General features: G+C 46.4%; 2 protein-coding genes across 2 annotated transcripts; both read right to left on the minus strand.

Moving 5' to 3' along the window:
- Positions 1–848: 848 nt before the first annotated feature.
- SELENOS (selenoprotein S) lies at positions 849–17,534 on the minus strand. Its single transcript, XM_030189747.1, has 6 exons — positions 17,329–17,534; positions 10,679–10,807; positions 8,685–8,791; positions 5,597–5,686; positions 5,427–5,496; positions 849–1,639 (listed from the first exon to the last, which is right to left on the minus strand). The coding sequence occupies exons 1-6, from the start codon at positions 17,402–17,404 to the stop codon at positions 1,557–1,559; spliced, it is 555 nt and encodes a 184-aa protein (XP_030045607.1). The 5' UTR covers positions 17,405–17,534; the 3' UTR covers positions 849–1,556.
- An 11,452-nt stretch (positions 17,535–28,986) lies between these two features.
- Positions 28,987–59,442, minus strand: LOC115459916 (U2 small nuclear ribonucleoprotein A'). The gene is made up of 9 exons (XM_030189748.1): positions 59,197–59,442; positions 50,085–50,232; positions 49,158–49,236; positions 46,644–46,690; positions 42,643–42,745; positions 39,059–39,138; positions 38,522–38,597; positions 31,014–31,107; positions 28,987–29,124 (listed from the first exon to the last, which is right to left on the minus strand). Exons 1-9 carry the CDS (start codon positions 59,276–59,278, stop codon positions 29,066–29,068), a joined length of 768 nt encoding a protein of 255 aa, XP_030045608.1. The 5' UTR covers positions 59,279–59,442; the 3' UTR covers positions 28,987–29,065.
- Between the last annotated feature and the right edge of the window lie 12,647 nt (positions 59,443–72,089).

Consider the following 72,089-nt stretch of genomic DNA (forward strand, 5'->3'; position numbering starts at 1 on the left):
GGGGGGGGGGGGGGGGGGGGGGAGGGCTAAAATGTGCCCCCTCACCTTGGGCTCTGGACCCCCCTCCCGCCGAAGTCTGGCTACACCCCTGCTTCGGTGACTGATCTGGTCTCTGAAGGGTAGAGTAATAAGAATGCATCAACTTTACTTTGAGAAATACTTCCCTTAGCCTCTTCTGGCTTTTATCAGCAAAATGAGAGAAGTCCAATTTTCCTGCTTTCTTTCATAAATAAGTCATGTCAAGGTGTCCCCTATTGGGTTAATAAGCTGGTGCTGTGCTCTGTCCTAGGAACTCGGGGAGAAAGATGAAGACCCCACATCTGCCAAGCATAGAAGGTTATGGCTGCGGCAGCAACCACTAGGGGTTTAACAGATGAAACATTCTTCTGACCTTGCAGAGCTTCAAAGCCGCCCCCCTCCCAAGGACCCCTCCCCCTCATTCCTACCTACCAGCTCCTTAGCTTTGCTGAGCACTCTAAGCCTGTTTGTTGTTCCCCTCTCAAAGGGCTGGAGCCCTGGTCAGCCTCTCCTCCCTTGTTCCTGCTCTCTCTTCACATATTCTTGGATAAATGCTCCGTTCCCTACATCATCCTCTTCCCTGGAACATAGCTTGGAAAAGAAAGCGGTCTCCTCTGCAGGCCACAATCATGTGTGTTGGGTCCATGAAGAGCTGACCACACTCCAGCCTTGTCTAATGATATCGCAGCTGTGCAAAATTAGAATTAAAAAATATATATTACCCACTGACAAGGCATCTTTCATAGAATTCAACTCTTTATACACGTTTCTGCTTGGAGCTGGATTGCATGGACAGCGTAGAAAAGAAATTACTCTCAGCTTACACAGACAGGGGTGTCCAAAAATCCTTTAATAAGTTTATGCAGCAGTGGCAGCTTCTTAAATCTAAAACTCAATCTGCTCAAAGGTGTTTGACTCACAAAGCCACAGAAATAAAGGACCCTGGAAGAGGACGGATGGAGACAGTACCTGACCACCTGGTATCGGCCATCCTCGTTGGCGCATTCACCATTTGTAAGGATGACGTCATTTGCAGCAACCTATGATGCAGCCCCATCCTCTGGGTTAGTAGTTCATTAAAACACGGTTACTCGTCAGCAGTAGAGGGGATGCGGGAGCATCTGCTGGGCCATTCAGTTCTTACATGGCAAACCAACGACCTGACAGCAAGTGAAATATTTCAAAGCAACTGCCGTGAATGAAGCACAAGGTGAACCCTACCAAGTACTTCCTGATAAAAAAGTCAGTTGCTTATCTTCCAAAAACATTGGACATTAACTGATCAAGCCGTACCAACAATTCCAGCTCTGCTATGCATCAGATGGGAGCTTGGATGAGGGATTAACAATTTCACTGTCCCACAATGCAAGTTAAAGAGACGCTCAGCAGAACCCTCGCAACAGCAGCTGGGTCTGTTTGCCCACTGCCCTATAGAGAACCCAGAAGATGAGGGCAGAAACAGGTGAGCTCCAGGCAGCAGGACGGCAGGGCAGGTGCGCCTTGCTGAAGTCTTGGCGACTCCAGCAAGGCTGCTAACCTCATCCGCCACCCAAGGCAGGTCCTCGGCGCCCAGGCCTCCACGAACATGATCCACCGCTGTTCCCAGACAAAGGGCTATAATCTGGAATGAGAAAAGGAGAGGAAAGATCAAGGGGGAAGGTAATCCACAGCATGCTTCTCTACAGGTGGACACTGATAAGCAGAACACTAGGTCTGTACATTATGCACAAAACACGCCCCCCCCCCCCTCCCATTTATAAACTTGTGCACCCAACGCGATCTTTCACATGCAAAGTTATAGATAAAGGCAATTACCATCTAATTATTCTTAACCATTAACTGGCACTAATTAACTGCCCTTGGTTGGGATTCTAAGAATTGTGTGCACAAAATCCATAGAACGCGACTGCTGGGAGGCTTGCATGTGCTCTGGAATATTAGCAGTTAGACGCTAGCCTTTGAGCTAACGGAAGTGCTTATACCTAAAGTTAGGCGCGGAACTGCAGATGGGCTAGAATTCTATAACGGCAACGGTTATAAAATATGCACCGAGCGCGCGCAACATCCCAGCACCTAACTTTGAGCTCCCTAGACAGTGGAGGGACTGGCTGTAAGTCTTCATACCAAATTGAAACAACTAAAAATGCTAGAAATTATTCTCGACAGCACTAACATCAAAATGTTTCAAAACACTACGGAAACTGAGAAGGATAAGAGACTCTTTTCCCAGACAATCGTTCCGGATAATGGTATAATCGACAATACTATCTCAACTAGACTACTGCAACACAGCATACGAGGGTGTAAAGAAACCATATTAAAATCGCTACAAACAGTCCAAAACACAGCAGCAAGACTGATTTCAAGAAGCCGAAATATGAAAGAGCAACTCCACTGCTCAAACACTGCACTGGTTGCCAATCAACGCAAGACTACTATTCAAAGTGAGTACCCTCATTTTCAAAATACTATTTGGAATGGCACCTGAATACGTGCTAAACCTGATAGAAGTATCCCCAAGAAACACAAGTCCAGAAACCAGAGGCTACCTACTTCTACTCGTACCCAAATGCAGAAACATAACCTACAAAACCATCTACACAGCAGGATTTAGGTACCTGGGCTCCAAATGGTGGAACTCAGTTTGTGATGCTTCTTGGGGCTTTTGGTATTATCTCCAATTCAGAAAAGAAATGAAAACCTACCTCTTCAAAAAATTCTATAGCTAATCACATAAGAAACCTACGCCCCACTCCTAACAAATCTACCTCATCAAGTCAACCAACCAACCAACCAACCAACAAGCCCAATCCCAATCAACATTGAACCTCCACAAATCACCTCATCAATACCTCCCAGACGACTACAAAAATCACTGGCCAACATCCTCAAAATCAACGTCCCAACCTCTACGAATCACCTCAGCAATAACCTTCAGATGACTACATAAATCAGCGACCTAACCACCTCAAAAAACCTTCCGAAAATCCTACAGACAACAACACAGACTAACTCTCCGAAAAATTCTATAGACATATATACAGAATATCAAAGAACCTTTCAATTGTTTTTGGATAACAGTGGGATACAAGAATGCATGCTTTAATTAATTAATTAATTAGGGACATGGTTGGATAGAGACGGGTATGTGTTCTTGGGCTCTTCCCCCACTTGAGAATTTTCTTTCTGCAGAGGGTTCCAGGTAGGTCTTCTTGATGGAGAAATTACCTGCTTGTCTTTGGGGCTTTAGTTCAGATACGACTTTACAGTTGTTAAGCTCCTGAATTTGAGGAAGAATTGTCTTCTGCTTTCTTCTTCGAGCTGTAGTTTGATTATATTCCCTCTTCACCTTAACTTAAGGGGGCTAAATACTCTATTTTTAATTTTCTCTATTATGTTCCTTTGATTTTGGGGTAATTTTGCCATTGTGACCTACTTTTGAAATTATTAATAACAAAATTTAATCTTGGAATTTATGAAATGTCAGACGTGAAGAGGTGAACAGAGCACAACTCTTAGCAGGTCTTAGGCAAACCAATTATGATCACCCCCCTCCCCCCCCCCCCAAGATAAATATATTTAATGTATTTTAAGCTCCCTTCTCCCCCCTCTCACAGATACTTATATCAAACCACCTCCTCCAGCAGGCAGGAGCTGGTGTCACGGTTGTGCCCATGTTTCGTGCTCTCCTTCTCGCCACCTGGTGGCCAGACCTAGTGGCTGCAATGAACTGTCTGGTTATTGTCACCCGGTCCAGATTTCAGTCCGGTCCGGTTCTTCCAGACTGCCACACTTGCTCTTTTTGTTTGAACCTGCACAGCTCCCGTAGTTGCCTGGTGATTGCTGCAGCTGAGCCTCAGCTGCTGCTGGGCTTATTAGCCATTCTGAAATCTTTCTGCTTTGCCTTTGCATCGCCTTAGGCCCTGGTATGTTGGTGCTTGTTGCTCTCCTGTTTCAGTTCTTGCCTGAGATTCTTGTTTGTTTCTAGTTAGGCTGTGTGTAGTTTAGATTAGGTTGTTGTTTGTTGGCTAGTCCTGTCTCTGGGTTATAGTTTTGTGTTTAATCTTTGTCTGTTTGTGTCTTTGTGGCTGCTCTGCAGCTTTCAGTTCTGTGTCTTGTTACCAGTGTTTTGTTCCCTGTTTTAGTGGCTGCTTGCAGCTGTCAGTCCTGCCCTTTAGCTTTCCCTTCCTTGCCCTGCTGCCCCTGTATGTTCCTTAACCCCTCTTACCCTCAGTCCTGGTTCAGCCTAGTGGGTATCCAGTCCTGCCTTGCCCAGTAAGTCCTGCTGGCCACCTGCAGGCAGGGGCTCAACTCCTGGTGAAAGGCGGCCAAGTGCAGGTGAAGTTTAAGTGTGCCTGCTCTGCTTATTCCTGCTTGTTTGCCTCTGCTGCAACTCCAGTCCAGGGTTCCAGTCCTGTTCTGCCTAGTCTCCGATGTGGGGTGGTTTGCCTGTCACTGCTGCTCCTCGGCAGTGGCCCAAGGGCTCACAAACCTAGTTCCTGTTTTGAAAACGTGACAGCTGGCAAGTATCACTTCTCATCTGCCGGCTCTTCTCTATCGCTAGAACCATATGGAGTGGATGGGTCTAGTGAGAATATTAAGCACCAGGCAATTCTGACTGCAGAAGAGACAGCAGGAGCAGGGATGAAGCACTACATAAGATTAGCCATACTGGGTCAGACCAATGGTCCATTTAGCCCAGTATCCTGTTTCCAACAGGTGGCCAACCCAGGTCACAAGAATCTAGCAGAAACCCAAATAGTAGCAACATTCCATACTACCAATCCCAGGGCAAGCAGTGGCTTTCCCATGACTGTCTCAATAGCAGACTATGGACTTTTCCTCCAGGAACTTGTCCAAACCTTTTTTTAAACCCAGATATGCTAACCCGTTACTACATCCTCTGGCAAAGAGTTCCAGAGCTTAACTATTCATTGAGTGAAAAAATATTTCCTCCTGTTTGTTTTAATAGTATTTCTATGTAAATTCATTGAGTGTCTCCCTAGTCTTTGCACTTTTTGAGAGAGTAAAAAAACAAAAACAAACAAAAAAATTTTTGATTCACTTCTACCTACTTCACACCACTCGGGATTTTGTAGACCTCAATCATATCCCCCCTCATTTTCCAAGCTATAGAGGCCTAACACCTCTTTAGCCTTTCCTCATATGAGAGCTCCATCCCCTTTATCATTTTGGTCGCTCTCCTTTGAACCTTTTCTAATTCTGCTATATCTTTATGATACAAATTGCACACAATACACACTGCTCTCCAACTCCGTCTGCTGGCAGTATAGAGAATTCTGGCAGCAGCAGCTCTGGCTCACCCCACACCAACTCTTCCCTTTTGTTACTCAGCACAATTTCTACAGCTCGGTGGCATGCTTCTGCATCCGTGACCCCTATCTTACCATTTCTCCTCAGGGGTTTCTGCTCTGACTTTCGGGCAGTTGAGGACATCGATGCTTGCGCTGGCAGCTCCTGAAATGGACAAAGAGCAAACAGCATCCTCTGAATACACATTTTTCGGTTATGCATCTGGTGGTAAATGTTTGCAGGCTGAAAGTGGGAGATGCACTACCTGGGTCTTTCTTGGAGTTCCTTTGTAGCTCTTCCCTTCTTGCAGGCTCTCCCACATTTCTATTTTCTGTCTGCGTTTCTCCTCTTCAAGCTGACAAGGGATAGCAGAGTTAACGAGGAAGTTTAAAAACATTTGGTTTGTGCAATAAGATGTTTTAAGTGCTATCTGCTCAACCTAGATCAGTGAAATAGAGCGAAGTGTAGCAGGCTGCCACCCCCCCAAGCCCCCACAGCTGTCTACAAAACCTAAGGTCAGGAGCGGCTGGCCCTGAGCTTCTGGCCATTCTAATCTAGCATTACAGCTCCCTGTTGGTGTATACGCCACCATCTCCGGAAGGGACAAGGCAAGAGTAGTTTGAACCTCTTACAGAGCAGCAAAGAGAGGAACAAGGCTGACGAGGAGGGCAGGAAATACAGGAAGTATTTGGAACCAGTCAAGGTAAAGCAGAACAAGCATATCAGAATCTCAGTCACTAGAGCACCTGGGCCTACATCACTTAAAAGAAGGCCAGCAAGGTTGAAATGGGTGAGGCAGGTTCGGTGAGCCTCTGGGGTGGAGGGCTCCCACCTTCCTTTATAGCACTTCCAAGTGGCAGAGCACAGCTCAGACAGGAAGGTTCGCTTCTGGTTTTTATTTGGTTCATACTCCTTAAGGCAGCGTTTCTCAAGATCACCTATTTCCTAATATGGTCATTACATGGAGGGGCATTTTCAAAAGAAACATCTAAGTTTGGATTTGGACGTCTTTGTAAAACGTCCAAATCCAGAGGTGGGGAAAAACGTATTTTCGAAAAAAGATGGACGTCCATCTTTCGTTTCGAAAATACCGTCGAAGACGTCCAAATCCGAGGACGTCCCTAGGGATGTCTTTGACTTTCGGCCATTTTCTAACACAAAGATGTCCAAATGCAAGACATCCAAAAGAGAGGAGGAGTGGCTTAATGGTTAGTGCAGCGGGCTTTGATCCTAGCAAGAGGGGTTCAATTCCCACTGCTGCTCCTTGAGACTTTGGGCAAGTCAAATGCACAAGGGACATTTTTGGATATGACATCTAAGTCTGAATTTGGACGTTTTTTGTAAAACAGGAAAGGTCATTTTCTACAAAAAAATCTATCTTTTCCTTTTGAAAGTGCTGTTTTGGAAAAATGTTTTGTGATTTGGGGGAGTAAGGGGAGGTGATCACCGAGTCCCTCCAGTGGTCATCTGGGGCACCTCTTGTGTAGCCTAGTGGTTAGTGCAGCAGACTTTGATCCTGGGGAAGTGGGTTCAATTCCCACTGCAGCTCCTTGTGACTCTGGGCAAGTCACTTAACCCTCCATTGCCCCTGGTACAAATAAGTAACTGAATATATGCAAACCGCTTTGAATGTAGTTGCAAAAACCTCAGAAAGGTGGTAGATCAAGTCCAATTTCCCTTTCCCTTATGACATCACAATATCAGAAGTAAGCCAAGTATTGGGCAATGAAGCCATTGTGACATCACTGATGAGATTGGCTCTTATTGGTGGAATGAGTGGAGGAGTAGCCTAGTGGTTAGTGCAGTGGACTTTGATCCTGGGGAACTGTATCGGGCAATGAAGCCATTGTGACATCACTGATGAGATTGGCTCTTATTGGTGGAATGAGTGGAGGAGTAGCCTAGTGGTTAGTGCAGTGGACTTTGATCCTGGGGAAGTGGGTTCAATTCCCGCTGCAGCTATTCATTATAAAAACAGGTCTAGTTCAAAACGTCTAAGTTTTGTTCCATTATTGCTGAAAGACGTCTATGTCTTAGGAAGGCCCAAGTCCCGCCTTGAACACGCCCCTAGCACGCCCCCTTGAAATTTGGACGTCCTTCTGACGGACTTCAGAGAAAGACGTCCAAAAAGAGGTTTTGATAATACTGATTCGGACATTTCTGTGGGATAAAACGTCCAAATGCTGACTTATGTCACTTTTTGGACGTCTGTCTCTTTTGAAAATGAGTCTGATAGTAACATAGTAGACGATGGTAGATAAAGACCTGTACGGTCCATCCAGTCTGCCCAATAAGATTAACTCATAGCGTAAGGTATGGTGTGCTACTTCATATGTATACCTATGTATACCTGATCTTGGATTTGTCCTTGCCATTTTCAGGGCATAGATTGTAGAAGGAATGGAATTGGTAGACTGAAAGATACTGATAATAGGATATCCACAATTAATATGCATGAAGTACACTCGCATCTGGAGGGAGGGGTGCTCAGGAATAATGGGGGGGGGGGGGGGGGGGACTCTGAATAATGTCAGGAAGTACATTTTCATGGAGAGGATGGTAGATACCTGGAGTACCCTCCCCTGAGAGGTGGTGGAGATGAAAACGGCAACAGAATTCAAAAACGTGTGGGACAAACACAAAGACGGCATGGAACCAAACAAGCTTAGCAATGATTAGATGGCAACCCTAGTAACTGGGAAGCAAAGCCAGCGTTGGGCAGACTTGTATGGTCTGTGCCCTGAAAATGGCAAGGACAAATCAAGTTTAAGTATATATATATGTAGTATCACATCATATCTTATGCTATGAGTTTATCTTGTTGGGCAGACTGGATGGACCACACAGGTCTTTATCTGCCATCATCTACTACGTTACTCCAAGGCTGGCTTGAGAAACTTTATCTTAAGGAATATATTTCATGAAATCATATCATGGTACAGGACATGTTTTCTAATGCAATCATGAGATTCAAATCTCCAACCTTCTGCTTCCAAGCCAAGGATACTACTGCTGAGCTGAAGATCCTTTCGCTCTGGTCATGCTGCTGGAAGAACCAGAATTCTCCTGCCTGGTTATTCAATACTCTATCCTCCCTCCCAAATATTACAATCTTCAGAAGCGATTGTAACATCAGCCCCAGAAGCAATGCAGTCTCCACTCACAATAAATTTCTAATGCCCTGTGAGTACCCACCATGATGTAAGAGGGAATTAGGACCTCAGGACTGAACATCTATAGGTATCTGTAGGTGTAATAAGTCCAACAACTTCCAAGTACAGCTTGTACTTTAGGAAAAGATGACAGCTGATATAGTAATGCTTTCCTAGCTATGTTACAGAGACATAACTTACCAGTCTTTGCTTCTCTTTGTACTTCTCAGCCTGGGCATCTAGTTCTTCCTGCATTCGAAGCCTTGCAGCTGCCATCGCTTCCTGCTGTTTCACAACCATGGCAGGATCTACAACACACCCAAGAAGAGAGAATGTCTGAGGGATGGAGAGAACAGCTCCCCTCACTAAGCTGGCTCTGGGATCCAGCATCACTGCCACACCCAGGGAGGGGGAGAGAGAGAAAGTATGACGGAGAGTACAGCTCCCCACACTAAGCTGGCTCTGTGGATTCAGCATCCCTCCCACACCCAGGAAGAGAGAGAGAGAGAGAGTGACGGACAGTACAGCTCCCCACACTAAGCTGGCTCTGTGGTTTCAGCATCCCTCCCACACCCAGGAAGAGAGAGAGAGAGTGAGTGAGTGACGGACAGAGAGTATGGCTCCCCACACTAAGCTGGCTCTGTGGATTCAGCATCCCTCCCACACCCAGGAAGAGAGAGAGAGAGAGAGTGACGGACAGTACAGCTCCCCTCACTAAGCTGGGTCTGGGATCCAGCATCACTGCCACACTCAGGGAGGGAGAGAGAGAGAGTATGACGGAGAGTACAGCTCCCCACACTAAGCTGGCTCTGTGGTTTCAGCATCCCTCCCACACCCAGGAAGAGAGAGAGAGTGACGGACAGTACAGCTCCCCTCACTAAGCTGGCTCTGGGATCCAGCATCACTGCCACACCCAGGGAGGGAGAGAGAGAGAGTATGACGGAGAGTACAGCTCCCCACACTAAGCTGGCTCTGTGGTTTCAGCATCCCTCCCACACCCAGGAAGAGAGAGAGAGAGTGAGTGAGTGACGGACAGAGAGTATGGCTCCCCACACTAAGCTGGCTCTGTGGATTCAGCATCCCTCCCACACCCAGGAAGAGAAAGAGAGAGAGAGTGACGGACAGTACAGCTCCCCTCACTAAGCTGGCTTTGGGATCCAGCATCACTGCCACACCCAGGGAGGGAGAGAGAGAGAGAGTATGACGGAGAGTACAGCTCCCCACACTAAGCTGGCTCTGTGGTTTCAGCATCCCTCCCACACCCAGGAAGAGAGAGAGAGAGTGACGGACAGTACAGCTCCCCTCACTAAGCTGGCTCTGTGGATCCAGCATCACTCCCACTCCTATGCACCCCAGGAGCTTGCATCTGAAATTCATCAGGTTCTCAATTCATTAAGGCAGCTGGATCAGCGAAAGCCCTGCATCCTCACACTTCCCTGTCTTTATCCTTTTGAATGAATGAATGCTGTCCTGTTCACAATGGCGTTCCTTTTCTGTTCTTTTAATGTTTGTTTTTAGCTTGTACGCTGCTTTGGCCAACCCCGTTATATTAGCGGTATATCAAAATTTGAATAAACTCTAAATGTATTCCTGCCATCCTTGCTCCCACTGAGGGCTGCAAAATCAACTTAAATCTGGAAATAACAAAACTATGTTGAGAAGTCCATGTCTGAAAAACAGAAGAAGTCGTACAGCCAATGACAACAGCTAACTGTACAGGGCCACCCCTCCTCCCCTCCGATAAAGTCTAATGTCACCAGCTGTGCAGGGGACCAAGATCCAATCCTGCCCAAGTAACGCAAGTCCAAAAGCCAAGAGTTTGTTGCCAGCTAGGGTTTCCGTTTGACGTATCTTGAGCTTCTGAGGAGTTTTGCCTGGATTAGCCCCGAGGAAAACATTTCACTTTAGTGCATCCATGGACAAAATGCTCAAGAGTGTTGGAACTATGGCATATTAGGTACAGTATTGTTGCCAGTCAAGATCTTACCTCACCAGTTCTGAGGGACTTTTATTATAAGAACAGTGTCAGTAATAATGGCGCCTTTCCGCACAAACACTCTTTCTTACCTGAATCGAGAAATGAGCAAATTCCTGGCAGTTTTGCTCTGGTACTTCCACACATGTGCTTTGCTGCTAATTTCAATCAGAAACATGAATACAAAACAGGCCAAAAAATGAAGTTACACATAACTGACCGACTGCAGAGGCTTCTGGTGCATCCGACTGTCTCTGCCTCAGGCTCCCCACGAGCCGCTGAATAACCAGGAAAGTGGCAATGCCGCCAAAGAATATATACCAGCCATAGTCTGCCAAGGCCGAGCCCACTACAAAAACAGGAAAGGAAGGGAAGTTTCAGTCAAAAAAAGCAAACGGGATGCTAGGAATTATTAGGAAAGGGATGGTGAATAAGACCGAAAATACTATAATGCCTTTGTATCGCTCCACGGTGCGACCTCACCTTGAGTACTGGATTCAGTTCTGGTTGTCGTATCTCAAAAAATATATAGCGGAATTAGAAAAGGTTCAAAGAAGAAGCGACCAAAATGATAAAGGGGATGGAACTCCTCTCATATGAGGAAAGGCTAAAGAGGTTAGGGCTCTTCAGCTTGGAAAAGAGACAGATGAAGGGAGATATGATTGAGGTTTACAAAATCCTGAGTAGTGTAGAACAAGTGGAAGTAAAGTAAATCGATTTTTTACTTGTTCCAAAATTACCGACACTCGAGGAAGTTACATGGAAATACTTTCAAAACAAATAGGAGGAAATATTTTTTCACTCAACAAATAGTTAAGCTCTGAAACTCTTTGCCAGAGGATGTAACATAGTAGATGACGGCAGAAAAAGACCTGCACGGTCCATCCAGTCTGCCCAACAAGATAACTCATATTTGCTGCTTTTTGTGTATACCCTACTTTGATTTGTACCTGTCCTCTTCAGGGCACAGACCGTATAAGTCTGCCCAGCACTATCCCTGCCTCCCAACCACCAGCCCCTCCTCCCAACCACCGGCTCTGGCACAGACCGTATAAGTCTGCCTAGCACTATCCCTGCCTCCCAACCACCAGTCCTGCCTCCCAACCACCGGCTCTGGCACAGACCGTATAAGTCTGCCTAGCACTATCCCTGCCTCCCAACCACCAGTCCCGCTGCCCACCACCGGCTCTGGCACAGACCGTATGTCTGTCCAGCACTACCCCCGCCTCCCAACCACCAGCCCCGCCTCCCGATCTTGACTAAGCTCCTGAGGATCCATTCCTTCGGCACAGGTAACAGAAGTTAGCGTATTTGGGTTTAAAAAAGGTTTGGACAAATTCCTTGAGGAAAAGTCCATAGTCTGCTATTGAGACAGACATCGGGATGCAACTGCTTGCCCTGGGATTTTTAATATGAAGTGTTGCCACGATTTGGGTTTCTGTCAGGTACTTGTGAACTGATGGAAAGAGGATACTGGGCTAAATGGACCATTGGTCAGACCCAATATGGTTACTCTTATGTTCTTATTATCACTTTTTAAAATGAATTTCAGATTAAGTGGTACACCTCCATGCTAATATACATATTTATGGTGTAATTTCATTTGTTCCAGAGAATGCAGACAGTAAATCCCAGAACACAAAATCATGGCAGGGAGGAGATACAATGAGAAATCCTTACAGTTAGGTCCTGGAGTCCAGCCCTACCAGACCAGTACAGCAAAGGAGCAGCAACACATTGGGCCAAACTAAAACTCCATTAAGCTCAGTATCCTGTTTCTAAGAGTGGTCAACCTAAGTTGCAAATACCAGCAGGAACCCCCCTCCCAAATAGCTAGATTCCATGTTGCTTACCCCCCCCCCCCCCCCCAAAAAAAAAAAAAGCTGCGATTTCCCCAAATCTGCCTTAAACTTATGGTCTTTTCATCCAGGACCTTGTCCAAACCCAACTTTTACCACATCCTCTGGTAACAAATTCCAGAGCTTAATTATGCATGGAGTGGTTTTGTTTTAATATGTTACGTACTAACGTTATGTCTAATAGTCTCTGTACTTTGTAGAACAGTAAACAGCCAAGCTATGCTTACCCATTCCACGTCATTCATCATTTTAGATGTTTCATATTTTCCCTCAGCCGTTTTTTTTCTTCAAGCTGAAGAGCCCTAACCTCTTTAGTCTTTCCTCACATGAGTTACTTTATCATTTTGGTCACCTGTCTTTGCACTTTTTCTAATTCAATTTTGCATTGAGATGCAGCAACCAAAAATGCACACAGTACTCAAGTTACAGTCACACTGTGGACTGGTTCAGATGTATTACAATATAAGCAGTAGTTTTCCCATCTACCTTAATAAAGGAAATGCATGAGGGGAGAGTGGGACACAGCAGCACTTGAGGGGGGCTTGTATTGGAAAGCCCTGTAGCAGTGCAAAGTACTTTTGGAGCAACCCCAGAAGAGACAGAGCACGGGTGGGCAACCTCAGTCCTCGAGGGCCACAACCCAATCAGGTTGTCAGGATTTCCTCAATGAATATGCATGAGATCTATCTGCATACAATGGAAGCAGTGCATGCAAATACATCTTCACGTGTGCTCATTAGGAAAGTCATGAAAAGCAGACTGGGTTGCAGCCTTCAAGAACCGGGATTGACCACTCCTGAGACAGGGTGATAAGTACATAAGTAATGCCACACTGGGAAAAGACCAAAGGTCCATCGAGCCCAGCATCCTGTCCTCAACAGCGGCCAATCCAGGCCAAGGGCACTCGTGCCAGCGTGAGGAAGGGAAAGGGGAGAAGATGTTGGGCCTGGAATGGATATATGCTGGACCCAGCAGGGGTAGTGAAGGGAATGGGAGATGCTAGACTTAAAGGGAAGAAAATATGCTAGCCACCTGGAGAGGTTGGGAATGTAGAGGAGATGCTGGCTACCTTGGTGGGGTGAGGGAGATACTAGCTATCAGAAGGGGAAGGGGATAAAGGGAACTTGATATACCGCCTTTCTGAAGTTTTAACAACTACATTCAAAGCGGTTTAACATATATTCAGGTACTTATTTTGTACCAGGGGCAATGGAGGGTTAAGTGACTTGCCCAGAGTCACAAGGAGCTGCAGTGGGAATTGAACTCAGTTCCTCAGGATCAAAGTCCACTGCACTAACCACTAGGCTACTCCTCCACTAGCAATATTCCATGTAGAAGCCTGCCCTTTCAGATCAGCAATGCGGTCGCGCAGGTTTCTATTTCTGTGAGTCTGACGTCCTGCACGTCAGACTCACAGAAGCCTGCACAGCTGCATTGCTGATCTGCAAGGGCAGGCTTCTAAATGGAATGTTGCTAGTGGAATAGCAACATTCCATGTAGAATCTCAAATAGTAGCAACAGAATCTCAATAGTAGCAACTTTCCATGTAGAATCTCAAATAGGGAAATGGGACTTGATATATTGCCTTTCTGAGGTTTTAACAACTACATTCAAAGCGGTTTACATATATTCAGGTACTTATTTTGTACCGGGGGGCAATGAAGTGTTATGTGACTTGCCCAGAGTCATAAGGAGCTGTAGTGGGAACCAAACTCAGTTCCCCAGGATCAAAGTCCACTGCACTCTTATATTTCCAAGTTACTCGCTTTAACGTCGTCCTTTAATCTCCAACTATGCTCCACCTCCCCCACTCATCAAAATGGTCACTGTCTTGATCTCATCTTCTCCTCCAACTGTTCACCCTCTAGTTTCCTTGCCTCCGATCTTCCCCTCTCTGATCACCATCTTATAACTTTCACACTTAAATCTCCTCCCTCCCAGTCCCGTCCTATCCTATCTAATTTATCTAGGAATCTTCACGACATTGACCCTTCATCTCTATCCTCCCATGTTTCAAACCTCCTCTCTACTGTGGCACCATCCACGTCTGTCAACGAGGCTGTTTCTTCTTACAACAATACTCTATCCTCTGCCTTAGACACTCTTGCACCTTTGATGACCCGCCCTGTAAGGCGTACAAAACCCCAACCTTGGCTGACTTCTAATATCCGCTACCTACGTTCCTGTACCCGCTCCGCCGAACGCCTCTGGCGGAAATCTCGGGCCCTTGCTGATTTCTTACACTTTAAGTTCATGCTGACCTCCTTCCAATCTGCTCTTTTACGTGCCAAACAGGATTATTATATCCAACTGACCAACTCTCTTGGCTCTAATCCTCGACTTCTCTTCACCACATTGAACTCTCTCCTCAAGGTGCCCCCTCCCCCAACTCCCCCTTCACTATCTCCTCAGACCCTTGCTGAATTCTTTCACAACAAGGTTCAAAAGATAAACCTTGCTTTCTCTACCTCACCAGCTCTCCCTCCACTAGTCCGTTCCCCTCTCTCTCCTTCCCCTCATTCCCTTTCCTCCTTTCCTGAAGTTACTATTGAGGAAACTACACTTCTCCTTTCTTCCTCAAAATGTACCACCTGTTCCTCTGATCCCATTCCCACCCACCTTCTTAATGCCATCTCTCCTACTCTTATTCCTTTTATCTGTCACATTCTCAACCTCTCACTTTCCACTGCGACTGTCCCTGCTGCCTTTAAACATGCTGTGGTCACACCTCTCCTTAAGAAGCCTTCACTCGACCCTACTTGTCCCTCTAATTACCGACCCATCTCCCTCCTTCCTTTTCTCTCCAAATTACTTGAGCGTGCTGTTCACCGCCGCTGCCTTGATTTTCTCTCCTCACATGCTATTCTTGACCCATTACAATCTGGTTTTCGCCCTCTCCACTCAACCGAAACTGCGCTTACTAAAGTCTCCAATGACCTATTACTGGCTAAATCCAGAGGTCAATATTCCATCCTCATTCTTCTTGATCTTTCCGCTGCTTTTGACACTGTCGATCACAGCATACTTCTCGATACCCTGTCCTCACTTGGATTCCAGGGCTCTGTCCTTTCCTGGTTCTCTTCCTACCTCTCCCTCCGCACCTTTAGTGTTCACTCTGGTGGATCCTCTTCTACTTCTATCCCTCTGCCTGTCGGCGTACCCCAGGGTTCTGTTCTTGGTCCCCTCCTCTTTTCTATCTACACTTCTTCCCTTGGTTCATTAATCTCATCCCATGGCTTTTCCTACCACCTCTATGCTGATGACTCCCAAATCTACCTTTCTACCCCTGATATCTCACCTTGCATCCAAACCAAAGTTTCAGCGTGCTTGTCTGACATTGCTGCCTGGATGTCTCAACGCCACCTGAAATTAAATATGACCAAAACCGAGCTTCTCATTTTCCCCCCCAAACCCACCTCCCCGCTCCCCCCATTTTCTATTTCTGTTGATGGCTCTCTCATTCTCCCTGTCTCCTCAGCTCGAAACCTTGGGGTCATCTTTGACTCTTCTCTCTCCTTCTCTGCTCATATCCAGCAGACCGCCAAGACCTGTCGTTTCTTTCTTTACAACATCCGTAAAATCCGCCCCTTTCTTTCCGAGCACTCTACCAAAACCCTCATCCACACCCTTGTCACCTCTCGTTTAGACTACCGCAATCTGCTTCTTGCTGGCCTCCCACTTAGTCACCTCTCCCCTCTCCAGTCAGTTCAAAACTCTGCTGCCCGTCTCATCTTCCGCCAGGGTCGCTTTACTCATACTACCCCTCTCCTCAAGACCCTTCACTGGCTCCCTATCCGTTTTCGCATCCTGTTCAAACTTCTTCTACTAACCTATAAATGTACTCACTCTGCTGCTCCCCAGTATCTCTCCACACTCGTCCTTCCCTACACCCCTTCCCGTGCACTCCGCTCCATGGATAAATCCTTCTTATCTGTTCCCTTCTCCACTACTGCCAACTCCAGACTTCGCGCCTTCTGTCTCGCTGCACCCTACGCCTGGAATAAACTTCCTGAGCCCCTACGTCTTGCCCCATCCTTGGCCACCTTTAAATCTAGACTGAAAACCCACCTCTTTGACATTGCTTTTGACTCGTAACCACTTGTAACCACTCGCCTCCACCTACCCCCTCCTCTCTTCCTTCCCGTTCACATTAATTGATTTGATTTGCTTACTTTATTTATTTTTTGTCTATTAGACTGTAAGCTCTTTGAGCAGGGACTGTCTTTCTTCTATGTTTGTACAGCGCTGCGTATGCCTTGTAGCGCTATAGAAATGCTAAATAGTAGTAGTAGTAGTAGTACTGCACTAACCACTAGGCTACTCCTCCACTAGCAATATTCCATGTAGAATCTCTACTAGTAGCAACAGAATTGCAAATAGTAGCAACATTCCATCTAGAATCTCCAATAGTAGCAAGATTGTCCGGTGCGGCTGCGTTCCTGATCTGCAAGGGCAGGCTTCTGTTTCTGTGAGTCCGACGTCCTGTCAGACTCACAGAAACAGAAGCCTGCGCAGCCGCGTTGCTGATCTGGGACTAGACATGCCGCCTTTCTGTGGTTTTTGCAACCTACATTCGAAGTGGTTTACATAGTATATACAGGTACTTATTTGTAGCTGGGGCAATGGAGGGTTAAGTGACTTGCCCAGAGTCAGAAGGAGCTGCAGTGGGAATTGAACTCAGTTGTTCCCCAGGGTCAAAGTCCACTGCACTAACCACTAGGCTACTCCTCTGATAAAGTAGCTGGGGGTGGGGATGTCTGGCCTCTAACCACCAACAGGGGGGGGGGGGGGGGGAGAATGGTGGCTTCAGGTTCAGTCTTCTTCAGCGCAATAAAGAGTCACGTATTTGAAGGCCAAGGCATTTCCCAGCAGAATAAGAGAACTGCAAAGGCCCAACTCCTAAGGAACGGATGGCCCTGACTCATGCTGGTCAGCAGGGCTAGGAGTGGACCCTACCTGGCGGCCCTCCTTCAGCTCATCTGGAGTCACTCTGGTTCCCCCCAGCACTCACCGGTCTGCTGCAGGAAAGTGATCCCCTCCGTCTCCAACACCGGCTTACTAGGGATCGGCTCCCCTCCCAGCTCCATGCTCGTCAGGGCCCAGGAACAGGGTCCGAACGCAGCAGATCTGGCCACTACTACAACTTCCGCTATCAGCAGCGCAGCCAATCAGAACCCGAGATGACGTGTCCACAAACAGATCCTCCACTCACAGTCGGGGCTGACGTCATAAAGGGAGGCTGGTAAACAAAAGCCTCCTCCGTCACACTCACGGCCAAGGAACTAGGAGCCGGCGTGACGTCAAAAGGCTGAACCGCGGCCATATTAGCGCCACCAGAACTAGCCTCTGCTGTATCCACATTGATGGATCACAACTGAAGAAGAACCCTTCATCGGTTAGAGTCTAAGGAGGTTTAATAGACAGAACAAGTGACGTCAACACGTTGAAACCAATTAGGTTAATCTCTGTGTCCACTCACCCGCGCAGCCGTCATCTCTAGTACACTCAAAACATATCTCACAGAGGAAGTATAACAACAGAATAACTTTCCATAGGTAGAGTAATAATTTGTTATAAATCGTAATCAATGTGTCATTTGGAGAAGCTGGGTATAGGGACACCCTAGCACGTTCTATTCATGCAGAGATGTCTTTTTTTTTTTTTTTTTCTCCTGCTACAGGACCACTAAAACAGACAGGTTATGCGAATCAGGTGCTCAACATTCACGGTTCTGTCTGTCTAATGTGGGATATAAGTAAATAAATAAACACACATGAGGTTGAAACCTGGGAGCATTTAATTTTTTTTCCTATGCCTACATCAAAATGGAAAGATGGTTTGCGGGAACCTGCTCCTTTTGTTTTGTGGAATACAGTAGTATATTATAAAAATGCACTTGATATTTTTTTTTTTACTGTTATTTACTACTGGTTGATGTACAGCAAAAGTTAACCAAGTCAACTTCATGCTTTATAATTTTTAATATTTTCTCAATTACCCAAATATGAATAAAATTTTATGTTCAGTAGAAAATGAATCTATTCGCTCAGGGTACGTGCTATGGGAATAATTCCATCATTATTTCATTAGTACTAACATGTATTACATAGTATGGACATTTGCTTTAAAGAGACAAGAAGGGACAAGAGACAACACGAGACTATCTGGCCCGTTAAGTGGAGGAATGGCCAATTGGTTAGAGCACCGGTCTTGCAATCCAGAGGTGGCCGGTTCAAATACCACTGCTGCTCCTTGTGATCTTGGGCAAGTCATGTGAGCCCTCCTGGGACAGAGATATCCAGTGTACCTGAATGTAACTCACCTTGAGCTACTACTGAAAAAGGTGTGAGCAAAATCTAAATAAACAAACTTTGTTTTAATTTGTTTATCCAGACCTTACATGCACATAGTTTTGGCTTTTTCAACCCAAAGGTGAATTCTAAGGGTAGTTGAACAATTAGGTATAAGCTGTGTTGTTTCTGACTTTGTTTTGGAGTGCTTTGGGTCCTACTGATCTATTTGCTGTCTGGAATTTTGGATGATGGAAATGAGAAAATAAAAATTAATTTTTGAATGTACTCTGTAGAAGTTGTTTACTTCTGCAGCATGATGGATGCCTGTTCTGCTGCGTGTATGTGATAATCTTTGAATAATTCAAAACAATTTACAGGATAGTTTTTTCATTAAATCATAACCTTTAAGTATAGTAGTATAAATTTTTTTTTTTTTTAATCATTATTCTGATAAACACAGCAAATTATCAAAACAAATCATAACCCCACATCATTACATAATACTTTATCCAAGATTAGGAGTCCATCGGTAGTGAAAACTTTTAAATCTTTGAATAATTGCCTACACTTATGGCTATGATTTCTGAACACATGGCATCATTAAAACAAACTTTTAAATGGTCAATTATATATGCTAATCTCAACTTTGTTAAATGTTTCAGACATATCCACCTATTTGCTTCCCATGCTATAACTGGATTATTCTGTCTCACTGTATTTTCAAATATAAGCCACATTGAACCCAACTTTGCTTGGGATAACGTGTAATTTAAATGTTAAAACAAAAAAAGTTTTTTATCCTCCACCAGCATTCATCAAATTTGACAGGTGCCATGCCCACTGCCAGGTACTCAGCCAATCAGAAGTTAAGACATGCCCAAGCCCTGCCACCTCACACCCCTTTTGATGACATCACCTTGTGCTTTGGGAACTTAGACTGAGGTTTAAAGGAGGAATTTTAAGGTTAGTGATAGGCAGAATATAAAAAAAAGCAAACTTTATCAACTAATCTCCATATTCTTTCCCCCCTAGTTTTAATTCTTTATTTATATTTTCAATATATCATTTACAAGAATAATCTTGCGAACATAAAACAGGTAAATAATAAAGTACTATTAATATTCTCATCCTGCATTATTTATATGTACAAAGAGAAAAAAAAGAGTTTAAAGAGGAAAAAGAAGAAAAATATCTTATGCAGAAAGAAATATATTAAACTTCAATTAAGAAACACAATTAACCTTTCTTAGACCTCAAAAACGAGGGGGGAGTGATAGAATTAGAGAAGTAATCAAAACTAATGACTTTAAACAAAGGTAAAAGCTGCCATAACTCCAAGTTATTTCTACATATTCCTACATTTACTTCAGTTGTTTCATATCTAGGAACAATTTCAGTTGTTCCGGTGAAAAGAAGTTATATTTAGTTTGACCTAATTTGACTACACATTTAGCTGGATATGCCAAAAAGAAAGATCCCCCAATGTCCATTGTCTTTTGTTTCAAAGCAAGAAATGCCTTTCTTTTCTGTTGTGTTTGTTTTGTCACATCTGGGTACATCCAGACCTTAGACCCACAAAATTGTGCCTTAGAATTCCGAAAGTAAAGTCTTAAAATATTATTGTAGTCTTGCTCAAAAACCAAGGAAATTATTAATGTAGCTCTATCCAATACTGTTTCCATAGATTGTTCCAAAATTTCTGAGATATTTTGTAAATCAGGCATATTCTGTTCAATACCTTGTAATTCCCCCTTTGGTTTAGGAATAAAATAAATCTTATTTATTGGAGGAATAGAGTCTGGGGGGATTTTTAATATCTCAGTCAAATATCTACGCAATGTGTCAATCGGGGTTACCCCTGTTAACTTAGGAAAATTCAAAAGACGGAGGTTAAGCCTTCTATTAAAGTTCTCTAGTTGTTCAATTTTCCTCCTCATTTCCATATTATCTTTAAGAGCTATATCTTTAAAGTCCTTTAACATATCCACTTCTTTCCTCAAAGTTGTCACTTGCTTTGTTAAATCTTCTTTTACGGATTCAACAGTTACTTTTAAACCTTCAAAGTTGGCATTTAAATTTATAATGTCACCTGAGGTTTTCTGTAGTGTAGTGTTCATCCGGTCCAACATCACCCAAAGTGTTTCTAGTGTCACCTCCGGATTTTTTGCTGAGGGGAACCAAGTTCCATCAGCTTTCAGAGCCGTTTGTTGCGGTCTTGGGTCCTCGCTGGTTGCCCCCTCCGATACACTTCCGGAATCGGTGGGGTTTCCCTCCAGGGCCGCAATCGACGCTGGACACGGAGGGATCGTCGATGTGGACGGTGGTGAAAAGGATGTTTCCTCTCCCTGCGGGGAACTCGCTTCTCCGAGAACCCCCGCTATGGGATCTACTTCCCTCTGGGACTTGGAGAAACCGGGAAAGTATCGTTCCAGAGACGCTTGGGCTGGGGAAGATGTTAAGGTAGGCTGAGGAACAATCCTTAACGTTCCCTTCCTTTTGGAATGAGGCATTATCGCACTGAGGTAAAATATCGCCAAAAACGCTCGGAGCTCTTTACCAACCGTTCAGTCTGGCAGCCATCTTGACACGCCCCCCCCTTCCCCCCTAGTTTTAAAACAAACGTTGTACCACAGCATTAACAGATAGCCTCTAGCAGGCACTGCAGGACCTAGTTTAGACCTCATCCCATACACCCTTAGCACAAATTCATTTATAGTCAGTTATTGTAATTAGGATAACAAGCAAGGAGTGTGGTTACAATCAAAGTGCTTTGCACATGTACTTATTTTGTACCTGGGCCAGTGGGTTAAGCGACTTGACCAGAGTCACAAGAAGCTGCAGTGGGAATTGAACCCGGTTCCCAGGCTGCAGCACTAACCATTAGGCTACTCCTCCAATGGTCGGGGGGGGGGGGGAGGGGGGGGCGGCATTAAGAAATTTAGGTGACAAGAGTCAGGATTGTTAGGAGCCAAGAAGCTCTCCCAGAAAATGCATTGCTGCTGTAAATTCCAGCTCACAGCCCCCCCCCCCCCCCCCCGCCCCCCTACATAATGTTTGGCCACATTTGCTGTTCTGTTTAATCCATTGGAAAGATCAAAACACAATGGCTCACTACCTCACCTAAAGTTATGTCAGCAGCACAGAGGGATCAGACTGGACAGTGAGGATCCGAGGCACCTGTCAGGTGAACAGGACTATTCAGCTGACACACAGACCAATCACCACTAGCAAAGTTGACAATAGATTCAGTGATGTAGAGGCCAACCGAATTTTGGTTTCTGCACTAAAACCTGTGCATTTTCGGCAGAAATCCAAAACTATAGTGCCCCCCCCCCCCCCCCCCCGGCAGAAAATAAAACCTTTCCCTCCATGGGCCTACCTTGTAAAGGCCCTGGTATTCCAAGTGGTATCTTCAGGGCAGGAGCCGGTTTTGGTTACAGCTAAAACCGGGCAACAGATTTCACCTGCAGATTTGGTTCTGTCAGCCTCTACGCTGATGGCTTTACTGCTAATTTAGTACACATCTCGGCTACTGAACAACCCCTTGCATACATGTTTGATCCAGCAGGGTTGAAACCATAAAAAAAGACTCACATATAAAACAGAAGCTTTTGGTATAAACTGAAAGGTAAAATTATGTATAATCATACCTGATAATTTTCTTTCCATTAATCATAGCTGATCAATCCATAGACTGGTGGGTTGTGTCCATCTACCAGCAGGTGGAGATAGAGAGCAAACTTTGCCTCCCTATATGTGGTCATGTGCTGCCGGAAACTCCTCAGTATGTCGATATCAAAGCTCCATCCGCAGGACTCAGCACTTAGAGAATTACACCCACGAAGGGACACTCTGCCCAGCTCACCACCGCCGAAACGGGGGAGGGGAATTAACCCAGCTCATCCCCACACAAGTGGGGGAGGGGAATCCGTCCAGCTCATCCCCGCGGAGCGGGGGAGGGACACCACACCCGCCGATGCGGGGGGATCTGGCTTATCCTGCAACCGCAACCGCGGGAGGAGCTGACTGACCCTAACACCGCCGAAGCGGGAGGGGTACAAAGCTGCCCTACAGCCGCACGAAGCGGGAGGGAGTGCCGGCAGAATTTATGTCTCAATCCAGCCCCCGTAAAACGGAGGGGAGAGGAATGCAGCAGCTCACTGTAACACAAAGTCGTCTCAACTCTTGAAGAATCCAAGTGAAAGAAGAACTTGAACACGAAGTCCTCCTGAAGTAACTGAAGGCTAAACTTGAACCTAAAATTCAACCAGAATATAAACAGTACAGATATCTGGGAGGGGCTATGGATTGATCAGCTATGATTAATGGAAAGAAAATTATCAGGTATGATTATACATAATTTTACCTTCCATATCATCAAGCTGATCAATCCATAGACTGGTGGGATGTACCGAAGCAGTACTCACCCAGGGCGGGACATAGAAATCCCTGACCTCAACACTGAAGCTCCAAACCGGGCCTCCGCCCGTGCAGCCACAGTCAAACGGTAATGCTTGGAGAATGTATGAGCCGAAGCCCACGTTGCCGCCTTGCATATCTCTTCCAAGGAGACGGATCCGGCCTCTGCCATCGAGGCCGCCTGAGCTCTCGTGGAGTGAGCCTTCAGCTGGATAGGCGGCACCTTCCCCGCGGCCACATAAGCCGCTGCAATGGCTTCCTGGACCCATCTTGCCACTGTAGGCTTAGCAGCCTGCAGACCCTTACGAGGACCTGCAAACAGGACAAACAGATGATCCGATTTCCGGAAATCATTGGTCACTTCCAAGTATCTGATGATGACTCGTCTCACATCCAGATATTCAAGAGCGGAGTACTCCTCTGGGTAGTCCTCCCTACGAAAGGAAGGGAGACAGAGCTGCTGATTCACATGGAAGCGAGAACCAATCTTGGGCAGGAAGGAAGGCACTGTGCGAATAGTCACTCCTGCCTCAGTGCACTGCAGAAAAGGCTCTCGACATGAGAGCGCCTGGAGCTCGGAAACTCTTCTGTCTGAAGTGATAGCCACCAAAAAGACTGCTTTCAACGTCAGGTCTTTCAGAGATGCCCTCGACAAGGGTTCCAAAGGCGGCTTCTGCAATGCTCTTAGCACCAGGTTGAGATTCCACGCAGGCACCACTGAGTGCAGAGGAGGGCGCAGGTGATTAACTCCCTTGAGAAAGCGCACCACATCTGGCTGCGAAGCCAGGGAAGCACCCTTCAGGCGGCCCCTGAAGCAAGCCAGAGCCGCTACCTGGACTTTAAGGGAACTGAGCGACAGGCCTTTCTCCAGACCTTCTTGCAGGAACGCCAACACTGAAGAAATTGGAGCAGTGAAGGGAGAAAGTGAGCCTGCTTCACACCATGCTGCAAAGATACGCCAAACCCTGGCGTAAGCAGTAGAAGTAGAGCGCTTCCTCGCTCTCAGCATAGTGGCGATGACCTTGTCTGAGAAGCCCTTCTTCCTCAGACGCTGCCGCTCAATAGCCAGGCCGTAAGACCAAAGGGAGAGGGATCCTCCATCACCACGGGACCCTGATGTAACAGGCCCTGCTCCACTGACAGGCGCAGAGGATCGTCGACTGAGAGCCTGAACAAGTCCGCATACCAGGGACGTCTGGGCCAATCCGGACCCACCAGGATTACCCTGCCGGGATGCTTTGCCACCCGGTCTAGCACCCTGCCCAACATGGGCCAGGGCGGGAACACATAGAGGAGCTCTTGTGTCGGCCACTGTTGGAGAAGAGCATCTACTCCCAGGGATCGAGGGTCCCGTCCTCTGCTGAAAAAGCGCGGCACTTGGCCATTGGCCGATGACGCCATCAGATCTAGGCTCGGCTGGCCCCAGCGCTTCGTGATGTCCAAGAACGCCTGAGCAGATAGTTGCCACTCTCCGGGCTCCAAGGTATGGCGACTGAGAAAGTCCGCCTTGACATTCATGACTCCGGCAATGTGGGCCGCTGAAAGCTGCTCCAGGTTCGCTTCCGCCCACTGGCAAAGACTCATAGCCTCCTTGGCTAGAGGGGCGCTCTGGTACCTCCCTGGCGGTTGATATAGGCCACAGCCGTGGCATTGTCCGACAGGACCCGTACAGGCTTCAACACGAGTACCGGGATGAACTCCAATAACACCAAGCGAATGGCTCTGAGTTCCAGGAGGTTGATAGACCACTTGCCTCTGCAGGAGACTAGAGCCCCTGCGCTGTCCTTCCCAAGCAGTGGGCTCCCCAGCCCATCAAAGAGGCGTCTGTCGTGACGACAATCCACTCCGGGGTCACCAGAGGCAATCCTGCAGACAACTTGTCTGTCTGCGTCCACCAGCTCAGCGCCTTGCGCACTGCTGGGTCCACGGGAAGGCGCACAGCATAATCCTCCGACATCGGAGTCCAGCGCAGCAGCAGAGATAGCTGTAGTGGTCTCATATGAGCCCTGGCCCAGGGCACTACTTCCATCGTGGCCGTCATAGAGCCCAACAGCTGCACGTAGTCCCAAGCCCGAATAGGAGAGGCTACTAGGAACTAGTCCACCTGAGCCTGAAGCTTGACAATCCGATTGTCTGGCAGGAACACTCTGCCCACTTGGGTGTCGAATCGAACTCCCAGATACACCAGGGACTGAGTCGGGCGCAGCTGGCTCTTCTTCCAGTTGATGATCCATCCCAGGGAGCTCAAAAGAGCAACTACCCGGTCCATAGCTTTGCCGCACTCTGCATAAGAGGGGGCTCGGATCAACCAGTCGTCCAGATAAGGATGGACTTGTACTCCTTCCTTTAGCAGGAAGGCCGCTATGACCCCCATTACTTTGGAAAAGGTCCGCGGAGCAGTAGCCAACCCGAAAGGGAGGGCTCTGAACTGGAAGTGTCGTCTCAGGACTGTAAAACGCAGAAAGCGTTGGAGAGGAGGCCAGATGGGAATATGCAGGTACGCTTCCTTGATGTCCAAGGAAGCCAAGAACTCTCCTGCCTTCACTGCCGCTATAACAGAGCGGAGAGTCTCCATGCGAAAGTGCCTCACTTTCCAGGCCCGATTGACCCCTTTGAGGTCGAGGATAGGCCGGACAGAACCTCCTTTCTTTGGAACCACAAAGTAAATGGAGTAACGTCCCTTGCCAATCTGATTTTTTGGCACCGGAACGACCGCACCCAGGCGGATCAGGTTGTCCAAGGTCTGCTGCACTACCACAGCTTGACCGGAGACTTGCAGGGAGAGAGTACAAACCCGTCTCTTAAGGGTTGGCAGAACTCTAGCTTGTAGCCGTCTCTGATGACTTCCAGCACCCACGCGTCTGAAGTTATAGTGGTCCACTCGCCCAGAAACGAGGACAGCCGTCCTCCAATCTGCACTGGGGCGTGGACCAAGGCCCCGTCATTGGGTACGAGACCCTGGGGGAGGACCGGAGGGAGCACCTCCGGGACGGCGGTCTCTGCGAAAGGAATGCTGCTTGGGGGAGAAATTCCTCTTGAAGGAAGAGGGGGCAGAGGAACCCGACTTGCCCGGGCGGTATGGAGGTATCGGGACGAGTACTAACCCGAGCCCTGACCTCCGGTAATTTCTTGCCCTTAGACGTGCCGAGATTGGTCACGATTTTGTCCAGCTCGACCCCAAAGAGCAGCTTGCCTTTAAAGGGCAATCTAGCCAGGCGGGATTTAGAGGCGTGGTCAGCAGACCAATGTTTCAGCCAAAGCCACCGCCGCGCAGAGACTGTCTGAGCCATGCCTTTAGCTGAGGCTCTCCAGACATCATACAGCAAGTCTGCCAAATAGGCTAAGCCCGATTCCAGGGCCGGCCAATCAGCCCTCAAGGAATGATCCGAGGGGGAAGCCCGCTGCACCATAGTCCGGCACGCCCTGGCCACATAGGAGCCGCAAACTGAGGCCTGCAAACTTAAAGCAGCTGCCTCCAAGGACGACCTTAAGGCCGCCTCCAATCTTCTGTCTTGGGCGTCCTTTAGGGCCGTGCCACCTTCCACCGGCAACGCCGTTTCCTTAGTCACCGCAGTGATTAAAGAATCCACGGTAGGCCACAGATAGGCCTCACGTTCACTCACAGCCAAAGGATAGAGGCGGGACATAGCCCTAGCCACTTTAAGGCTCGTTTCTGGGACATCCCATTGAGCCGCAATTAAGGTGTGCATGGCATCATGCACGTGGAAGGTTCTAGGCGGGCGCTTCGTCCCCAGCATAATGGCAGAGCCAACAGGGGCTGAGGGAGAGACGTCCTCCGGAGAGGAAATCTTCAAAGTGTCCATGGCCTGTAACAACAGGTTGGGCAAATCCTCTGGGCTAAAAAGCCGCGCTGCAGAGGGGTCATCCGCTCCATCCGAGCGGGGATCTATCTCCTCCAAGGAATCCGCAAAGGATCGTTGGGAGACCTCAGACACGCTGCCCTCATCTACATCGGAGGAGACAAAAGTCCTCCAAGGCCTGGAAATCAACCCGAGGGCGTTTACCTCTGGGAACCTCAACCTCTTTATCAGAAGAGGGAGCAGGGGCAGCGTTTTGCATGAGGAAAGCCTGATGCAGCAGCAAAACAAACTCGGGGGAGAAACCCCCCAGACTGTGCACTTCCGCAGCCTGGGCAACAGCCCTAGACGCACTCTCAACCGGCGCTCGCAACAGCGGGGGAGAGACATGCTGCGCATCCAAAATGGCGTCCGGCGCGAAACTCCGTGAAGGAGCCGCGCGGGAAGAACGGCGCTTAACTTTAGCCGCTTTTGTGCCGTCGCCCAAATTAAGGGCGTTCATGGCATTAATGTCTCCAACCTCAAGGGCGGCCCCGAAGAAGCCGTCCGAGCCGCGTGGCCGGCCAAGATGGCGGAGGCGAGGAGCGGGGGATGGGCGTTTATGGCGGGAAAAAACCGCCACGCCGGAGGAACGACCGGGACATTCATCGGTCACTAAACTATCACCCATCAAGGGCGAATCAGGTTGTAAAACCCCCGCATCCCCTCTAGAAGCGCTCCAGCGATCCGGGGAGCGACCCTTTGCGCCCTCGCCCTCCGACGCCATTGCCACGAGGAGAAGAATCGGGGAACCCCCTGCCCTCTATAAAAAGGTAAAATTACCTGCTTGCCGCTCCGAGCTGTAACGAACTGGTGTCCCAGTGAGTAGCTGCAATGAACGTTTAAAGAAACGTCGAATTAAACGCCTTTAAAGACGTTTAAAAATTTTTTTTTTTTTTTTTTTTTTTTAAACGGAGCCAGCGGGAGGGGGGAGAAAAGGAGGGACCTGGCACCACCAGGTTTGCACTTGCTCAAAAGAGCCCTCAACCCCAGGCCTCAACAAAACCTAAGGATTAGGCTTGGAGGCCTAGCCAGAGCTGCTGCTGTGTGTGACCACCACCTGCTGAGATAGAGAACATACTGGGGAGTTTCCGGCAGCACATGACCACATATAGGGAGGCAAAGTTTGCTCTCTATCTCCACCTGCTGGTAGATGGACACAACCCACCAGTCTATGGATTGATCAGCTTGATGATATGGAAAGGTGGCTTATTGCAAAATTATTTTTGTTACATTTGCACCCTGCGCTTTCCCACTCATGGCAGGCTCAATGCAGCTTACATGGGGCAATGGAGGGTTAAGTGACTTGCCCAGAGTCACAAGGAGCTGCCTGTGCCTGAAGTGGGAATCGAACTCAGTTCCTCAGGACCAAAGTCCACTACCCTAACCACTAGGCCACTCCTCCACTTCACCTGGAAACGGGCACTGTGTGCAAGAACACAGGCCAAGTTGAAGCTCTACAGCTGGAACTGGAAGACTTACCTTTGTACTCTATTAGTGTTTGCAATTTTTCAAAAGCTTTTATACATGTGGGTACTGTGTACTTTTGTTCGCTTGAATTAAACTTCCAGCTACAAAATCCCTAAAATAAAGTAAAAGGCTTTGAAATATTTCCAAAATGTCCTTAAGAGTTTGCTTGTCTAAAAGCGTGCTTATCAAACTGTGGTTACGACCCCATATCACAGCCAGGGAACACGTGACCCCCCCTCCCCCCAGACACTTATTTCCGTCCATGCTGCTGTTCCTAGTCCCATCCCCTGTTGTCCACGGAGCCCATGCAAGCTCAGGCTGAATTTACTTTTGATCACCACCTCAAAAATATTATAACCTCATTCAGGAAGCCCTGGTCTAATATATGTTCTGGCATTTTTTTTCATTTATGTTAATACCAATTTTTTTGGCCTATTAAATCTCTCATACCTTCTGTAAGCTTTATATATTTGGTTCCTACACTAAGTCCATTATCATACAATAAAAGCAGCACAAAACACCACAGTAAATACCTTTTGTTTATTAGATGACGTCATGATACAGAAAACTGAAAAACAGATTTAGTGACTTGAAATTCACAGTACAAAAAAACCCGACAGTTGTGAACAGCATCAATTTTTAGGTTTCAAGAATTATAAAAACATACTGAATGCAAATTCAATACACATAATAAAAGTTCAGTGTACAATTATAACTCAAGAGGGAGTATGGTGTCTTGTTCTATATCATCTTCTTGCTCTGTGGGTCCTGAAGGGGGTAAAAAAACAAACAGTGAAGAAGGTGTCAGGCACATTTTTTTTTCACAATTATCTACCCGTTTTACAAAATATAATGTATAAAACCTAAGACCAAAATTAACAACAACATACATAAAAATCAGAAAATAGAACCTAACTCCAGTCCCCAGCAAAATCAACACACAGAAGCTTAGCCGAAATTGGGTGGCGGAGCAGGTGGGGGAAGAGAGGTTGGTGGTTGGAAGGCGAGGATAGTGGAGGGCAGACTTATATGGTCCGTGCCAGAGCCGGTGATGGGAGGCGGGACTGGTGGTTGGGAGGTGGGAAATACTGCTGGGCAGCCTTGTACGGTCTGTGCCCTGAAAAAGGCAGGTACAAATCAAGGTAAGGTATACACATATGAGTTTATCTTGTTGGGCAGACTGGATGGACCATGCAGGTCTTTTTCTGCCGTCATCTACTATGTTACTATGTTAAAAGTCTACCAGCCAACCTTCCCATCATCTAAAAAGAAAAAAAAAAACCTGGAAAAATATTCAAGCTTTGCAGTACATCCGAAAAATTAAACCTTCAAACTGCAAATCTTCTAGAAATGAATTCCAAAGTGGAGATCAAACAGGACTAAAAGCTCTTTCTCCTGATAAAATGGGGATAGCTAAAGGCAAATGTTGCAAAGATTAACTTAAAGTTCGTAACACTAGCTCCAGGGTATTTGTCAAAGAGTACATAACTATTTAAAAACCAAACTCACACCTAAGAGGCAAAAGTAAGCCATGAAGATCCTGTAAAAAAGCAAGTGTGACATGGTCAGGAAGCAGAACAAGTCTGGAACTGCTTCTTTGCAGCATTTGTTTCCGGATAAAGATCACTCTGTCCTTGCTGAAGAACCCTAAAACGATTAGCCTCTCTTCCTAAGGGATTTCACCCTCCACCACCACTCTTATCACTGCCCTTCTCCAAACCTTTTTGGATTCTGTTATATCTTTTTTATATATATGTGTATCATGTGCAGTTCTGATTGCACCAGGGACCTAACCAGAGGCATAATGATGTTTTGCTGAGAATCCCTAAGATTTTATTTGCCTTTTTAGAAGTTGCAGCATGCTGGGCTGAAAACTAACATACTGTCACAAAAATACAATTTTTTCTTTGGTAGCGACTCCTAATTTGGAGACTTGTATTTAGCACCTACAGTTAGGATTATTGTTCCCTATGTACATCACAGGAACGAAATAAAATTACAGCAAACAGTAAATAGAGCCAAATACAAAAATCAGGATGAAGCACCGCTTCTCTCGCCATACTTGTCTTCCAGTTGTCTTGTAAACTTCTACATAGTAACTCATATTTGCTGCTTTTTGGGTATACCCTACCTTGATTTGTACCTGTCCTCTTCAGAGGCAGAACCAAACAGAAATGTCCAACAAACCTGTGGGGGGTGGAGACTAATGCTAAAGTTTATTTATTGTTGCCTGAAAAGTGCTGTAAAGAAACAGCCCCGGCCCCCGTTCCCCAACTACACTGACAGCAACACGCCAGGACTCCAATGAGAAGTACATAAGTAATGCCATACTGGGAAAAGACCAAGGGGTCCATCGAGCCCAGCATCTTGTCCACGACAGCGGCCAATCCAGGCCAAGGGCACCTGGCAAGCTTCCCAAAAGCTATCAGCTGTGCTCCCACCACTACTCTGATAGAGAGCAAACCCTGCTGGGAGGAAGGCGCCGGCTCACATCAAGTCTGGAACTGCTGGAAAAATGCACAGAGACTGCTAACATACAGACTGAGCAAGGAACAGAGATCAGTGAACAAGCAGAAATGCAGACCGAGACCATCACAGTTCTCCTGTGTTAACATTACTGAAATTGCCACCAGTGACTAAGAAAGCAGAAAGTTGACCTTGTTTGCGTTCTCTGCCCGGGATGTGACCAGACTGCAGTAATCCCTTTAGTCTCTCCACTTCAGCCAGGGTTGAAGCATTAGCAATGGCAACCTGGAAAGGGGAGGAAAACAGCACAATCAATACGACAATTATTCACTCTCGGCTAACACTAAGATTATTTTATAATTTTGAAAGCAGCTGAACTAAAGCACCTCAAACTAAACTTAATGTTCATCTTCAAACATTTAAACAAAATCCTCTCTGCCCCTTTCCTAGAATAGCAGAGTCAACGTTACCTCACACTCAGTTGGTCCATATTGCCAATATACTGAATAAACTAACCCAATTCCATTTTATAGCAGATAATTTGTGACAGTTCCAAAACACCTGCATCAATTACAGGGAAGCAAACTGAAGAATTTCAAAGGAAAATTATGTTTCTTACCTGATAATTTTCTTTCCTTTAGGCCCAACATATCAATCCAGAGATGAGTGGGTTATATCCCTCTACCAGCAGGTGGCGATAGAGAGATCTTTAGAGGTTTACTATATGTGGGCATGTGCAGCTACCTTAACCTCACTATTGTTGATACCAAAGCAATGGCAGAAGAGGAAATCCAACAGGTAAGCCCTCTCCTATATCTAAAAACCCATGTACGCTCCACCTCAAATGCTGCCACAGGAGGGAAACAGCCAAAGTAGTAAACTGAAGTGCTTAAAAAAAAAAAAAGTAAACAAAGAAACCGGATGAAACACTCAGTCAAGATCAAAGGGTGGGCCTCTGGATTGATCTGTTGGGACTAAAGGAAAGAAAATTTATCAGGCAAGAAACAAATTTTTCCTTTCATTATGTCCCACAGATCAATTCAGAGATAAGTGGGAAGTACCAAAGCAGTCCCCAAGTAGGGTGGGACTGCAGAGGTCCTACATAATGGACCGCTAAAAAAGAGTGAGCCCCAAACATGCAGAGCTGGAACCAGACAAGAGATAAAGGCAAGGGCCAAGACCCAGAGAGAACTCCCTATTCCGAGACAGAGTAAGATATGCACTCCAGATAAAGAGGAAACGGCACCATCCAGTGCCGTAAGACAGACGGTCCTGAAAACCAGACAAGAGCAAGTCTCGACCACCGAAAAGGAGGAAAACTTCGTAATAAGAAATGGCGCAAGACTCAAAGAACCAACACCCCTATGTTCCGAGATGAAGAAAAGCTCAATCTACAGAGCGGACCCAAGCTTGAGCCCCAGGATGGAAGAAGTCTGGCCTCTGACGGAGCAAGCCGTGCCAGACTGCTGTGGAGTAAAGCTGGAGAGCCCACGATGGAGCAAGGCCAGGCGCACACAAGACAGAGCAAAACTACCATTAGAGAGGGCGCAAGGCTCGACCGCCAGAGAGGGAGCTGGACTCAATAGCCAGAGAGAGAGCAACCCAGGGCCAAAGCAAGACTTGACATCCAACAACAAGCTTGATGGCCAGAAAGCCCGACACTCAGCAAGGGCAGAAACCGCGATAGCCAGAGATAGAGGAAGGTGCCACCGCCATAGATGCAGCAGGGCTCGAAAACCACAGATGGCGCTAGACCCAACCTCTAAGGATGGAAGGCTCAGAATCCTGAGACATAGCAAGGCTGAACATCCAGACGCAGATCAAGGAACAACCTCATGATAAGGAGAAAGCTTGACTTCCGGTGATGGATCAAGGCCTGATATGCGTACGTCTAGTAGCGCTATAGAAATGATAAGTAGTAGTAGTAGATATCTGAAGACGAAACAAGGCCCTATATCCATAAATAGAGCCAGCCTCAACATGCAGGGGTGGAGCACCCCACCCCCCTCTAGGGTGCACGTGTAGGAGGATAGCCCGAAAGGGAGCGAAGCTCATCAGGCTCGAAAGAGCAAGGTCCAACAATCAGTTCCGCTGCTTTGCCCCACGAGAGATGCTTGCCAGATCAGTAACGTACTGAAGGACAGTCCAGGGAAAAAGGACAGTACTGGAAGGAACAGGACGCCAGCCAGGAAATAAGCCCATAGGGCAGCACCACCCAAGACTGGGTGTCGAAGGCAGGAAGAAAAGTCCAGGGAGGCAGGAACTGACCCCAACAAATGTCAACACGGCACAGCACGTGGGCCCCTTGGCAATCCAACTGGGTCCAATGGAGAGCAGGCCCCTAACCGAACCCAAAGGGCAGCCTGCAAACCTAGGAAGGAAAATAAAAAAAACCAAACAAACCCCAAACAAAACATGGTTAGGAGAACCATCCTGGAAAGGAAAATGTAGGCCGGCACTGCCGAAGAAAGAATCCTGAAAAGTGGCAAAAGACAAACCAGGAAGAGAGCACAATGGTGGCAGACCTTGAGCCCCAGGAGAGACTCCCGACCTGAGAAAAGCGACAGGACAACCAACTCAGAAATTGGATTGCAGGTCTGCCGAAGGACAGTGTTCAAACTAGAAGGCATGAGGATGTGGCTCCAGATGGGATTGGCAGTGCAACCTGTCTGAAGCCAGGAAGGGCGACAGAAGCTACCACTGCAGGCCCTGGGGGAAGGCCCCAAGGGCCCTGACCCCAAAAGGCAGACGCCAGCCCGGCAAAGACCGCCGAGCATACAACAAAGGGGCAGATCATAGACGTTTTGCGTGCAGGATTGCAAACAATATCAATTCCCAAAGGGAAACCAGCGCAGGAAGGTAGGCATATTTGTAATGTGCCGGAGAATGACAAGATGTCTAGCAAAAGAAAGGCCTAGCTGGAAGGGCAAGCAGAGAAGGGAACCATATGCTTGCCAGGCACGAGATTCGCTTAAGAAGGTATGAGGCTACAGGGAAACATGAATGAAAGGAAGGCAGTAAGTGACTTGGCCCTAGGGAAAAATGTACCAAGCAGGCTGTGGTAAAAACAAAAGGAAGTGCCGTCATGATACTGCGTGCGCCTGGGGCACGAAAAGAAAACCATCGAGGTGACCCTAAACCAGACCTCCAGGCCAGTCGCCACAACCATCTTGAACCCCAGCCAGGGAGTCCAAATACCATACACCAAATAGCCTCCAGCACCAATCAAAACCACTCAGCCGATGCCTCTTGCAGGACAGAAGAGGAAATAAAAGGAAAGGAACAAAGACCAGAACAACCAGCAGACGACACAAGACGTTGACAAAGAGGGCCTAGCAAAGGGAAAGGGGGTTAATGGGACTTGATATACCGCCTTTCTGAGGTTTTTGCAACTACATTCAAAGCGGTTTACATATTTATTTATTCTAGTTTGTTTGTTTCATTTGTATCCCACATTTTCCCACCTATTTGCAGGCTCAATGTGGCTTACATTGTTCCATCATGGCAATCGCCATTTCCAGAGTGAGAGATACAAGTGGAATTACATTAGAAATCATGATTGGCATAGTAAATTAGAGTTCATATTCGGAATTAGAGATAGAGTGGTATTGCTTTACATTTCATTCGTGGTAGTATAGAGAGTTGGGTTTTATCTAGTTCGGCATGAGTTTCATTGTCTGGTAGTTAGGCTGTATCGCTGTGGTAAGCCTTTTTGAACAGGCTGGTCTTCAGGTATTTATTTTGTACCAGGGGCAATGGAGGGTTAAGTGACTTGCCCAGAAGTCACAAGGAGCTGCAATGGGAATCGAACTCAGTTCCCCAGGATCAAACTCCACTGCACTAACTACTAGGCTACTCCACCAACAGATCCAGAAAAGAAACGACCAAGGCCTAGCCCGCCCCCCCAACGCAAAAAAAAACCCAACCAACCCAGAACGCAAGGTGGAAATACTGCAAAAGTGGCAGAAACAATCCCCTTCAAAGTCTGAGTTTTTTTTTTCCCCACGAGAGCTATAGCCCGCCTAATGAGTCCCAAAGCCATCATGCCACCACAGAAGTGGTTAGGAGGGACACTGCCAAAAGTGTGGGACACCACCCCCAGAAAAGAAATCCGGCATCCGCTTCAGAGGGAGCCATCCCTGGAATCACTGGCTGCAAGCTGGAGGAACACAGCAATGGGTGGCTAAAGAGCAGGGCGGGAAGCAACGTAGCGAACTAGGCCAAGAATTTTTTTAAAAAACATTTTGACGAAGAACGCGATCTAAGATGACGGCTGCCAGCGCCAAACTGACTCAGAGCCCATCAAAACACCATGCGCCCCTCTGATCGGAACCGAGAAGACCCCCTGGACCAGCACAGCAAGCTGCCAACGAGCACGCTGCCTGGGATACGACTCTGGAACGGCACGAACCACCAGCATGCGTACCGATCACCGGGGAAGGCAAAACTTACAGACATCAAGTCCAAATGCTGCTCCACGTACGCCACACCATTTATGAGACAAGGGAAGGAAAGCCAACACTTACAAGATCCCAGTCAAATCCCAAACGAAGGTCAAGTGTTCCCTGCTCTCAGCAGAGCACCAGACTGTTCTGGCCCATCTTACTTTTTTTTTTTTTTTAATTTGCATAGGCAGGGAAGGGGCAAAATGGCCAAGTCCAGCCAAGACTAGTACTTATTTCTATAGCGCTACTAGACATACGAAGCGCTGTACACTTGAACATGACCCATCCAAAGAGATGCACAGGATCTGTCCATCCACCTGCTGAGATAGAGAATTTCAGAGGTTTACTTACAGCCACCTTAACCTCAGTATTCTATCTCCACCTGCTAGTAAAGGGACATAACTCACTCATCTCTAGATTGTGGAGGAGTGGCCTAGTGGTTAGGGTGGTGGACTTTGGTCCTGGGGAACTGAGTTCAATTCCCGGCACAGGCAGCTCCTTGTGACTCTGGGCAAGTCACTTAACCCTCCATTGTCTGCCGCATTGAGCCTGCCATGAGTAGGAAAGTGCAGGGTACAAATGTAACTAAAAAAAATTGATCTGTGGGATGAAATGGAACTGTGCTTTAGCAATACTGATGAAAGCTGTACTTGAACATACTGGGCAGTGTAATTGTGCAAATAGCACTCCTCAGGGAATTCTGTACAATTCAGAATTTGAACAGAAGTCCACCCTCCCCATCCACTATTTTCCAGTTGCCCTGCAGAAATACAGCAGATAGACTAGGAGCCAGCAACATTTGTGCTACTGCAGCCTCGCAGCGGATGCAATCTCATGACTTCTTCCACCTCTAACAAAGTGGAGGAAGGCTGAAAGAAGCAATGAGACAAGACTGTACTGGCTGCACAGCTGATAAGAAAAGGAAGTTATGCTGGAGCATGAGTGACGGCTGGCAATGGAGTTCAAGCATGGGATAGGTTCAGAGGGGGAGAGGTATGGAAAAATTCCCAATGATTGTTCAGCTTCTATATTATCTGCACTGAACCTTGTGGTAAATGCGGACTACAAGACTTGTATTATTTATTTGTTACATTTGTACCCCACATTTTCCCACCTATTTGCAGTCTCAATGTGGCTTACACAGTACCGTCAAGGCGTTCGCCAAGTCGGTTGAGAACAAATACAAGGTTGTATAGTGATCGAATGAGGTAGTTGTGAAGGGTCAGGAGGGATGAAGACTGTATGTTGTCCAGTACGATCATTGGTCATGCTGTGTTGCTGGGTGAAGGAGTTTACGTAGGATTGTTGGGGTAGGCCTTTTTGAATAGGTTGGTTTTTATCTAGGCATTTGCCCAAAGCCCCTTTAAACCAGAATTGAAACATTGCATTTCCATTATCTTTTGTTATTTTGAGTGAAGTCATTTCCTGTAAACCTTTAAAGTTACTAATAAATTCCTGACAATAGCCCTAATTTCCTCTTGGGGGAATTTTGCACAAGAAATTAACAATTCCTTACACATGTTAATGCTGCCCATTTTGTTTACAGTGCTGAAAAGCTATTACTCAAGGTCTGGGATTTTTTTGTTTTTGCAGAACTACCTCCAGTCCCAGGCTTGGTTACCCTGTCACTCTTTCCCCCTACCTAAGCTTAATCTCCCTATTACAAAACATGCAGGAAACAAACCAGAACCGTACAAAATTTAAGTACGTCCTAAAGATAGGTCTAAAATCCATTTTGAAGATGGTGGCCCAGAGAAGCAGGAGCAAGTGGGGATTGCGCCCGTCTCCTACAAACAGTACAGGGGTATTGGGGGAGGGAGGGGGCTCCGCTAGGCCAAGTAACTTGCGACTTGTGGGGCATCAGACCATCAGATATAATGAGTAATCAATGTAAGTGAACTACTGGTCTGCAAGAACATTTTGCAAATATTAAAATTTTCAAACCAGGATAAGTTATACAAGTGGAAATTTGAAATTTGTACACTAGACGAAGTTGTACTAGTTTAGCTGAGCAAAGACTCAGCTGTCAACCTGGTGTGCGATGAGCTCACTGTTCCTTTCTATCACATTTGTATCATTAGGAGGTCTTGATAAATGGGAGTAAGCTCGAATGCGTATTAAAACAAAGTCTTGGGAGCGTGTGTTCCTAGAAACCTTTGTAACTACTTGAAAACTATAGACAGAACAAGTTTTTACTGCAATCGTCACTGCAGTAGCTAGACAGAAATAAACGTCAGAAAACGTCCTGGGTAGTTACCATTCTGACTGAGCTACAAGCAGAATAGGAGAAAAGTGCAAGGTCAAGAAAGTGCAGAAAGATGAGGTTTACAGCTAATGGGGATATCCTGTTAAGTCTCAGTGTGTCTTTTTAGGGATAACAACAACAACAACCATTTCTAAAGCGCTACTAGGGTTACGCTGCGCTGTACAATTTAAACATAGAAGGACAGTCCCTGCTCAAAGAGCTTACAATCTAAAAGACAAGAGAACAATCTAAAGACAAGTGAACAATCTAGAGGACGAGTGAACAGTTAATCTGATAGGGTGGATGGATTGGGGTATTTTATATTTCTCGAGCGGTTAGGCGCCGAAGGCAGCATTGAAGAGGTGAGTTTTAAGCAGAGATTTGAAGATGGGTAGAGAGGGGGCATGGCGTATGGGTAAAAGAAGATTATTCCAGGCATAAGGTGAGGCAAGGCAGAATGAGCGGAGCCTGGAGTTGGCAGTGGTGGAGAAGGGTACTGAGAGAAGGGCTTTGTCCTGTGAGCGGAGGTTACGGGCGGGAACATAGGGGGAGATGAGGGTGGAGAGGTAGTGAGGAGCCGCAGACTGAGTGCATTTGTAGGTAAGGAGGAGGAGCTTGAATTGTATGCGATATCTGATCGGAAGCCAATGAAGTGATTTGAGGAGAGGGGTGATATGAGTATATCGGTTTTGGCGGAATATAAGATGTGCAGCAGCGTTCTGAACGGATTGAAGGGGGGATAGATGGCCGAGTGGGAGGCCGGTGAGGAGTAAGTCTCAGTAATCAAGGCGAGAGGTAATGAGAGCGTGGACGAGAGTTCTGGTGGTATGCTCAGAGAGGAAAGGGCGAATTTTGCTGATGTTGAAGAGGAAGAAGCGACAGGTCTTGGCAGTCTGTTGGATATGCGCAGAGAAGGAGAGGGAGGAGTCGAAGATGACTCCGAGGTTGCGGGCAGATGGGACGGGGAGGATGAGCTCTATTCCTTATAATCCAGTATCTCATGTTGTACCTTAATTGCTTCAACGTCAGCTGCAGATGGCCCCGCCTTCTTTTTGTCAGCTAGCAATCCAACACCTGGGTTGAAACTGGGGGAGGGAAAAAACAGAAAGATGAACAGACTTAACAAGTATAAACATAATAAATCACCTTCTCGGCTTTCAAAGGTGAACTCTGAAAGTCTTTTATTTAGACCAGTGTAGTATCTTATCTTTGTTAACAAGCTGATACAAGAAGAAGCCTCTCCACCAGAAACACCTTGCTAGATGTAAACTGTCTAGACATGCTCTTATGTGTCCTCTCGCCCATCAAATTGTTACTCTGAATTTGGAAGGCATTCACTAGCACTGCCCCCTTCATTTCTCATGTGCCCAATCATATCATCCAGTTGCAATTTCGCCATAATTCATTCACAGGCTGCTCAGTAGAGCTTTAAGCCCAGATATTAAACACGCTGACAGCTGTAGCTTCTCTTTAATAGCCGATAAGCTACCTAGAAGGTGTTTCTGGAAGTGAGCTCCAATTTTAGGTTGGGTTATCTGTATCTTACGTTTTGGATCTCCTGGCAATATCCTTTGCAAGTTGTGCACCCCGTTTGCCCTTGAACATTTTTGCTGCCTCCTGACGCTCCTGCAGCGATACCACACACAAAGTTAATATCAAGAACATTAGGATCATATTCTAATGTCTTCCTCCACCATTATTCCTTTCTTCTGTGAAACACTAGAATGGGTCTAAATTAAGGCCTTACTCAAAACAAACTCTTCCAATTTTGAGGGTGGCAAGCAGTTTTATATGCAGTTTCAGTGACCTGTACTTTTACTCTTCATGGATACTTGACCAGAGTTACATCCCTGCAGTGATCTGCACCTAGACTTGTCATCATTAAATACCACCCCCACATATTCCATAGTGACGACCAAAGCAAAGAATTTAGAGGCACATTTCCAAAGCACTTAGAAACCTATGAAATTTTGTAAGTCTCAGTGTTTTGAAAATGAGCCTCTTAGTCTCTCCACTATAGCCTTGTCCTCCCCGAGTGTCACTTTTACCCTTTGATCGTCAATTAACCCTTCTCCTAATGGCATCTTACTCTGAATGTACTTAAAGTTTTTATTATGTACTGAAGCTTGCCTCAGAGGCAAAGTCTCATTGCCTTATCAGTGCTTTGCATTTGACTTGCTATTCCTTATGTTTTTTTCCTATTACCCTGTTTCCCCGAAAGTAAGACATCCCCCGAAAATAAGACCTAGTAGAGGTTTTCCTGAATTGGTAGATATAAGGCCTCCCCCGAAAGTAAGACCTAGCAAATTTTTGTTTGAAAGCAGGGCCCACGAGAGCCGGACAAGGCCGCCGCCCCCCCCCCCCCCCACCCGAGGCCACCGGGCCCCCCCCCCCTCCGTCGCTCCCGGAACTAACCTTAAACGCCTCCTTTCACCTTCGCAGCAAGCAGCAGCAGGGCAGACCTCTCCTTCCTTCCGTGCCCCGCCCTTGCGGACGTTACATCAGGCGACGGCAGGACACGGAAGGAAGGAGTGGCCTGCCCTGCTGCTGCAAAGGTGAAAGGAGGCGTTTAAGGTTAGTTCCAGGAGCGACGGAGGGCGGGCGGGCCAACCCCGATCCAATTCCGATGTTTCCCCGAAAAATAAGACAGCCCCTGAAAATAAGACCTAGCGCATTTTTGGGGGCAAAAATTAATATAAGACAGTGTCTTATTTTCGGGGAAACACGGTATGTACAATAAGAACCTTATTCAATTTTCTGAAGGAAGGATGTTTTTAGCTCCAATAGCCTCCTTCACATTACTTTTCACCATGTACACTGTTTGGCCTTTCTTCCACCTTTTTGTTTTTTTTTAATATGTGGAATATCTGGTCTGGGTTTCTAGGTCAGTACTTTTGAAAAATGTCTATGCTTGACCTAGGTGTTTTTTTTAAACCATTTTCCTCATTTTATCAGTGTCCTTTTTGAAAGTTGAATGCTAGAGGATTTCCTTTTTTGTACTTATTCCAATCTATTAAATCAAATATGATCACGTTATGATCACTGTGCCACCAAATTATCAGGGCCACTAAGGACCAAGTCTAAAGTTTGTCCCTATTATTGATTCCTGAACCAGCTGCTCCATAATCCAGACACCACCAGTGCATGGTCCTGAATTGCCATGCCAGTCCCAAAGGGAGCATTCAAAACATATGCGAATAAGATTTGATTCAAAATGCATTCATTACCACATCTTCTAAAACTCACATTTTAATTCTTAACAATATTGAGAAAAACAAAGTTTCAAAACACCAATTTCGGCAGAAATGAATCATCCCTACCCTATTTATTCTGTCTTATGAAAAACTAGAAAATGATCTGCTATTGATTCTTGAAACAACAACAGGATGGCGATTCTCTTGGACTGAGACCACCACCCTACCACTACATTTCTCTATAAACCTGGACAATGTAATGGCACAATTTGACAAATTAAAGAGTAGCACCTCGAATATTGTGTTCAATTCTGGTCGCCGCATCTCAAAAAATATATAGTGGAATTAGAAAAGGTGCAAAGAAGGGCGATGAAAACGATAAAGGGAATGAGACGACTTCCCTATGAGGAAAGGCTAAAGCGGCTGGGGCTCTTCAGCTTGGAGAAAAGACGGCTATATGCTGCTCTCTATGTGCCCTAGTAACCCTAGTGTAAAGTAATAATAAAAAATTTAGAGTAGTATATCGCTCTCAGAATCACATCTGCAGCACCGTGTTCAGTTCTGCTGGCCCATACCTCTGAAAGACTACAGACAGAAAGGTTAGCAAAATGCTGCAAGGTATACAGTAGAATCCCTGTGAAAGGAGGCTCCATATCTACAATGCCAGCACCCTCGAACAGAGGCAAGATGGGAAGACATGACAGAGACAAATGGCTGAAAGGTATTAACAGTGCTTAAGAAAACTGACAGGATGTTCTAAAACAAGATGTCATAATTTGGGGAGTGGGGGGAGGAGTACAGACTAAACTGAAAGGATAGTAGATTCATGATCATCATTTCAGGTGACGTGTAGGTTAAAATGGTAAGGCATGGGATAAGGAGAGAATCCTTAGCTGTAAAAGACTGCAAGAACTGGCTGGGATTTGCAACTTCTAGAGTAGGTGCTGCTGAGTGGACCCCCCCCCCCCAATTATCTATATTAAATGTGACCTGTGCTAAGATGGATTGTAAAGCCTTGCTGCTTGCCTATCTTAAGTTACGCAATGCGTTCTGTGTAGTATATTGTAAACCAGTGGTTTTCAACCTAGTGCACAGGTTTTCAGGACATCCACAATGAACATGCATGAGAAAAACTGCATTCTTGGCATGCACTCTTTCATATGAATATTCACTGTGGGTACCCTGAAAACCCAACTGGCCAGGTGGTCCCCGAGGACTGGGTTAAAAACCAGTTGTAAACGACCGTACTAGTTTAATGAATGGTGGTATACCAAATTGAAAATAAATAGCAGCGGACTGGTGGGTAGAAAGTACATTAGAAGTCTTACTGGAAAAGCTGTATTTGCAGAATGCTAGACCTGGATACAAAGCCGTGGGCATTCATGTGACCAACTATGCCAAGCTGCATTCTTGCCTGGACCTGTATGGCAAGTTGTAGGCAACAGGTTGCCAGCTGGTAAGACCAGGGGCCACAGTGCTCAGTTAACAGCCACTTTGATACTGGTGCCAGCTTGAGTTACTGTGGGACCTTATGGACGGAATAAGGGGAATGACACTGTGTAAACTAAAGAGACTGGATGTTGCCTGCCGATACTCAACATTCTAATTTATAAAACTTCAGTAAAAAAAAAGAAAAGAAATGCATATTAGGAGAACACCGACACTACTAATTAACTTTTAAATAAGGCAGCACTGCTCAAGCTACCCATTTCGGAAGGGAGACACGTTGGCTAGTCATAGGTTTAAACTTATATCCTAAAGCAGTGTGGTATTTAATTCCCCTTATTCTAACCATTTAAATCAGTGCAGCAGATCCCATCATGCACCAGGATGAGGCCGTCAGAAAACTAGGACTGCCTTATAATCTCCCTCCTGGAAATTGGTAACTTGGCAGCTCTGGACAACGATCTTAAACACAAGGCTGAGAAAAACTTACCTTTAACTTCACTTTCTGAAAATCTAACACTCGAACCTGTGGAATTTTATGGATCACATAGAGACGGTAATGCTTTTTGTTTATTACTGGGTTCCTCATTATGCTGCAAAACAAAACAAAAAAAAAAACCCCACACAAAACTAAATCCATATTTTAGGTTTACATTTTTAAAACAAAGTGAACATTCTTGTCAGCTCCACTTAATAATCATATTATCAACACATATAAAGAGAAATGTCTCACCTGCTAATTTTCTTTCCTTAAACCCTAAGGACCAGTAGGGTTGTACCCGCCTATGGAGAAATTAAGTCTTGCCTGCTATTTTTCTTTTTAGACCCTCCAAACCGGCACAGACGAATGGGTTATGCACGCCTACCAGCAGATGGAGACTGATAACCACTGACTTCTAAGTGGGCTGTGCAGTTCCCCTAGAGCTAGTCCTCAAATAGCCTGTCCTCTCAGTGTTGACCATCCACCAGTTAATCCAGAGCACCATGAGCTGCCACTGCCCTTGATACGAAAACAGAATCTCCCCTTGCCAGACCTACAGTGTTCACCACTGAGCTCAATCACTTCATTTCTCTCTTTTTTTTTATTTTTCTGGGTTAACTGAGGGGAGATATGATAAAGGTCTATAAAATGATGAGTGGAACGAGTAGACGTGAATTGCTTGTTTACTCTCTCCAAAAATACTAGGACAAGAGGGCAAGCGACGAAGCTACAAAGTAGTAAATTTAAAACTAATCGGAGAAACTGTCTTCACTCAACGTGTAATTAAACTCTGGACTTTGTTGCCAGAGAATGTGGTAAAGGCGGTTAATTTAGCAGGGTTTAAAAAAAAGGACTGGATGGCTTCCTAAAGGAAAAGTCCATAGACCATTATTAAATTGACTTGGGGAAAATCCACTGTTTATTTCTGGGATAAGATCCAAGACATAAGACAGAATGGAGCTGAATCAGCCACTCATACAGGCCATTGTGTTGACAGCCTTCTCTGATGGGAGGCCATAGCAGCTCTTCCAGCAGGGAGACAAACCAGATCCCCATACCGTGGGGTCCACCGGGCGGAACTACCGCCACTGGATCATGGTGAAGTCTGATCCTCTGGAGAACCCTGCCCACAAAGGACCAAGAAGGGAACACATACAGGACTCCCAACGACTGCCACCTCTGCACTAGGGCATCCAGACCCTCCACACAAGGATCCTTGTGCCAACTGAAGAACTGAAGAGCCTTGGCACTGTGACAAGTTGCCATCAAATCCACGACGGGGGACTCTCATCTGTCCACAATTAGCTTGAAGACAACAGTTGTAGGTGGCTCAGAACTAAAATCAACCTACTGAAGTGTAGGTAACCAGGGGTTCAAATCCCAAGCACCACTCTAATTTAAAATACTTTAAACAATTACTAAAATACAAGAGCTAATGAGTTTTCATGTTTGGGATAAACACAAAGGAATCCTGTTTAGAAGGAATGGTTCTGTGGAACCTTAGCGGAGATTGGGTGGCGATGCCGGTAACTGGAAACAAAACGGAAGCTGGGCAGACTATGGTCTACGACCTGATCGTGACTGAATAGATAGGGATGGGCTGGAGTGTAAATTTTAAGGGGCTTCGATGTTAGCTTCAGAACTTAGTACAAGAACAGTACTGGGCAGACTTCAACGGTCTGTGCCCTCGGGTATACATATAAAGTATCACATACCATGTAAAATGAGTTTATCTTGTTGGGTAGACTGGATGGATCATACAGGTCCTTAGCTGTCGTCATTTACTATGTTACTTCATCTCTGAGACAACATTCCACAGGATCCAACACACTTCTGCCGAGATAGTAGGTGTGGAGAACGTTCAGGCAGACTTATAGTAACATAGTAACACAGTAGATGACGGCAGAAAAAGACCTGCATGGTCCATCCAGTCTGCCCAACAAGATAAACTCATATGTGCTACTTTTTGTGCGTTGCCGATGGATCCTCGATATGCTGCTCTGACCGTTTCATCAGGCAGGCCACTAGTCCGCTCCTGGTGCCTCCCCGATGACTGACGTAGGTTACTGCCATAGCGTTGTCCAACAAAACTAAAGTCGACTGTCCCTGAAGGATATCCTGAGAGGCTAGCGATGCAAGCTGTCACTCTGGTTTCTAACCTGTTGATCGACCAACAAGCCTCCTCAGAGGACCATAGCCTCTGCACTACTTGTCCTAAACAGTGTGCTCCTCAGACTGAGAGACTGGCGCCAGTCATGATCACAGTCCATTTTGAGGGATCCAGCGGCATTCCCTCCAATTGTGCAGAGCCAGCCACCAGTGTAAAGTGTGCCGTACCCTCCCCCAGATAGGGAGGTCTCCTCCATTCCACTCCTTGGAGACCCACCTTGAGAGAAGAGCTTCCAGCAACGGTCTTGTATGGACCCTGGCCCACTGCACCACTTCCAGACTTGCCGCCTTGGGACCCAACACTTGGAGGTAGTCCTGAGCCCGGGGACACTGAACGCAACCAGCACCAAACCTGCACCTGGACCTTCTGTATCCTGAGCTCTGGAACACCTTCCTCAGAAGCGAGTTGAAGCGAACAACCAGATACTCCAACCTTTGTGAGGACACCAGATAACTCTTGGCCAGGTTGACCACACAGTCCCAACATCAGCAGCAACTGAACAACTTGATCAATGGCTGCCAAGCTCTCCTGGAGAGATTTTGCACGAATAAGCCAATCACCCAAGTAAGGGTGAACCAATATCCCTTCCTTCTAGAGCACCACGATTGCCATTAACTGTCACCAACCTGAAAGGGAGTACACAATTGATAATGCCGTCCCAAAAGTAAAGGAATCTGGTGAGCCTGCTGAATCGGAATATGAAGATACGCTTCTGTCAGATCCAAGGACGTGAGGAACTCTGATTGCACTGCCACAGTGACCGACCTGAAGGTTTCCTTGCAAAACGAGGGTATATGAAGGGCTTGATTCACCCCCTCAGATCCAACATGGGACAAAGGGACCTCTCCTTTCTTTGGAACCACAAAATAAATGGCGTAACGACCCAGGCCTCTCTCCTGGTGTGGAACCGGAATGATCGCCTTAGGTTGGCCAACCTCTGCAGGATCTCTTGAACAGCCCGCACTTTCCAGGACACCAGACAAAGTTCAGAAAAGCATCCCTGATCCTTTCTCCTGTATCTTAAGCACAGTGACCCCCAGGGCCCTGGTTGGGGAGAAAGATCTGAGAAAATGCGATTTTTTAAAAATCTCCTGCTCCTCCTTTAGAATGGCCAGAGGTCTCCACCCTCCACACCATCTACTCTCTAGCTAGTATCACTGAAGATCCCAATCCAGCTGCATAGGTGCTCAGTTATTTCTGTCTCCAGCACATGGTAGTGACAAACAGGCTGCATTGATGCCTTTTATAAGTACACTGAACCCTTTTACATCCTGTCTCAATCTGCCGGAAGAAGGGCACAACTGGTACATCTGGGTCTGGACTTTTCAAACCCCACCCCCCTTTTCTTTTTTATAGTTATGTTAACTGTTTTGATGCACTGATAAAATGTAGTATAGCATAATTTTTAACAAACATTTTGTGCTTCTTTGATGTCCACAAGTAACTAATATGAATGAAAAAGGGAAGAGTGGATTTCTACAAACAGTCTGGTTTAACATAGACTGGCTTAGAAAGAAAAATGAGCCACAGAAAGGATAGCAGGAAGCATCTGGTGTATGGTGTATGCAGGATGTCAAAAATTGCTCACGCCATCTACAGTCAGCTGTTAAGAGGTACAGCAAGGAAACAGAATGAGAGGCCTATTAATAAAATTTCCACACTACACATGAAGGACAGAGGTCGGTCCATTGTGACCCAATGAGAAAGGTGGACTTGAGGGAAATTCACATCCAGTCTAAAATACTGCATTTTGGCACATTTTTTGGGAGGGGAAAAAAAGTTAGAGAAAAATATGATCATGGCATTAACTTTTTGCCATAAAACATTAAGAACTGTATACCTCAGATAGGTCAAAGATTTAATTGTCGCCAGAGGATCCAGATCACCCTGAAAAAGGAAAAAGAGATCAATGAATAACCAGAAAAAGAGTAACTATATAGTACTTAACTACTAATTTAACCACCTACATAATAAGATTTTCAAGTTTTTAACAGTAATCTTTATGTTCTACAGGTTATGAGCATTTCAACCCTGAAGCAAACGTTTGACTAGATTTTACTACAGGAATAAAATTTCATAACAGCAAAGTGTGAAGCCACTTTGCAAGAAGTATGCTTTGGAGCAAACAACCTCCCTCTCCACCCCCCCCCCCCCCCCCATACACCCACACCAAGTTTCAGCGAAGTTCTCTTTGCAGTACAAACAACCCAAATGTTCTCTTATTTGGAAAGAGCATATTCTGATATATTGCTAGAAGTCAGGGCTGCCACAGTACAAAACTATAGCATGGAAGCAAGCCACACCTATCCCCTCAGTCAGCTTATGGTTTGAGCAAGCTGGAGTGTGCCTTAACCTATGATGGGACTTTAAAAGGCAGGGTTTGGTTCAAGGCAGGAAACTCCCCACTCCTATTCCCCAGACAAACTCTTAGAATAGTGGGAAGGACTAATGGACAGAAAATTATCAGGTACGACAAATTTTCCTTCCATTATGTAGCTTCCTACTATTCCAGAATCCGTGGGACATTCAAAAGCAATTCCTAGAGTGGGTTGGATCCTGGCGCTGCCACCCTGAGGACCTAAGCTCCCAAACATGCTGCAACGTCCACTCTGTAGTGCTTTGCAAAGGGTATGCACCATCAACAATGTCGACACCTTGCAAATATCCACATGGAGACAGTGAGGTAGTCTCCGCCCAAGATGTCACTGTACCTTTTGTAGAATAAGCCTGCAAGGTCTAAGGATCCTGCTTCCCTTGCAAACAAATAAGCTGATGCGATAGTCTCCTTCAGCCATCTAGCAACTGTGGACTTGAAAGTCCTCAGAACTTATCAGCCTGCTGTCTGTGGCAACAGAAGCTTCTTCCTCCCTGCACTGCAAGGCTATGGGCAAGCGTCCTGAAGCCTCATGTGATTACTGTGAGAATTAGTTCCACACAGCCATGCAGTGAAGGGATGAATCAGCTCCTGCAAAACTTTATTTTTTTCTTAAAGGACTATGAAAATCTCAGGTGCCTGAAACAAATTTTCTTGCTGCAGTGGTGATTTTGGTAAGCTGTGTGCACCTGTGCAGGAACCGGCTACTAACCAAAGCAGGAATTTGAGCCCCTGGGTTCACATGAGGTCCTTATGATCTCTACCTTACCTCAATATCAGTGTCTCCTCAACCCTCTTCCTGAAACACCAGCCCCTTAAGATACCAAGAAGGGGCTTACTCTTTAAATTTGTAAATTGCCATTACTAAAATGGTTGGGAGATTTTTTCATGTAGGAATGCATGTGAACTGTACTCAAGAAATGTAAATAAGCCAGCTCATTTGCATCATTATTACCTAAAATGTAATAAAAACAGCTTCTACTAAACTATGAAAAAAAGTCACTAATAATCAGCCCTACTACATATACGTATATGCTGTTTTTTAACTGTAATTCTTTGTTTTCATAAATCTTAGTAGGACTGAACATTGTTCTGAGCACTTGGAATGGTGCAATTAAGAAATGCAAATGTTAAATTTCATGTTTTTCCTTTTTTTTTACTTTCTCTGCCGAGTATATTTAAATTTCTAATATTCTATTTAACTGTTAGGTCTGTGTGTGTAACTTATGCTCCAAAAATTGTTTTTCAGGAAATTATTGATTTTACTAAAATGCGTTAGATTTTGCACAAAAACAGCAGGAAGTCAACATGCAGCAAGTGCAAAACTAACAGCACCTAGTGATACGGAGTGTTACTCCATTTGTTTTACTGCTGGTTGTGAATTAACAGTCAATGATGTACGGTGCCTGCTTTCAGTTAACGCAGAAGCTCTTAGTTAAGTCGTCCTGCATTTACTGCACGCTAACTGCCAAACGCCTTCCATGCCACACCCGACACAAAAAGCACTCAATGCGCTATTCACCAAATGCTAAAAGCAAAAATACCGCAAAGCCCTTTAATGCGGCTCAGGTTCCTAGTAATCTATTCTGTAGACAAAAGATGGCCCTTTAGAGTTGCTTACCTGCAAAATACAATTTAAATAATTCCCACGGGAGGCACATCAAGACTTGTGCACATTTTCACATGAAAGTGTATTTCTGACCACTGTTTCACCTCTGTGGAGGAGAAGTGCACACGATTTTTACCTGATGTGCCATAAAGCAGGTGTGCTTTCCATTGTTGGGTAGGCAGCACTCCTGGAGTGTAGGAGTGACTGGACACATCTTATTGTAGGGACAGACATTTGCAGAAAGGATCAGATGAGTCGTTTTGCTTCTCTCTACTAGACAGTCACAATTATTTAGAACCAACTCAATGTAACTGAATTTTAATAATGAACAGAGGAAAAAGAAGAAAGAAAAAACAAACAAAAAAACTTACCAATTCCACAATACTATTGCTTGTGAGGATCAATTCTTTAAGGTTTGGCAGGACAAATTCAATTCCCTCACCTACACGACTAAAATTTTAGAAGTGTTAAAAATCTTCAAAACAACAGAAACACACACCATAAACACCACTTAACAAAATAAAGTATCTAAGCTAGACTTTTAAAGTTTCCCGTTCAAGAGGCTGCTGAAAACCCAGCTATTTGGGCTGGTCTATTCCCCTCACACTCTTCTCGACCAATAGTCTCCCTTCCCCACCCCTGCATCTGTTTTGCACCTTTCCCCTTTCTGCTCTATTCTTGTGTCTTACCATTTTCTCTTATTGTACTGTCATTTTTCCTTTTCACATTAGCCACATTGTGCCTGTGTGTGGGAAAATGTGGGGTAGAAATAAATAAATAAATAAATCTTATGGCCCTGTACATTTGTATTCTTTATGCTAATGGGAGGGCACATCATTCTGCAGTCTAACAATTAAGAGCAGAGTTTGAAAAAAGTCCTCTAACACTTGTGAAGGATTTACAGCATTTACACCGTAGTCCCAACTTCTACCCCTTGCAACCCATTAATTTCTTTTTTTTTTTAATCTTAACAGGAGTTGGTAGCAGAATACATAGCCAGGGATAAGTGCAAAATAAATTCTCTGCTCAGCCCCCCCTCCCCCATGCATGCTTCCCTTCTTCACTCTTTCTACCAACCCATATGCCCTCCCTAGCCATAGTTAGGGAAACTCCCCCATCTGTCCCTCCTGGGTCCAAGGCTCCCGTTACCATATTTGCCTTAAAAAAAAAAAAATTCCACTTTCACCAGGAGAGTGAGTGGACAGGTAGATTTTTCACATCCTGACTAGAATTTGTGTTTTCACAAATTTTGACAGAGCTTGTTGTCTTTGAGTTTTACAGGACCAAAAACTACTTACCATATTCTGTTATTGTTCACCAATAATGTTTTAAGTCTTTTCAATAAAGGAAACCCATCCAATTTTCTGATTTCATTATCAGAGAAATCAATAGTGTCAAACTGGTCCAGTGTGGCTCCCAAGTTTTCAATTACGGGAATCTTATACCCTGTTAAGGAAGATGAATGACCTGTATTTACCATCAATCACAACAACACTGTTTAGGATGAGATTTAGTGAAACACAAAAATTTAACTAAAACAATTCACACACAAGGAACCCAGGGATACAAGTTTACTGCTTTATTGCTCTTCCATTTCAAAGATGACAACATTCACCCAAGTAGCTGTATGTATATTAGCTACTATAAAGCATAGTAACATAGTAGATGATGGCAGAAAAAGACCTGCACGGTCCATCCAGTCTGCCCAACAAGATAAACTCATATGTGCTATTTTTGTGTATACCCTACCTTGATTTGTACCTGTCCTTTTCAGGGCACAGACCGTGTAAGTCTGCCCAGCACTAGCCCCGCCTCCCAACCACCAGCCCTGCCTCTGCCATCCAATCTCCGCTAAGCTCCAGAGGATCCCTTTATGTTTATCCCACGCATGTTTAAATTCCGTTACCATTTTCATCACCACCTCCCACGGGAGGGCATTCCAAGCATCCACCACTCTCTCCGTGAAAAAATACTTCCTGACATTTTTCTTGAGTCTGTCCCCCCTTCAATCTCATTTCAATGATCACCGCACTATGCACACAAGATTTTGAAATTGTAGAGCAGCCTTTAATCCTGTTTGGATGGAAGAACTACACATTCCAAATTACAAAACTATTTTTTTGTATATATATATCTTGGATAAACCTAGGTACCCTTAAATCCAGGGTTCCTTTGTCTTGAGATGTGTATTATAGGCAGTGATAGAACTGTGTGAAGTGCAAAGAAAGAAGTATGGTAAATGGGAGTGGGGGGGGGGGGGGGGGGGGGGGGGGGAAAGAGGAGAGGAAAAATGGGAGGCAAAGTGACAAAACTTCAGACATGTCAGGGAAAGGAGGAAAACTAGAAATTAAATTTTAAGACCAAAAAATGCTGAGGATTGCTATGCGAGAGTGACCATGAAATGCAGAAATGCTAAGCACATAAGTATTGCCATACTGGGACAGACCAAAGGTCTATCAAGCCCAGCAACCTGCTTCCAACACTGGCCAATCCAGGTCACAATTATCTGGCAAGGTCCCAAAGAAGTACAAAACATTTTATGCTGCTTATCCCAGAAACGAGCAGTGGATTTTCCCCAAGTCCAATTTAATAATGGTCTATGGACTTTTCCTTTAGGGAGCCGTCCAACCCGTTTTAAAACTCCGCTAAGCTAACCGCCTTTACCACATTCTCTGGCAACGAATTCCAGAGCTTAATTACACGTTGAGTGAAGAAAACGTTTCTCCGATTAGTTTTAAATTTACTACTTTGTAGCTTTATCGCATGCCCTCTAGTCACAGTATTTTTAGAAAGCGTATACAGATGCTTCACGCCTACCCACGCCACTCAATTATTTTATAGACCTCTATCATATCTTCCCTTAGCTGTCTTTTCTCGAAGCTGAAGCGCCCAGGCCACTTTAGCTTTTCCTCATAGGGAAGTCGTCTCATCTCCTTTATCATTTTCGTCGGCTTTCTCTGCACCTTTTCTAATTCCACTACATCTTTTTTGAGATGGGGTGACCAGAATTGAACACAATATTCGAGGTGTGGTCGCACCATGGAGCGATACAACGGCATTATAACATCCTCATTTTTGTTTTCCATTCCTTTCCTAATAATACCTAACATTCTATTTGCTGTCTTAGCCGCAGCAGCACACTGAGCAGAAGGTTTCAACGTTATCATCGACGACACCTAGATCCCTTTCTTGGTCGGTGACGCCTAATGTGGAACCTTGCATAACATAGCTATATTTCAGGTTCCTCTTTCCTACATGCATAACTTTGCACTTGCTCACATTAAACATCATCTGCCATTTAGACGCCCAGTCTCGTAAGGTCCTCTTGTAATTTTTCACAATCCTCTTGCAATTTAACAACTTTGAATAACTTTGTGTTATTAGCAAATGCAATTATCTCACTAGTTACTCCTTATCTCTAGGTCATTTATAAATATGTTAAAAAGCAGAGGTCCTAGCACAGACCCCTGGGGACCCCACTAACTACCCTTCTCCATTGAGAATACTGACCATTTAACCCTACTCTCCGTTTTCTATATTTTAACCAGTTTTTAATCCACAATAGGACAGTACCTCCTATCCCATGACTCTCCCAATTTCCTCTGGAGTCTTCCATGAGGTACTTTGTTCTGTGTTCAATGAAGAAACCCCTACAGATAAACTGCAAGGGAATATATTGGAATAGAAGAGATCCCACATCACTGAAGTGCATTTATAACATAATGGTCAGATCAATCGTCCATCTAGCTCAGTATCCTGCTTCCGACACAAGTACCTGGCAGATACCCAGCTAGTACTAACATTCCTCCAGGAACTTGTCCAAACCTTTTTTAAACCCAGATACATTAACCACTGTTACATCCTCCAGCAGTGAGTACCAGAGCTTAACTATTCATTGAGTGAAAAAAATATTTCCACCTGTTTTAAAAGTATTTCCATGTAATTTAATTGAGTGTTCCCTGGTCTTTATATTTTTTGAAAGCATGAAAAACTGACTCACTTTTACCCGTTCTACTCCACTAAGTATTTTGTAGACCTCAATCTTATCCCCCCTCAGCTTTCTTTTCCAAGCTAAAGAGCCCTAACCTCTTTAGCCTTTCCTCACATAGGAGGAGTTAAGTACATAAGTACATAAGTAGTGCCATACTGGGAAAGACCAAAGGTCCATCTAGCCCAGCATCCTGTCACCGACAGTGGCCAATCCAGGTCAAGGGCACCTGGCACGCTCCCCAAACGTAAAAACATTCCAGACAAGTTATACCTAAAAATGCGGAATTTTTCCAAGTCCATTTAATAGCGGTCTATGGACTTGTCCTTTAGGAATCTATCTAACCCCTTTTTAAACTCCGTCAAGCTAACCGCCCGTACCACGTTCTCCGGCAATGAATTCCAGAGTCTAATTACACGTTGGGTGAAGAAAAATTTTCTCCGATTCGTTTTAAATTTACCACACTGTAGCTTCAACTCATGCCCTCTAGTCCTAGTATTTTTGGATAGCGTGAACAGTCGCTTCACATCCACCCGATCCATTCCACTCATTATTTTATACACTTCTATCATATCTCCCCTCAGCCGTCTCTTCTCCAAGCTGAAAAGCCCTAGCCTTCTCAGCCTCTCTTCATAGGAAAGTCGTCCCATCCCCACTATCATTTTCGTCGCCCTTCGCTGTACCTTTTCCAATTCTACTATATCTTTTTTGAGATACGGAGACCAGTACTGAACACAATACTCCAGGTGCGGTCGCACCATGGAGCGATACAACGGCATTATAACATCCGCACACCTGGACTCCATACCCTTCCTAATAACACCCAACATTCTATTCGCTTTCCTAGCCGCAGCAGCACACTGAGCAGAAGGTTTCAGCGTATCATCGACGACGACACCCAGATCCCTTTCTTGATCCGTAACTCCTAACGCGGAACCTTGCAAGACGTAGCTATAATTCGGGTTCCTCTTACCCACATGCATCACTTTGCACTTGTCAACATTGAACTTCATCTGCCACTTGCACGCCCATTCTCCCAGTCTCGCAAGGTCCTCCTGTAATCGTTCACATTCCTCCTGCGACTTGACGACCCTGAATAATTTTGTGTCATCGGCGAATTTAATTACCTCACTAGTTATTCCCATCTCTAGGTCATTTATAAATACATTAAAAAGCAACGGACCCAGCACAGACCCCTGCGGGACCCCACTAACTACCCTCCTCCACTGAGAATACTGGCCACGCAATCCTACTCTCTGCTTCCTATCTTTCAACCAGTTCTTAATCCATAATAATACCCTACCTCCGATTCCATGACTCTGCAATTTCTTCAGGAGTCTTTCGTGCGGCACTTTGTCAAACGCCTTCTGAAAATCCAGATATACAATATCAACCGGCTCCCCATTGTCCACATGTTTGCTTACCCCCTCAAAAAAATGCATTAGATTGGTGAGGCAAGACTTCCCTTCACTAAATCCGTGCTGACTTTGTCTCATCAGTCCATGTTTTTGTATATGCTCTGCAATTTTATTCTTAATAATAGCCTCCACCATCTTGCCCGGCACCGACGTCAGACTCACCGGTCTATAATTTCCCGGATCTCCTCTGGAACCTTTCTTAAAAATCGGAGTAACATTGGCTACCCTCCAGTCTTCCGGTATTACACTCGATTTTAGGGACAGATTGCATATTTCTAACAGTAGCTCCGCAAGTTCATTTTTTAGTTCTATTAATACTCTGGGATGAATACCATCAGGTCCCGGTGATTTACTACTCTTCAGCTTGCTGAACTGACCCATTACATCCTCCAAGGTTACAGAGAATTTGTTTAGTTTCTCCGACTCCCCCGCTTCAAATATTCTTTCCGGCACCGGTGTCCCCCCCAAATCCTCCTCGGTGAAGACCGAAGCAAAGAATTCATTTAATTTCTCCGCTACGGCTTTGTCCTCCTTGATCGCCCCTTTAACACCATTTTCGTCCATGCCCTTTATCATTTTGGTCGCACTTTTTTGAGCCTTGTTTAATTCCGCTATAACCTTTTTGAAATATGTCGACCAGAACTGAACGCAATACTCATTCGGGTTCCAGGGCTCTGTCCTCTCCTGGTTCTCCTCCTATCTCTCCCACCGCACCTTCAGAGCATACTCTCATGGATCCTCCTCCACTCCCATCCCGCTCTCTGTTGGAGTTCCCCAGGGATCTGTCCTTAGACCCCTTCTTTCTTCAATCTACACCTCTTCCCTGGGCTCACTGATCTCATCTCATGGTTTCCAGTATCATCTTTATGCTGATGACACCCAGCTGTATCTCTCCACACCAGACATCACCGTGGAGACCCAGGCCAAGGTATCGGCCTGCTTATCTGACATTGCTGCATGGATGTCCAACCGCCACCTGAAACTGAACATGGCCAAAACCGAGCTTATCGTCTTTCCACCAAAACCCACTTCTCCTCTTCCTCCACTTTCTATCTCAGTTGATAACACTCTCATCCTCCCCGTCTCATCTGCCCGCAACCTCGGAGTCATCTTCGACTCCTCCCTTTCCTTCTCTGCGCATATCCAGCAGACAGCCAAGATCTGTCGCTTCTTCCTCTTTAACATCAGCAAAATTCGCCCTTTCCTCTCTGAGCACACCACCCGAACCCTCATCCATGCTCTCATTACCTCTCGCCTTGACTATTGCAACCTACTTCTCACTGGCCTCCCACTTAGCCATCTATCCCCCCTTCAATCCGTTCAGAACTCTGCTGCACGTCTTATATTCCGCCTGAACCGATATACTCATATCGCCCCTCTCCTCAGGTCACTTCACTGGCTTCCGATCAGATACTGCATACAGTTCAAGCTTCTCCTTCTTACCTACAAATGCACTCAGTCTGCAGCCCCTCATTACCTCTCTACCCTCATCTCCTCTCCTCCGCTCACATGACAAATCCCTCCTCTCAGTACCCTTCTCCACCACCGCCAAGTCCAGACTCCGCCCATTCTGCCTCACCTCACCCTATGCTTGGAATAAACTTCCTGAGCCCTTACGCCAAGCCCCCTCCCTGCCCATCTTCAAATTGTTGCTCAAAGCCCACCTCTTCAATGTTGCTTTCGGCACCTAACCTTTATACCTTTCAGGAAATCTAGACTGCCCCTACTTGACTGACTGTACATTTGTCTATTAGATTGTAAGCTCTTTGAGCAGGGACTGTCCTATGTTAAATTGCACAGCGCTGCATAACCCTAGTAGCACTCTAGAAATGTTAAATAGTAGTAGTAAACTTCAGGAAATCATTAAAGACCTACCTGTTCAAAAAGGCATACCCCGCCAACCCAACATAAATGCCTGCACTCTGCAACACAACATAACCAAAGCTTGTACTGGACACTAAATAATCTTTCCTCTCTTTGATTCCCATTGTAATTGAAACATATGTTCCTTACTCAACCATAATACCACCTGTATTTGTTTCATTACCGGACTGGCGAATGCCTCTGCGGCACTATGTAAGCCACACTGAGCCTGCAAATAGGTGGGAAAGTGTGGGATACAAATGTAACAAATAAATAAACAATACAAGTCTTGTAGTCCGCAAATACCACAAGGTTCAATGCAGATAATATAGAAGCTGATCAATCATTGGGAGTTTTTCCCCTAGGTTACATAGTAACACAGTAGATGACAGCAGAAAAAGACCTGCATGCTGCATCCAGTCTGCCCAACAAGATAAACTCATGTGTGTATACCTTACCTTGATTTGTACCTGCCTTTTTCAGGGTACAGACCGTACAAGTCTGCCCAGCAGTATTTCCAGCCTCCCATCACTGGCTCTGGCACAGACCGTATAAGTCTGCCCTCCACTATCCTCTCCTCCCAACCACCAACCTCTCTTCCCCTACCTGCTCCGCCACCCAATTTTGGCTAATCTTCTGAGGATCCATTCCTACTGCACAGGATTCCTTTATGCATATCCCACGCATGTTTGAATTTTGTTACCGTTTTCATCTCCACCACCTACTACTACTACTACTACTTAACATTTCTAGAGCGCTACTAGGGTTACGCAGCGCTGTACAATTTAACAAAGAGAGACAGTCCCTGCTCAAAGAGCTTACAATCTAATAGACAAGTGAACGGTCGGTCCGATAGGGGCAGTCAAATTGGGGCAGTCTGGATTCACTGAACGGTAAGGGTTAGGTGCCGAACGCAGCATTGAAGAGGTGGGCTTTAAGCAAAGACTTGAAGATGGGCAGGGAGGGGGCTTGGCGTAAGGGTTCAGGAAGGTTGTTCCAAGCATAGGGTGAGGCGAGGCAGAATGAGCGGAGCCTGGAGTTGGCGGTGGTGGAGAAGGGTACTGAGAGGAGGGATTTATCCTGTGAACGGAGGTTACGGGCGGGAACGTAAGGGGAGATGAGGGTAGAGAGGTAGTGAGGGGCAGCAGACTGAGTGCATTTGTAGGTAAGAAGGAGAAGCTTGAATTGAATGCGGTATCTGATCGGAAGCCAGTGAAGTGACCTGAGGAGAGGGGTGATATGAGTATATCGGTTCTGGCGGAATATGAGACGTGCAGCAGAGTTCTGAACAGACTGAAGGGGGGATAGATGGCTAAGTGGGAGGCCGGTGAGGAGTAAGTTGCAGTAGTCCAGGCGAGAGGTAATGAGAGCGTGGACGAGAGTTCGGGTGGTGTGTTCAGAGAGGAAAGGGCGAATTTTGCTGATGTTAAAGAGGAAGAAGCGACAGGTCTTGGCTATCTGCTGGATATGCGCAGAGAAGGAAAGAGAGGAGTCAAAGATGACTCCGAGGTTGCGGGCAGATGAGACGGGGAGGATGAGGGTGTTATCAACTGAGAAAGTGGAGGAAGAGAAGTGGGTTTTGGTGGAAAGACGATAAGCTCGGTCTTGGACATGTTCAGTTTCAGGTGGCGGTTGGACATCCAGGCAGCAATGTCGGATAAGCAGGCCGATACCTTTGCCTGGGTCTCCGCGGTGATGTCTGGTGTGGAGAGATACAGTTGGGTGTCATCAGCATAGAGATGATACTGGAAACCATGAGATGAGATCAGGGAGCCCAGAATGCGGGAGGGCATTCCAAGCATCCACCACCCTCTCCGTGAAAAAATACTTCCTGACATCTTTTTTGAGTCTGCCCCCCTTCAATCTCATTTCATGTCCTCTCGTTCTACCGCCTTCCCATCTCTGGAAAAGATTTGTTTGTGGATTAATACCTTTCAAGTATTTGAACGTGTGTATCATATCACCCCTGTTTCTCCTTTCCTCCAGGGTATACATGTTCAGGTCTGCAAGTCTCTCCTCATATGTCTTGTAACGCAAATCCCATACCATTATTGTAGCTTTTCTTTGCACCGCTTCCATTTTTGTTACATCCTTAGCAAGGTAGGGCCTCCAGGACTGAACACAATACTCCAGGTGGGGCCTCAGCAACGACTTGTACAGGGGCATCAACACCCCCTTTCTTCTGCTGGTCACACCTCTCTCTATACAGCCTAGCAACCTTCTCGCTACAGCCACCGCCTTGTCACACTGTTTCGTCGCCTTCAGATCCTCGGATACTATCACCCCAAGATCCCTCTCCCCCTCAGTACCTATCAGACTCTCTCCGCCTAACACATAAGTCTCTCGTGGGTTTCTACTCCCTAAATGCATCACTTTGCATTTCTTAGCATTGAATTTTAATTGCCAAACCTTAGACCATTCTTCTAGCTTCCTCAGATCCCTTTTCATGCTCTCCACTCCCTCCCGGGTGTCCACTCTGTTACAGATCTTAGTATCATCCGCAAATAGGCAAACTTTACCTTGTAACCCTTCGGCAATGTCACTCACAAATATATTGAACAGAATCGACCCCAGCACCGATCCCTGTGGAACTCCACTACTCACCTTTCCCTCCTCCGAGCGAACTCCATTCATCACCACCAGTGTTGCCAGGTGGGCGGTTTTTTGGGCCTCTTTTGTGTCTTTTGGGCGTTTTTTTGGGGGCGGGGTTAGTGACGTTCTGGACGGGGCCGATGACGGGGGAGGCGGGGCCGATGACGGGGGAGGCGGGGGCGATGACGGCGGGGGTGTCAGCGGCGGGGTTTGAGTTTGGGCAGGTTTTGGGCTCGTTTGGGTGGGAAAAAAAAATTTCCACCTGGCAACCCTGAATTCACCACCCTCTGGCGCCTGTCCGTCAACCAGTTCCTAATCCAGTTCACCACTTCGGGACCTATCTTGAAAATCTCCAGCTCTCCCCCTCTGCATGGGAGCCAACTTTTCAAAATTACTAAGCCCAGTGGAAACAACCCCTCCCTGGACACACAGACAAGGAATTTTTCCCCAATATTGGAGGTGCTCAAACACCCACAGAGCCGGCTCCTATTCCCCCTCTGAACCTATCCCATGCTGAAACTCCATTGCAACCAATAAATAAACCCTGACCTCGGAGGTCGAGCTCGCGATCTCGCACTGCGTTCGTGTACTGGGCCGCCTGCTCGATCAGCTCAGCCGTCAGCTTCACCATCTTCCTCTGAAACCCGCGTGTCGTCTGGCAACAGGGCGGCCTCGTGCCTCACCAGCCTCCTCCTTTAGGCGCTCTCTTACGACGAGCCTGCTTCCTTTGTCGCCGTTACGCACGTCTTTTGCGTCCGACACTTCACGCCAGCCTCGCAATCGTAAACGAAAAAAAAAAAAAAACGACCTACTTTAACGCATCCGATCCAACCTCCTTTGCGGGCCCGGCCTACCTTTTTCAACGTCATCGAAGAGACACGCTGCGCATGCGCGCGCTTTGACACATCAAACTGCGCGACTGGTGATGACGCGCATCCTACGCAAACGTACGCAAGAGCTGGCGAGCTAATGGAACGCGGAAGCCCCTTTATGATCCAGGGCCCGATTCTCAAGACTCCGAGGCTACAAGCAGGAGCGCCTATACAAAGCGATTACATAAAAAAAAAAAAAAACAGGAGCTGCTATGACGTCAACAAGTTGAAGCCATTTAGGTTGATCTCTGTTTCCCCTTCGCCGTGCAGCGTCGTTACCTTGCACTCAATACAAAGCAAATAAACAGATATGAGCTGCTGCGTCTACGTTGTCGTTCTTTATTGTTGGTAACATTTTTATTTAATGTCACTTATATTTTCAAATATGCCGGCTTGTGCAGCACACGGATGTACGCAGAGGAAGTATAATAACGGAATAACTTTTCCTAGGTAGTCATTCGTTATAAATCGATTTCAGTCTGTCATTTGGAAGGTGGTTTATAAGGACGCCCTAACACTTATATTCGTGCAGATTTTTTTTTTCTCCTGGTAAAGGGCCGCTAAAACAGACAAAACGTTATGAGAGTCAAGTGCTCAGCATTCAGAATTTCTCTCTTTGTATTAACTTCATGACATTTATATGTCCCACATTCAACACGAATTAGGTTGAAAGCTGGGAGCATTTAAAATCTTCCTCTCTTCCCCTCCCCCCCCCCCCCCCTGCTTACATCAAAAGAAAAAGATGGCATATGGGAACTTGCTCCTTTCTTTTTGTGTATTACAGTGGTATAGTATAAAAATGCACTTCCTTTTTTTTTTATTTATTACTACTATTTAGTTATGCATTTGTATCTCACTTCCTCACCTATTGATAGGTTCAATGTGGCTTACAAGATTGTGGAGGTTATCAATAGAAATCAAACAAAATAAAACATGGAAAAGAAAATAAGATGATACCTTTTTTATTGGACATAACTTAATACATTTCTTGATTAGCTTTCGAAGGTTGCCCTTCTTCGTCAGATCGGAAATAAGCAAATGTGCTAGCTAACAGTGTATATAAGTGAAAACATTCAAGCGTTACTATGACAGTCTGACAGGGTGGGTAGGAAGTATGCATGGGGACATCAAAGCATATCATTGATATTCTAACAGGATGGGTGTGGATAGGTGAGGGGTGGGGTGATCAACAGAGACATACAGCTTTATGGTTTATAACGGGCTAGGAACCCCAGATCCTTGTTAAATCCTTTCTGTTGGGTGTTAAAATATTCAATCATTCTGACTTCAAAGGTCTTACGTTCTTGTATGGTTTTAAAGTTACCTTTCAGGATTCTCACTGTGAAGTCACTGGTACAGTGTCCTGGTCCTGCAAAATGCTGACCAACAGGGGTATCATCTTATTTTCTTTTCCATGTTTTATTTTGTTTGATTTCTATTGATAACTTTAAGAGTGGACTAACACAGCTACCACACTCCTCTACTTAAGATTGTGGAGGTAATTGGCTACACTTGTATAGAGCAGACTCTGTAGTAGATTTGTAGCAGTTTAAACAGGTTACAATTTATATAGGACAATGAGAATCTATAGTAGATTTGTTGCAGTCTAAAGAACAAGAGTCTGCAGTAAATTGGTTAAAGTTTGTATAGAACAGGTTACAAATTATATTTTAACAGTTGAAGATTGAAATACAACTATGTAAAATTAAGAAGAGATAAAAATAAGAAAAGATAATTATACATGTATGTTTGTAGTTTATTAAACAGATTGGATATAACATTCCCTTGAGAAAGCTCTGAGTGAAACGTGGCTGCACGTTGGGAATAAAGAAGACGTTTAAGGGGTTTTTAAATCACGATGCACTAAGACACGGCCCATGGGTGTTATGGAAAGGACTCAGTCCACAAACCAGCAAAGATAAGTAACATAGTAACACAGTAGATGACGGCAGAAAAAGACCTGCACGGTCCATCCAGTCTGCCCAACAAGATAACTCATATTTGCTGCTTTTTGTGTATACCCTACTTTGATTTGTACCTGTGCTCTTCAGGGCACAGACCGTATAAGTCTGCCCAGCATTATCCCCGCCTCCCAACCACCAGCTCTGGCACAGACCATATAAGTCTGCCCAGCACTATCCCCGCCTCCCAACCACCATACCCACCTCCCAATCTTGACTAAGCTCCTGAGGATCCATTCCTTCTGCACAGGATTCCTTTATGCTTATCCCCGCCCCCAACCACCAGCCCCGCCTCCCACCACTGGCTCTGGCACAGACCGTATGTCTGCCCAGCACTAGCCCTGCCTCCCAACAGCAGCACTATCATAATAGCATGTGATAAGAAAAGGAAGGGATGAAGGGATAGAACTTGATTATTCTATATCTAAACCAACCACCTACTAATCCCTCTAAACTGATTATATTAGCCATATTATCATATTTTTTTCTTTTTCATTATGTTATGTAAATTATTCCACAGACATATCTTCCTTAATTCTTACATTGTAATATGTTAATTTAGAACAAACCTCTTACTCTGTTCATAACTATATCTTTTGCAATATAATGTAAGCCACATTGAGCCTGCAAATAGGTGGGAAAATGTGGGGTACAAATGTAGCAAATAAATAAAATAAATAGTGCTGTAATGTTTGGCGGCTGAGTATCGACTCCATACTCATTTTATGGTAAAGGCACTACAGCATTACTGAGCACTGCAAGTTAAAAATTTAAAAATATAACGCCTGTTCTATTAAGTGAGTTTCTGGTGGAATTGTATAAATTGACTAAATTACCAACACCAGGTTATATATAGTGGATCCCTAATTGATTCAGTGATTATCAGCAATACAAATTATGTAGAACAATTAGGGCCCTGTTCATTAAGCCACACTGTAGGCACACTAATGCTAGAGCCACCCATATAGTCCTATGGGTGTCTCTAGCATTAGCACATCTACAACAAGTCTTAGTAAACTGGGCCCTAAGAATCTGTAGTAGATTGGTAGCAGTTTGAACAAGATTACAACTTGTGGAAGAGTGGCCTAGTGGTTAGAGCACTGGTCTTGCAATCCAGAGGTGGCCGGTTCAAATCCCACTGCTGTTCCTTGTGATCTTGGGCAAGTCGCTTAACCCTCCCCAATGCCTCTGGTACAAACTTAGGTTGTGAGCCCTCCTGGGACAGAGAAATATCCAGAGTACCTCAATGTAACTCACCTTGACCTACTACTGAAAAAGATGTGAGCAAAATTAAATTAATATTTAAGATTCTACATGGAATGTTAATGTTGCTATTCCACTAGCAACATTCCATGTAGAAGCCTGCCCTTGCAGATCAGCAATGCAGCCGTGCAGGCTTCTGTTTCTACGTACGTGCAGGACATCAGACTCACAGAAACAGAAGCCTGTGCGGCCACCACATTGCTGATCTGCAAGGGCAGGCTTCTATATGGTGGAATGTTACTAGTGGAGGAGTAGCCTAGTGGTTAGTGCAGTGGAACATGGAGTGTTGTGCAACCATTTGAGATTCTACATAGAATGTTGCTAGTGGAACAGTGGCCTAGTGGTTAGAGCACCAGTCTTGCAATCCAGAGGTGGCCAGTTCAAATCCCACCACTTCTCCTTGTGATCTTGGGCAAGTCACTTAACCCTCTATTGCCTCAGGTACAAACTTAGATCTTGAGCCCTCCTGGAACAGAGAAATATCCAGAGTACCTGAATGTAAATCACCTTGAGCCACTACTGAAAAAGGTGTGAGCAAAATCTAAATAAATATATGGAATGTTGCAACTCTTGAAGATTCTACATGGAATGTTGCTACTATTTGAGATTCTAGATGGAATGTTGCTAGTGGAGGCATGGCCTAATGGTTAGAGCACAGGTCTTACAATCCAGAGGTGGCTGGTTCAAATCCCACTGCTGTTGCTTGTGATCTTGGACAAGTCACTTAACCCTCCATTGCCTCAGGTACAAACTTAGATTGTGAGCCCTCCTGGGACAGCGAATGCTACATACCTGTAGAAGGTATTCTCCGAGGACAGCAGGCTGATTGTTCTCACTGATGGGTGACGTCCACGGCAGCCCCTCCAATCGGAAACTTCACTAGCAAAGTCCTTTGCTAGCCCTCGCGCGCCCGCGCATGCGCGGCCGTCTTCCCGCCCGAAACCGGCTCGAGCCGGCCAGTCCAGTATGTAGCAAGACAATACACTTCAAGGGAAGACACAACTCCAAAGGGGAGGCGGGCGGGTTTGTGAGAACAATCAGCCTGCTGTCCTCGGAGAATACCTTCTACAGGTATGTAGCATTCGCTTTCTCCGAGGACAAGCAGGCTGCTTGTTCTCACTGATGGGGTATCCCTAGCCCCCAGGCTCACTCAAAACAACAACATTGGTCAATTGGGCCTCGCAACGGCGAGGACATAACTGAGATTGACCTAAAAAATTTACCAACTAACTGAGAGTGTAGCCTGGAACAGAACAAACAGGGCCCTCGGGGGGTGGAGTTGGATCCTAAAGCCCAAACAGGTTCTGAAGAACTGACTGCCCGAACCGACTGTCACGTCGGGTATCCTGCTGCAGGCAGTAATGAGATGTGAATGTGTGGACAGATGACCACGTCGCAGCTTTGCAAATTTCCTCCATGGTGGCTGACTTCAAGTGGGCTACCGACGCTGCCATGGCTCTAACATTATGAGCCGTGACATGACCCTCAAGAGCCAGCCCAGCCTGGGCGTAAGTGAAGGAAATGCAATCTGCTAGCCAATTGGATATGGTGCGTTTCCCTACAGCCACTCCCCTCTTGTTGGGATCAAAAGAAACAAACAATTGGGCGGACTGTCTGTGGGGCTGTGTCCGCTCCAGATAGAAGGCCAATGCTCTCTTGCAGTCCAATGTGTGCAGCTGACGTTCAGCAGGGCAGGAATGAGGACGGGGAAAGAATGTTGGCAAGACAATTGACTGGTTCAGATGGAACTCCGACACAACCTTTGGCAGAAACTTAGGGTGAGTGCGGAGGACTACTCTGTTGTGATGAAATTTGGTGTAAGGGGCCTGGGCTACCAGGGCCTGAAGCTCACTGACTCTACGAGCCGAGGTAACTGCCACCAAGAAAATGACCTTCCAGGTCAAGTACTTCGGATGGCAGGAATTCAGTGGCTCGAAAGGAGGTTTCATCAGCTGGGTGAGAACGACATTGAGATCCCATGACACTGTAGGAGGCTTGACAGGGGGCTTTGACAAAAGCAAACCTCTCATGAAGCGAACAACTAAAGGCTGTCCTGAGATCGGCTTACCTTCCACTTGGTAATGGTATGCACTGATTGCACTAAGGTGAACCCTTACGGAGTTGGTCTTCAGACCAGACTCAGACAAGTGGAGAAGGTATTCAAGCAGGGTCTGTGTAGGACAAGAGCGAGGATCTAGGGCCTTGCTGTCACACCAGACGGCAAACCTCCTCCAATGAAAGAAGTAACTTCTCTTAGTGGAGTCTTTCCTGGAAGCAAGCAAGATGCGGGAGACACCCTCTGGCAGACCCAAAGAGGCAAAGTCTACGCCCTCAACATCCAGGCCGTGAGAGCCAGGGACTGGAGGTTGGGATGCAGAAGAGCCCCTTCGTCCTGCGTGATGAGGGTCGGAAAACACTCCAATCTCCACGGTTCTTCGGAGGATAACTCCAGAAGAAGAGGGAACCAGATCTGACGCGGCCAAAAGGGAGCAATCAGAATCATGGTGCCTCGGTCTTGCTTGAGTTTCAACAAAGTCTTCCCCACCAGAGGAATGGGAGGATAAGCATACAGCAGACCTTCCCCCCAATCCAGGAGGAAGGCATCCGACGCCAGTCTGCCGTGGGCCTGAAGCCTGGAACAGAACTGAGGGACCTTGTGGTTCACTTGAGATGCGAAGAGATCCACCAGGGGGGTGCCCCACGCCTGGAAGATCTGTCGCACCACACGGGAATTGAGCGACCACTCGTGAGGTTGCATAATCCTGCTCAACCTGTCGGCCAGACTGTTGTTTACGCCTGCCAGATATGTGGCTTGGAGCACCATGCCTTGACGGCGAGCCCAGAGCCACATGCTGACGGCTTCCTGACACAGGGGGCGAGATCCGGTGCCCCCCTGCTTGTTGACATAGTACATGGCAACCTGATTGTCTGTCTGAATTTGGATAATTTGGTGGGACAGCCGATCTCTGAAAGCCTTCAGAGCGTTCCAGATCGCTCGCAACTCCAGAAGATTGATCTGTAGATCGCTTTCTTGGAGGGACCACCTTCCTTGGGTGTGAAGCCCATCGACATGAGCTCCCCATCCCAGGAGAGACGCATCCGTGGTCAGCACTTTTTGAGGCTGAGGAATTTGGAAGGGACGTCCCAGAGTCAAATTGGAGCAAATCGTCCACCAATACAGGGATTCGAGAAAACTCGTGGACAGGTGGATCACGTCCTCTAGACCCCCGGCGGCCTGATACCACTGGGAGGCTAGGGTCCATTGAGCAGATCTCATGTGAAGGCGGGCCATGGGAGTCACATGAACTGTGGAAGCCATGTGGCCCAGCAATCTCAACATCTGCCGAGCTGTGATCTGCTGGGACGCTCGCACCCGCGAGACGAGGGACAACAAGTTGTTGGCCCTCGCCTCTGGGAGATAGGCGCGAGCCGTCCGAGAATCCAGCAGGGCTCCGATGAATTCGAGTTTCTGCACTGGGAGAAGATGGGACTTTGGGTAATTTATCACAAACCCCAGTAGCTCCAGGAGGCGAATAGTCATCTGCATGGACTGCAGGGCTCCTGCCTCGGATGTGTTCTTCACCAGCCAATCGTCGAGATATGGGAACACGTGCACCCCCAGCCTGCGAAGCGCCGCTGCTACCACAGCTAGGCACTTTGTGAACACCCTGGGCGCAGAGGCGAGCCCAAAGGGTAGCACACAGTACTGGAAGTGGCGTGCGCCCAGCTGAAATCGCAGATACTGTCTGTGAGCTGGCAGTATCGGGATGTGTGTGTAGGCATCCTTCAAGTCCAGAGAGCATAGCCAATCGTTTTGCTGAATCATGGGGAGAAGGGTGCCCAGGGAAAGCATCCTGAACTTTTCTTTTACGAGATATTTGTTCAGGGCCCTTAGGTCTAGGATGGGACGCATCCCCCCTGTTTTCTTTTCCACAAGGAAGTACCTGGAATAGAACCCCAGCCCTTCTTGCCCGGATGGCACGGGCTCGACCGCATTGGCGCTGAGAAGGGCGGAGAGTTCCTCTGCAAGTACCTGCTTGTGCTGGAAGCTGTAGGACTGAGCTCCCGGTGGACAATTTGGAGGTTGTGAGGCCAAATTGAGGGTGTATCCTTGCCGGACTATTTGGAGAACCCACTGATCGGAGGTTATGAGAGGCCACCTTTGGTGAAAAGCTTTCAACCTCCCTCCGACAGGCAGGTCGCCCGGCACTGACACTTGGATGTCGGCTATGCTCTGCTGGAGCCAGTCAAAAGCTCGCCCCTTGCTTTTGCTGGGGAGCCGCGGGGCCTTGCTGATTCGCACGCTGCTGACGAGAGCGAGCGCGCTGGGGCTTAGCCTGGGCCGCAGGCTGTCGGGAAGGAGGATTGTACCTACGCTTGCCAGAAGTATAGGGAACAGTCTTCCTTCCCCCGAAAAATCGTCTACCTGTAGAGGTAGAAGCTGAAGGCTGCCGGCGGGCGAACTTGTCGAATGCGGTGTCCCGCTGGTGGAGAGACTCTACCACCTGCTCGACTTTTTCGCCAAAAATGTTATCCGCACGGCAAGGCGAGTCCGCAATCCGCTGCTGGATTCTATTCTCCAGGTCGGCGGCACGCAGCCATGAGAGCCTGCGCATCACCACACCTTGAGCAGCGGCCCTGGACGCAACATCAAAAGTGTCATAAACTCCTCTGGCCAGGAATTTTCTGCACGCCTTCAGCTGCCTGACCACCTCCTGAAAAGGCTTGGCTTGCTCAGGGGGAAGAGCATCAACCAAGCCCGCCAACTGCCGCACATTATTCCGCATGTGTATGCTCGTGTAGAGCTGGTAAGACTGGATCTTGGACACGAGCATAGAGGAATGGTAGGCCTTCCTCCCAAAGGAGTCTAAGGTTCTAGCGTCCTTGCCCGGGGGCGCCGAAGCATGTTCCCTAGAACTCTTAGCCTTCTTTAGGGCCAAATCCACAACTCCAGAGTCATGAGGCAACTGAGTGCGCATCAGCTCTGGGTCCCCATGGATCCGGTACTGGGACTCGATCTTCTTGGGAATGTGGGGATTAGTTAATGGCTTGGTCCAGTTCGCAAGCAATGTCTTCTTCAGGACATGGTGCAAGGGAACAGTGGACGCTTCCTTAGGTGGAGAAGGATAGTCCAGGAGCTCAAACATTTCAGCCCTGGGCTCGTCCTCCACAACCACCGGGAAGGGGATGGCCGTAGACATCTCCCGGACAAAGGAGGCAAAAGACAGACTCTCGGGAGGAGAAAGCTGTCTCTCAGGAGAGGGAGTGGGATCAGACGGAAGACCCTCAGACTCCTCGTCAGAGAAATATCTGGGATCTTCCTCTTCCTCCCACGAGGCCTCACCCTCGGTGTCAGACACAAGTTCACGGACCTGTGTCTGCAACCTCGCCCTGCTCGACTCCGTGGAACCCCGTCCACGATGGGGGCGTCGAGAGGTAGACTCCCTCGCCCGCATCGGCGAAGCTCCCTCCGCCGACGTAGTCGGGGAGCCTTCCTGGGAGGTGGCCGCGGTCGGTACCGCACGCGGTACCGACGTCGGGGACCTCAACCTGGGCGATGGGCCAGCCGGCGCCACGCTCGACGGTACCGGTGGCGCAAGCACCGCCGGTACCGGAGGGGTAGGGCGCAACAGCTCTCCCAGAATCTCTGGGAGAACGGCCCGGAGGCTCTCGTTTAGAGCGGCTGCAGAGAAAGGCTGAGAGGTCGATGCAGGCGTCGACGTCAGTACCTGTTCCGGGCGTGGAGGCTGTTCCGGGCTGTCCAGAGCGGAGCGCATCGACACCTCCTGAACAGAGGGTGAGCGGTCCTCTCGGTGCCGATGCCTGCTGGGTGCCGAATCCCTCGGCGACCCAGAGCTCTCGGTGCCGACACGGGGAGGAGACCGGTGTCGATGCTTCTTCGATTTCTTCCGAAGCATGTCACCGGAGCTCCCCGGCACCGACGAGGAGGACGTCGAATCCATCCGTCGCTTCCTCGGGGCCGAGACTGAAGAAGGTCGATCTCGGGGGGGCTGTACCGCAGGAGCCCTCAGGGTAGGCGGAGACCCACCCGAGGGCTCACCGCCACCAGCAGGGGAATGGACAGCCCTCACCTGCACTCCACCCGATGCACCACCGTCCGACGACATCAGCAGACGAGGTCCTGGTACCACCGACGTCGATGCAGCTATCCGATGTCTCGGCGCCGATGCAGAGGCCCGATGCCTCGATGCACTCGATGCAGGGGCGGCCGAGGAAGGAGGTCTGGACGCTGACGACGTCGATGCACTCGAAGATCCCGGTGCCGATGCCGACGAAGAGCCCGAGAACAACACGTTCCACTGGGCTAGTCTCGCTACCTGAGTCCGCCTTTGAAGCAGGGAACACAGACTGCAGTTCTGAGGGCGGTGCTCGGCCCCCAGACACTGAAGACACGACGAGTGTCGATCAGTGAGCGAGATAACCCGGGCGCACTGGGTGCACTTCTTGAAGCCGCTGGAAGGCTTCGATGTCATGGGCGGAAAAATCACGCCGGCGAAATCAAAAGCCGAAATGGCGAAATTTGAAGCACCAAATTTAGAGGGAGAAAAAATCTCGACCGAGGCCGAAAAGAGGCCTACCCCGACGACGAAAGAAAACTTACCGGGGCAAAAAAGCTGGAAGTACGGGGAGGATTTACACGAAACCCGGCGGGGGGTTTCCGGAGCACTTCCCGACTAGGACAAGCTTTCCCGAAGGAAAAAAACACGTTCAAAACAAATTGGACGCGCGAGGTCGACTTTCCGGGGCTCGACACGGCGAAAACACGACCGTACCGAGTGCGGACAAAAGAAGACTGGCCGGCTCGAGCCGGTTTCGGGCGGGAAGACGGCCGCGCATGCGCGGGCGCGCGAGGGCTAGCAAAGGACTTTGCTAGTGAAGTTTCCGATTGGAGGGGCTGCCGTGGACGTCACCCATCAGTGAGAACAAGCAGCCTGCTTGTCCTCGGAGAAAGAGAAATATCCAGAGTACCTGAATGTAACTCACCTTGAGCTACTACTGAAAAAGGTGTGAGCAAAATCTAAATAAATATTAACCAAAGTTTTTAGCGGATATTATGATAGGATTTTTGTGTTTGTATTTGTTTCAAGTAAGCAGTGTTAAATAATGAGGGAAGGGCTTCCTTCATGGAGAAGTTCTGTCCAGTGTAAGCCTAAATGTGCCAGCTGGATGGTGATGGCAGAAGGAAAGCAAGTTAGGACTACTACTTATCATTTCTATAGCGCTACTAGACATACGCAGTATTGTACACAAACATGAAGAGACAGTCCCTGCTTGACAGAGCTTACACTCTAATTAGGACACACAAACAGGACAAACAAGAGATAAGGGAATATTAAAGTGAGGATGATAAAATAAGGGTTCTGAACAAGTGAACAAGGGTTAGGAGTTAAAAGCAGCATCAAAAAGGTGGGCTTTTAGCTTAGATTTGAAGACGGCCAAAGATGGAGCTTGACATACCGGCTCAGCAAGTCTATTCCAGGCATATGGTGCAGCAAGATAAAAGGAACAGAATCTGGAGTTAGCAGTGGAGGAGAAGGGTGCAGATAAGAGAGATTTACCCAGTGAACGGAGTTCCCGGGGAGGAATGTAGGGAGAGATGAGAGTGGAGAGGTACTGAGGAGCTGCAGAGTGAATGCACTTATAGGTCAATAAGAGGAGTTTGAACTGTATGCGGAAACGGATAGGAAGCCAGTGAAGTGACTTGAGGAGAGGGCTAATAAGAGCATAATGACACTGACAGAATATTAGTCGTGCAGCAGAATTTTGAACAGATTGAAGAGGAGAGCGATGGCTAAGTGGGAGACCTGTGAGAAGCAAGTTGCAATAGTCTAAGCGAGAGTGATAAGAGTGTGGCTGAGGGTTCTGGTAGTGTGCTCAGAAAGGAAAGGGCGGATTTTGGTGATATTATAGAGAAAGAAATGACAGGTTTTAGCAGTCTGCTGAATATGTCCAGAGAAGGCAAGACTGAATATGTGCAGAGGAGGAAAGGGAGGACTCAAAATAACCTGTTCCTTGGCTGGGCTCTAGTATTACCATATTGAAAATGCAACAATACCATGCCTCTTTGGTTATGTTCCACTAAGTTAAATGATTAAGTGACTTTCTTGAAAGGACTGTATCAACTTTGGATGCATGACTAGGGACACAAACATACACTTATTTATTCAATATCACAATTCCTCATGTACAGCCACAAAACAACCTTTTAAGGCGGATAGTGTTCACAATCGACCAGTGTAAGCCATCACAGGAACAAAATATAAGAAAACCAATGGACTGCATTAGGGGCTTATAGCCCATGTAGTTATATTTCAACAAATAAGAGATCTACATGAAACTAAATATCTATTTTTATTTTGACTTATAAAACCACTTGTCCCTGAAACATGCTCAAAACAGAACAATCCATTTCTGCATCTAAAATGTGAAGTTCTACAAATGAGATGAGGTGAAGATGTGATTCCCATGTGCTCCAATAAAAGGAGAGTTTAATTTTACTTCCATTTAATTTCAATATATTCCATTCTTTATAACACCACGTTTCCCAAGGCAGATTACAACAACAGTTAAGATTAACCAACCAGGAAACAGGATATCCTCACTGAAATTTAGCCCCATACATTACTGTAATGTATAGAACAGTGTAGAAAAATAAGCACAAAATGCAGAGTTTATAACTGCTGTTTCTACTAGCTACAATAATTTTTGAGGGGTTTTAGTGATGCTCAATTTTTATTTCATGATATTTATATCTAGATATGGGAAGCTTTGAAATAAATTAAAACCTGACAAGTTTAAAAAAAAAAAAACATTTGTCCTTTACTTTTTAAGACACTGCCTATCCACCTGGATCAGCTTTAGACTTTTTTTTTTTACAGATGGACCATGCGTAGGCAATCCCTTATTTTTAAATAATCTTTTTGTTATTGTTTTCAATAGTGTTTGCTATTGTTTTGGGTGAACCACTGTGGTCAGCAAGCTCCACTTACTGGCTTCAGCCCATATAATGGGCTCAATAGGATCACCCCGCCTCCTGTTTTTATCCAGCCTCCTTGACACATACCACAGTAAGCACAGCGCAGAAGAAAACTGGCCTCCCAAAGCAAACAGAATGCAAATTTTATGAGCACTAGTAAAGCAAGAGCAAAGGGGAGGAACTTGGACTTAGGAGTCCTTTTACAAAGCATTGGTAAGCCCAATGCGGGCTTACCACACGCTAACTTTGGACTATCGCCGGCCCAGTGTGCCCGCCCAGCAGTAGTTCTGACTCGAGAATGCGCTATTTCCAGTGTGCTGTAAAAATGGTATTTTAAATAGCGTGGCA

Source organism: Microcaecilia unicolor, chromosome 1, assembly GCF_901765095.1.
Source record: "Microcaecilia unicolor chromosome 1, aMicUni1.1, whole genome shotgun sequence".
In the NCBI taxonomy this organism is placed as follows: domain Eukaryota; kingdom Metazoa; phylum Chordata; class Amphibia; order Gymnophiona; family Siphonopidae; genus Microcaecilia; species Microcaecilia unicolor.

Coding starts and splice junctions, on each gene's coding strand:
- LOC115459916 (XM_030189748.1), bottom strand. CDS start 59,278: ATGGTGAAGCTGACGGCTGAGCTGATCGAGCAGGCGGCCCAGTACACG. Junction 39,139..42,642: donor TTCAGAAAGTGAAGTTAAAG/GTAAGTTTTTCT, acceptor GTATCGCTGCAG/GAGCGTCAGGAGGCAGCAAA. Junction 31,108..38,521: donor CTGACGTTGAAGCAATTAAG/GTACAACATGAG, acceptor TCCCCTTTCCAG/GTTGCCATTGCTAATGCTTC.
- SELENOS (XM_030189747.1), bottom strand. CDS start 17,404: ATGGAGCTGGGAGGGGAGCCGATCCCTAGTAAGCCGGTGTTGGAGACG. Junction 10,808..17,328: donor CACTTTCCTGCAGCAGACCG/GTGAGTGCTGGG, acceptor CTGTTTTTGTAG/TGGGCTCGGCCTTGGCAGAC. Junction 1,640..5,426: donor GAAACCCCTGAGGAGAAATG/GTAAGATAGGGG, acceptor TTCTCATTCCAG/ATTATAGCCCTTTGTCTGGG.